The following is a 65332-nucleotide window of genomic DNA, read 5'->3' on the forward strand; positions in this document are numbered from 1 at the left end:
TTGTCCTTGACAGCTATCTGGTTGAGACCCCGATAGTCAATGCAAGGGTGGAGAGACCCATCTTTTTTGGTGACAAAGAAGAACCCAGCCCCCAGGGGTGAGGTAGATGGTCTGATGGTGCAGTTCGCCAAAGCCTCTATAATGTAGGTCTGCATGCTGTCTCGTTTAGGTTTTGAGGGGCTGTAAAGACGGCTGGATGGCAACGGAGCTCCCGGTAGCAGGTCGATGCCACAGTCGAAAGGGCGATGAGGAAGCGTGGCAGCTCAGTCCCTGCTGAACACCTGTTGAAGGTTGTGATAAACAGGGGCTACCTGGGAGAGATCAGGAGGCTCAGTTGGCGTCAAGCCGGAGTCCTTAGACACGGTAGGTGCCGAGTTGAGGCATGTGAGGTGACACTCCGGACTCCAGGTCTCGACTCTGCTGGCTCGCCAGTCCAAAAGCGGGTTGTGTAATTTGAGCCAAGAATGTCCAAGCACCACTGGATTCTGCGGGGATGGGAACACAGATAGTGAGAGGGTCTCTATGTGGTTACCTGAGACCTGGAGCTGGAGTGGCAGGGTCCTGTGAGTGATGGTGGACAGTACTCTTCCATCCAGCAAGGTAACTGACACCGGCTCGGGAAGACATTCAGTCGAAATTCCCCATTAACAGACCAGTTGGGGATCCACCAGCGACTGTTCGCACCCCAAGTCCACAAGGGCAGTAGTCTGGTGGCGTCGACTGTTCCAAGTCACAGCACACGTGATGAGAAACCGGGAGGTTTTATTTCCTGTGACTACAGTCCTGTCCCAAGGCCGAGAACTGATTCTGGGAGTCGATCCCCAGACAAAATTCGCGCACTGGGAGAAATACTTATTGACCTGTTGAAAGCAGGAACGGAACGTGAGTCGGTTCTGTGCATCTCTGCGGTAGAACCTCCTCAACCTGCCTGTGGCTCGGTTGGGGAAGCAGGTCCTGCAGAGGCGACATCTGCCATAACGGTGCATTCATTGACACCTGAGGTCTCGGTGAGACCTGCTGTGGTTGCTTCTGTCGGCGCTAGTACTCTAGCACCCACAGAACCTGCAACCAGACCTAGCCAACCTAGCTCATCGATCAGACTTCCACGAAGAGTTCTCTGCAGTATCATCCGATGTGGTCCTACGCATAAACCTCACATTCCGGTGACCCTGGAGGGGGCGCTGGACTGCGAGGGTCTCCTGGACACGGATTCAGATTATACCATCATGTCCAGCTCTCTCTGGGAGCAGGTCCGCATGGCTGCAGCTGCACAGGGTCGCATCTTAGGACTCATGCCCTGCGTTAGGCAGATCCATCCGTTCTCTGCAGACTGAGTATCCTTGTCGAATGTGGTGTCCATCAACTTCACAGTGGGAGACATGTCCGTGAGCCATCCAGTGTTTGTGACTAACTCGAAGCATTTCCTTTCGTATTGGGAGGAGACCTGCTTCAACGCCTTGGAGCCGGCATTTCACTTAAGGAGTGGACACTCCAAACTCAGGTGACTCAACCAATGCCCTTGGCGTCCCTAGGGACTTGCATGTTCAGGTGGTGACAAAATCAACAGAACCGTCAACCTGGTCGATCAATCCAGTACCAGTAAGGTCAGTGACATCCAGAGAGAGATCAATCCAGTACCAGTAAGGTCAGTGACATCCAGAGAGTCTGGGTAGTCTCTGCAACACCACTCCACACGGAGGTGGTGAAAACACCTACCCTAGTGGAAGTTGGCGGTTGCAGTGACACACCACCTGAGACTCTGCACCCTGTGGTGGGGACATCACCTGCCAAAGGGAGGACTGAGGGTGGTGCTGATACTCTGGCTGAAGCCCAGAACCTTGCGGTAGGGACTCCCCATGCCGAAGGACAGGCTGATGACGTCGCTGACGTTACTGCGCTACAGCAGGCGCTGGTGACCTTTAGCCCAGAGGTTGGTGACCCACCTACCGAAGGCGAGGGGGTCCGGTGCCCTGTACCACCACTGGTTGACCCCGATCTCTCTGACTGCACCTGCACATCGAACGAGGGCCCTCCGGAGCCTCCACCTGCGCCGAACCCTCGCAAGGCCACGCCAGTCTACAACCTACAACGTCCCTGATTTCCATTTTCAGGTCTGATAAAATATGTTTTGTTAGTCGCATGTTTCGGGCTGCTATCAACCACAGTTGATATCCATCCTCAGCCACCTCTAACGCGCCTGTATGAACCTGGGCCCTCTTCGGGTATCGCACTCCAAGACCGCCCAGGTCTACTAATGACTAACTATCCTCTATTTACACAAAAGATCTTAATCAAATTCGACCCCGCTATGGCGTGTACTGATAAGATGAAGAATGCCTTTGGCAACCTCTCGGAAACAGGGAAACACTGGACTCGTACTGTGACACAGCATGCAGTAGCTGATGTCAGTCACATTCTTAAGCAGGCACATAAGTACACAGTTTCAAACAGTGAACTTTCCGGTACCAGCAGTAGACCAAAGCGTTTCCTGGACGGTCTTTTCTCAGCTGCTAATACAATTGGCAATCTTTTAAACTTCGGATTCTCTTCAGTCAACTCAGTTGAGATTAATACAGTTTGTCGACACGTTGATGAGCTTAGCAGAGAATATCCGGATCTGCGTAAGCAGGTACTGCAGCAGTGGCGCGCCTTGAGACAGCGGGGCAAGTCTGAAAAACAAACTATGGTGGTACTCAACACTCATAGCGACATTTTGCGTAAAACAACTTCAGCTGTGAATGAGTTGCGTTCCTTTGTAGATGTTGATTATGCTCATACTCAGATGCTGACCGCTTGCCTGGCCGACTATGGTCGGGACGTGAGCGCCTCGATCGACCTTCTCCTCTTGGGGAGGATCCCTCCGTACCTCGTGTCCCAGGACATGGTCCGGTCTGGGATTGCTCGGGTGACCTCGAAGGTCCCAATTACTTTTCAGGTTCACCTGGCTTTCTCATTGGGCAGTGCTATCCCGTTAGGTGTCGATTCAGAGGCTGGAGAGCTAGCCTTCATCATCAACTTACCTGTTGTGTCTCCAAATGACATTTATAGATTAAGAGATGTGGTGAATGTAGGTAAATGGGTTGACGACACTCATGTCAAGTTACATACGCCTCCGGTCGTCACGTACCATGAGGACACGCCGCACGTCAGGTTAGTCCTGGACTTGCGTGTGTGTTCTCTCACATGTGGCCTACACTTCTTGTGTCCAGGCACACCTTTTCTGCATGGCGGAGCCGGTGGTGTGTGTGGCACTGATGAGTTGTCATGTGATTCTAAATGTCCTATGACTGTGAAACCACGTTTACATGTTGTGAGTGGTACAGCTGCAGTGTTCATTTTGACAGGAAATTTTAATTTTATTTTAGTCTTAGTCTTTTAGCTAAAAATTAATTTTAGTCTTAGTCCGATTTTAGTCATTAGATTTATTTTAGTTTTAGTCCCATTTTAGTCGATGAAAATAACAAGTAATTTTAGTCGATAAAAATAAGCAATTTTAGTCAACAAAATGCATATATTTTTTCTAATGAAGTAATTTCCTACTTTTGTATAGAGCACGGAAACACTAGTGTAATTTAATACGCAGGGTCCAAACTGTTAACCACCACTGATCAGATATAGCACACACAGCTAAGAACATAGAATATTTGAATAACAAAACATTTCACATGTTTAACACGTGTTTACTAAAAAACAAAAAGCACACTGGAAATTACAAAGGTGCTCTTTTTAGCAATTGCAAAACAAGAATTTACAAGAACAGCAAATTTAATCATGTTAACCCTGAGTCTGTAGATATTCACTTGTTACAACACTGGCTCAACCAAACAGTGTGAATATTTATTTGCTGCGATTCATTTTGAGAAAAGCACTTTGTGCTAGTGTGACCTTTGCTCGGTTGTGTTTCCCTCTAGTGAGGTCACCTGTGATACTGAACACTCTGCAAAAGATTGAGAAGCTGGCATTGCCAATATATCTGATTCTAATGGTTTCAGGCTGGGATAAAATGTGTCACATTTTCCAAGCCAAAACTCCATTCCCGTTTCACAAGTGATGGACTGTGAGAGCTCTTCTGACTGGCTTATCTGCTGTCTAACACTACACTTGGAAGACTTTGGTTTAGGCTTTGTTCCGAATTTGGAGATAAACCTAAAGACTGGTTGTCTGGAGGAGGAGGAGGCAGATGATGAAGAGGAGGTGGCGGCGGGTGGTGCCGGTTCAGGTCCATTCAGTTCCTCTAGATCAGAGTGGTTCTCCTGTGTCTGAGAGCACCGAACAACATACCCTTCTGCCTGCTTGAGCAGCTCCTGAATGTTATCATCAGCCACATTGAGGAGGGTCTGACACACAGTAGGATTGAGAAAGCAAGCAGCTGCTACAAGTGGGGAACACTTGTCATCTGAGGGATCAAGTACCCAGGCAAAACGCCGGTTCACATTCCTTTCCATTTTGTGTGCTAGAGCAGCAACATCTCTACTTGTGTTTTGTTCCACATCTGTCAGATGGCTGAGTAAATCAAAGATAGCAGGGAGTATTAATGATATAGACATTGTGTCACTCTGAAGGGTTTGTGTGTGCTCAGCAAAAGGCTGCAAAAGTTCATGCAATGGCTTCAGCTTCTGCCACTCACTTGAGAGCAAGCAGTCCCATCCCATCTCGTTTGCTACTTCACAAACAGATTCTTTAACTTTGAGGAGACGTGCAACCATTTCATAAGTACTTGACCAGCGTGTGGGGCAGTCATTCACAACAGTTAGGCCGCACTCATCCAAAATCTTCTGTGTTGCAACTGATGACTTGCGAAAAAGTTTCATGATTGATCGGACTTTGTTCAAGACTCTGTTGATGCTTTCCTCCTTGTTTATCATGTGGACAACAAGCTGCAGCGTATGGACGACACATGGCATCCTGTCCATGCCTAGGTCTTCACACTGCAGGTTTTCTGTCTCCTTGGAATCACTTTCACTTAGGATGGATGCATCTGGATCATCTGAGCTGGAATCTTCATCTTCTGGAGCACTATGTTTGAATGCTGCCACCATATTGCTACCATTGTCTGTAATTACGGTGAGAACTTTCTCATTTGGGATCCTCTATTCTTGCATGCACTTTTCCACACAAGCCTTAATGGACTGGGCAGTGTGTGGATGGTCAAGTTGTTCAAGAGCTAAGTGTTCTGGTTTTTGTTGTTCAACACAGAAAAAGCAGCAACTTATGCCAAGGAATGATGCTGTCAGTCCCTTTTTATGTTTATGTTTATGTATTTAGCAGACGCTTTTGTCCAAAGCGACTTACAAGTGATAATCGGCATTTTGCCCTTGAGGCTAACTACAATAGTAACAACAACAAATTGACATCAGTCATGGAGAGGAGGGAACAAGGAGTGGACAGTAGAGAGGGGGGACGGGTGCAGACAAGGTGCTAGTTAAGAAGATGCTCTCTGAAGAGCAGGGTCTTCAGGAGTTTCTTGAAAATAGAAAAGGAAGCCGCAGTTCTGGTAGTGTTAGGAAGGTCATTCCACATTTGTGGAACGATGCATGAGAAGAGTCTGGATTGTCCTGAGCGTGGTGTAGGCACTGCTAGCCGACAATCCTGTGATGACCGGAGCGGCCGGGCCGAGACTTAAGCCTTTGCAAGAGGATTCAGGTAGATGGGAGCCGTACCGTCTCGGACTTTGTATGCTACTGTTTGCAATTTGAATTTGATGCGTGCTGCTAGCGGTAGCCAGTGGAGCTCAATGAACAGAGGGGTGACGTGTGCTCTTTTAGGCTGATTGAAGACCAGACGCGCCGCTGCGTTCTGGACAATTTGAAGAGGTCTCACAGTACAGCCTGGAAGACCAGTTAGAAGAGCATTGCAGTAGTCGAGGCGGGAGATGACAGTAGATTGCACCAGGAGCTGGGTGGCATGTTGTGTTAGGTATGGTCTGATCTTACGTATGTTGTACAGCGCAAAGCGGCATGAACGGGCAACAGAGGCAACATGATCTTTAAAGGCCAGGTGTTCATCAATCACAACACCCAGATTTTTTAGTCCACAGATCAGTCCCAATACATACTTTTCTGGCACTAGACAGTCTTTTCTTAAATGTAGCGTTTTTGTTTTCGTAGTGTTTTTCAATTAGATGACTTATCTTGGTTTTCTTTGGCACAGTAAACTTCTTATCCAAACTTTCCATCATCAGAATAAAATCCCCATCTTCTACTGTTGTGACCGGCAATCCTGTACATCCAATCCATGTAGCGATAGCCTCTTCTTTAATTTGTTGTTCTTTAGCATCACTCCTGTACTTTGTAGTACTTGTAAATGCATCCTCAATGTTCTGGTTGGACATTTTTGCCTTTTTGGTAGCTGGTTGGCCACCATCAGCAATGGTTTTCTGCAACTGCAAAAAAATAAAAATACACAATTAAAACATTGACTTTCTAACAATGATTTACCTGTTGCTTTTTGAGATTTCATACATTTTATGAACATACATATGTATATGTATAAAAATATTTTTTTCTTCTTTTTTGCACAGATATGAACACTAGATGGCGCCCCTGCACTGTTCACTTCGCCAGGCTGAGTAAGGGAGAGCTAACAGTAGTAGTCATCACAGCAGTGTTTATCCCAACTGATGCTAATGTAAACACGGCTCTCTCTCTCTCTCTCCTGCAGACCACCTCTAACAAACAGCAGCGGGTCTACCCTGAGGGCGTTCATATAGGCTATACTAGCAGAGGATTTTAACAAAGCCAACCTAAAGACAGAACTGTATTTTCATGACCATAGGGCGCAACATTTTATGGGCGTCTTTTTGGTCTTTAACACATACAAAAGGTGCACCGGGTTATAAAACGTACCGGTAAAACATCTGTGCGGTACTTCCGAATTTTTATCCCAGCATGACAGAGTTGATACAGTTTTATTTGCCTGTATATTAACACTCTTATTACCTGCATGTGTGTTCTCTCACACATGGCCTACACTTCTTGTGTCCAGGCACACCTTTTCTGCGTGGCGGAGCCCGAGGTGTGTGTGGCATTGATGAGTTGTCAAGTGATTCTAAATGTCCTATGACTGTGACTCCACATTCCCATGTTGTTCAAACTATTGCGGTTGTAGTTGGTGACCATTGGTTAGTTAATACCCCTGCTCGTGAAGCAGATGTTTTCTATGAGGGTCACGGTGTGTCCACACGTGTTGTGCTTCCGTCCCAAACCCAATGGGTAACAGTTCCACGTAGTGCTACGGTCCATGTAGGTGAGGTCTCTCTACATTACTTGGATCCTGGTGAGCATAGGTCTGTTGTGGAGTTTTCTCCTTTCTATGATAACATCTCCTTTGCTCTTTCTCCAGCGACAGTGGATCGTGTTACATTCGCGCATACCTGCCCCTTTATACTATTCGGGGTCTGTCTTCGCTCACGTCCCGCACGGTCACGGCACGCCACGCCCCTTGTCTTTGTAACGTGAGGAAGTATGGGTTTTCTGTGCCAAAGGTCGTATTTGCCCGGCTGGGTCAAAGCTGGGTCACGCAGCAACTTTCACCCACAGATTAAGACCTGAGCCACCAGTAAGTCTGAAGAATTCCACAACAATCGAACACCTGCAGCTCCAGAAGAAGGACTTCAACCCACACTCTAGTCATAATAAAACAGAGTCTTAAACTTACTTCATTATTAAAGTTAAATAATCATTTTATCACTTTGCTCATTATAAATGTATTTTAATCAAATGAATGATTATTATGCTTTGGTTAATCATAATGAACTATAATGAATCAGTACTTAATTAAATAATGTTTTTGAAGGTGTTTAGTGATGACCTTCACACCCGCTCACACAGGTCTGGATTCACAGTAACTCCAAACACATTTGCTCTGATGCACAAGTTTGCTTTGGGAAGAGAAGTGGTTTTTGGTAAGTTGGTCAGAACGAGATTAAGAACGAAAGAGAGCGGATGTGCGGAACAAACGCCAATGGGGAAAGGAGCCCTGCCAGCTCTTTTCTTCTCTCCCCCCCCCCCCCCCCCCCCCCACGCTATTTCTGTCAAGCCAGACAGAATAGCTGAAATGCAACCAGCTAACGCAGACTCGTCCAGAGTCTTTGATTTCTGAGTTAATTTAAACTTGAGAAAGAGCATCTGCCAAACGCTTCATCAACGTGTACCGAGGTCAACTCTGGACTGGACCATCAGCACACCTTCGTCTTCTCTGCCAGCCAAGGTGTGACTTGGATAAACATCCTCCGAGGTCCGGATCTGAAAGAGGGTCCTGAGTACGGTGAGGCAGAACACAATAGATAGCGTTCTGATGCAGTTTTCCTAATAAAAACTAAAGTTTAATTCAAAACATCAGTTTTCACTCAGATTCACCTTTTCTCTCCTTGAAGCAATCTCAGACACCTGCGTGCACGCATTCACAATTATATCATCCTCAAATCTTAGCACATCCAACACAAGGTCTATTTGTGCAAGCTTAAAATATCAACTGTTAAAGATTGTCCAACAAGGTTGCCAATGTTGATTATTTTTCCTATGATTGTCATTTTAAATCGTTAGTTTAAATTGAAGAATTAAAACTCTTAAATTTCAAACTTGTCTTTTTATTTAACTGAAACACAGTCAACCGGATATGATCGTCAATTTATCGATGAAAACAATCTTTGAGTCTTCTTATCTCTATAACATTTGGTTATTAATTTGTAAAAATTAATATTCCAGATTATTATGTAGGATGGTTCATATTTCATAAAAGAGCCATAAACCATAACGCTACATCTTCTACTACGTTCACGTCTCACAACAACACAATAGGCGCACCGCACCATAAAGCGCCTAGTGTTACATTCGATGGTCCAACCATGGTTCGAGTGGGTGTGGTGAACTGGTGAACTGAGTGCTGCGTGAGTTGTCGGCAGATCCCGGTCTCAAGTTTCGACCAGTGTCTTACCCCTGGTCCTCCGCTGATTCTGTCATGATATTCATTATATGCCCAAACCTCGGCCTGCTCTGGGGTTTGTTCTTTGTCCTGTTCCGTTATTTCTCCGCACAGTTGACCCTTTTGGGGAACTCGATCGGTGATGTCAAAGGACGCCTAACTCGAGCCGTAGCACCGGTTCATGGAGCACTGGCTGCCCAGGTGCCTCCGCCTGAGCCGGCCGGTCCTCCTCCTCCTCCTCCTCCATCTGCCAGGACGTAGAAGGTGGAGTGATTTCGGTTGCTAGACTCATCGGTTCCATAGTTCTCTATCTCGAGTTACACAAGTTTGTCTATGTTTGTGTGTGTGCATGGTTGTCTTTCCTGTTTATGCATAATGTGCAGACTTGGGGTGAGTTGAGATGAGCATGCTGTGGGTTCCTGAAGCCAGGTAATCAGTCAGGTAACAGTAGATGGGTTTAGGCCACATAGTACTGTTATCCAAATTCTTTTTATTTATTATTTTTTCACTAATCTTAATTCCTTATGGGAACATTCACATGAGGGTGATTACTAACCACTGATTTACATTTTTAGCTCCTAGACAATCATACGTCTATCTTTTTATAGAACTTTTTTACAGTGATTGAGTTGAAATTTTTATGATGAGCTTGGTTAATTACCATCAGGGGCTACAGCCATTTTAGCCCTTCAGTTTGATTATACTTTTGTGTAGTGCAGTGAGTTCTCTTATACGCAGTATAGGGTTCTATTGATTTTATGCTTTTTCGCACCACTCTTTTTGCATCACACGTAGAGAGGGTTGCACCCATTTCTTCGCTTATTGCTAATTCATATAAAACCTACACATAGTACTTGCAGGTACTCACAGTGTTAGGTTTCTTTTTGTTTGTTGATTTGCATGAGGCGCCATTTTGTTGTGTCTACAGTGAAGTGCCCTGTGCTGTGCTCTCTCTTCCCTGCTGAGTTCGTGATGATCCTGCTTCCTGAGGGTGGACCCGTGACTCGTTATCGGAATCTACTCCTCCTGGTTGGTGCTCCGGCTTGTTGGACCTGGACATCTGTTGGTTCCGGCATGGCTGCTGGGATACTTCGCTCGCTGGGACGACCTGCCTGCTGCTCTTCCCTTTGCTGGATTACGATAAGTGCTCTTACAAAGATCAATATGCTGTTTGGAAGTATTCCAGACCCGTGGAGATATAAAGTTGTTGCTGCTTCAATTATTGCTTCCATGGGAATATCTGATAATTTACTGACTTGTGTGCTTCCCGAGGAGTATGCGAGGCTGTTCTTCGGTGTGGGGTTCCTACCTCACCACTGTTGGCTTCTTCCTGTGGGATTGCACCCTGCTCTGTTGTCAGGGTCCTTCATAACTCTGGTTTGTTCAATGACCAGGTGGTCTCTGGACGGACCACCGTGCCCTTGAAAAGGGGGGTATGTAACGTGATGAAGGAGCCATTTCTCAGGGTTATTATCCTCTAACCACTGTTCCCTTTTGACACAGTGCCAGAGCGCATGAAACCACCTCAAGGTCATGCATTCGCTTCTAAACTGTTTACGTTCCAGACTCCTTTCTTTTCTTTTATTAAAAGCCAAATAACTCTATCTTCAATAAAGCTAATCAAAACAACTGTTAGTCAATAATACCATGTGACCGATCTGTGAAATCACAATATCATGATTAATATGTTTTAATAAGTAAATGACTTATTCTAATCACTAGACACGCTGATACACTAAGGTAAATAATCACATGACACATGGCTGTTGCTGATCCAATCAGAATCTTCCCCGTCTGAAGCGTGGCGAGTCTTTGTGGTGTTTATTTAATCTGTCAGCTTTGATTTGTCCAGAATCAAAAACATCAAGATTAATAAAACAGCTCCAACGCCATTTCAAGTTCAGTATTCAACAAGATCTCAAGATCCCCTGAAGTTCACCGCATGCTAAGTGGAGAATGGAAAGGCCATCCATACTCTTTTTTTTTAAAGCTAAGAACTACCAAGCTGGGAAACCTGCCATTGTTATCAACCAACAACAGGTGCCTTCAGAATAAAAGCTGAACTCGCTGACCCAAGGAGGGTCCCCTTTTTGATGCTGTGAAACACATGTCGCTTTTTACCTGGAGACAATCCAAAGACTGGTTTGTCATACTGTTGAAGCTGTTTCATCGGCTCCAGTAACAGAGGAAGGTCGTGGACCTGGCATCCGGATCTGTACGGAGGTCTCAATGAAGGGTAAGTGGATGCGACATAAATGGCATCTCATGTGTTTATGACCACGGTTCAAACTTGATCAGTTAGGAGCAAAACATCATATCCCACTCAGACTCTCTTCTCCGGACACGGACGTTCTGAACTGATATCACACACACACACTCCACCTCACACTTCATTCCAACAAACATCCATCATTAGAGAGTTAGTCTTGTTAAATTGTTTAAAAATAATTTTAGTAATACATTTTCTTAAACGTTTGAAAGTCTCTCTCTCTCCTCTTGTCTCTCAGTTCATGCAAAGTGTTTATTTAATTTCCCTGTAATAAAAAGAACCAATCTTCTGATTTAATTAACCCAGGGTCCATAAGATGGGATCCATACTAGATATGGATCTTTAATGTCTTATGGTCTTTAATTAAATTGTATTCTATTCCATTACACCATCAGGACTCCCGGTCCTACTGGTGGGCTCGACCTTTTAGCAACGCCGGGCATGTCTGAACAAAATGTCCAGGTAGTCCACAGTACAGACAGAGGCCTTTACTGATGCGCTGTCGCCGTTCCTCCGGGGTAAGGTGGGCTCTTCCCAACTGCGTCGGCTCCTCCGACGTCTGCGAGGGAGGAGGTCTAGGGGTAGAATGGCGATGTGTAGAAGGCGGCGAAAACTCCACCGCTGACGTCCTCTGAAGCTCCCGATATCTTTTGTTGATGGAAATGGAGAGAGAGATTAATCCATCCAGGGTGGGTGGCTCGGGGCACAGAGCCAGCTGATTTTTAACTCTATCACTCAGGGCTTCAATAAAAGCTGCTTTTAATGCGTTGTCATTCCATGACGTCATGGTCGCCAAAGTCCTGAACTCCAATGACAAATCTGCCACCGTTCTCCTTCCCTGGGATGGGTGCAAGAGCTTCTTCTGGATGTCGGTGGTGGTTTTGGAACTGCGGAAAGTCAGTTTAAAATCCTCCAGAAAGTCAGTATAAAGGCCAGACAAAAATTCTGCGTTCCAGCTCTGTTTCTGCCCACCTAAGAGTCTTTCCCCTCAAAAGTCCAACGACAAAGGAGATCTTCGAAGAGTCCGTAATAAAAGTATTTGGAGAGTGCTCGAACGCTAGGCGGCACTGAAGTAAAAATCCAAAACAGTCCTCAAACTCACCTGAGAACGTAGGACATGGCAGGGGTGGAGCCGGACGGAAGTGGGTGACTTCCGTAGGACCGTGTTTCCGGTCCAGGCAGGCTCACTATTCCCGGGACTCGTTGCATTGGTTCCAGGCTTGAAGCGGAAGTAGCGGCTGGAGCTGGAGCTGAAGTTGGAGCTGGAGTTGGAAATCGCTCTTGAAGCTGTTGGACCATAGCCTCCAAATGCTGGTAGCACTGGTTGGTGATGGTAAGCTGCTCCATGAGCACGGGAAAAGTCTGCTCCTGCTGGGACATCCTGTTAGCCAGATCGGCGAGTGCTGATTCCACTGGGTTAAGGTTATGGCCGGGTGATTCTGTCATGACTCGAGGAAGATGTTTAACCCAAGACATGCAGAATCAACACAACTTCTCTGGGTAAGTTAAAGAAAAGTTATTTTATTTTAAAACCAGGAACAAAAGGTGCACTGGGAAGTTCAGTGAAGGGAGCAATGACCCTCCTTTGCTCCATTTCTGGCATTGTCCTGAGAAAACCGTAAGTCCGATTGAAATGAGACGCACGCTGGCTGGCAGCTAACGGATATGCCTTCGTTTTGAGCTATAAATCATGAATGTACTCCAAACACTGTGGTCGTATGGTTCATTTGTTTGAGAATATTTTAATTTAAAAAAATGTCTCACCACTCAAAACTGAAAATTCCGCACTTTAACTTTTGACCTTCACATTTTCTGGAAACAACTCTTTCCAACACCCAGACCGTTTGGAGTACTGAAACAAATGGAGTACAGCTGCAGGCCTCCTACAGCTGGGGGAAAGACGGGAAAAACAGTGCTGCTCTCTGATTGGTTGAGAGTGTTCAACCATTTTCTGTCCAAGCAGGATGAGCACTCACACATATGACATCAAATTGACTAGCTTGGTCTCAGGAATCTTGTATTCAATTTTAAATTCGTTATCTGTTACCATGGTAAAAGGGTGCATAAGTATATACCCAAACAAGTCTGAAATAAATGTGAAAAGCCTAATATTGAGCCAATAACATACTGCCTTTTCTTATCTTTCTGAGCTCTATACACTTAAATTTAGCAGCTGACATTTTAACACTAGTCAGAAGGCAGGAACTGCCCCCTCCTTCTTTGCTGCTCTCTCATTGGCTGAGAGTTTTCAATCGTCTTCTGCCTAAAAGGAAATGTGCACCCACACATATGATACATCAGTTCAACCTGCTGGATCCCAGGAGTCTTGTATTAACTTGATATTGTGTTCTGCGTTACCATGGCAACGTGCTCAGCAATAACATTTAACAACATTTTAGACACAACTGTATCAATATACTTTAATATAGAAATGTTATGCAACATTTTAAAGAGTCATGTGACATTGTGCATTGCTTTATTAAAGCAGACTCCTGTCATCTGTTACCATGGCAACACAAGGAACTATAAATCACTTTAACCAAGTCTCATAGGAATGAATATTAAAAGCTGAATATTGTGCCAATAACAGACTCCTTTTTTATCTTTTTGAACTGTTTGTACTTAAAACTAGAAATAAGTTAAATTTGATTGACCGTCAGAAGGTGGGAAAGTGCCCCGCTCCCTCCCAGCTCTCTGATTGGTTGAGAAAGGTCAATCATCTTCTGGCTAAATGGACTTACACACCCACACATGTGAGGCATCAAATCGATTGGCTTGACCTAAGGAATCCATCCATCCACATATAAATCCATACATGCTTCTACCCATCCATCCATCCATCCATCCATCCATCCATCTATCCAATAAACCATCTAACATCCATCCAACAGTCCATTTATCATTTCATTCATCCAACCGTTCATCAATTCCATACTAAGTCTGAACATATGTCAATCTATCAGTTTCAGATATCAGTAAATGTTTCTAAATTCACACTTCAGCCAATTGTAAAAATGTACCTATTAAACTATTCTCATTCAAATGCCATCCTTCCATCCATCCATCTTCTGAACCCGCTTAGTCCACGTAGGGTCGCGGGGGGGGGCTGGTGCCTATCTCCAGCGGTCAACGGGCAATTAGGCGGGGTACACCCTGGATAGAGAGCCAGTCCATCGCAGTCATTCAAATGCCAGCTGTTTAAAATTTTCAACTTTTGAGTTTTAAATCAATGTTCAAAGATTTAAGTTTTCTGCTGTATAGCATTTTTTTGACCATTCTCCACCAATATTCTGAGCTTTATTACACTGGTTGGTGATTTCTGCTTCTAAATCTTTAAAGGGCAGGTCAGGCGTGCCTCAGAGTCCTTCTCCACCCACGTATCAATTTTAAAAACTGCAACATTAGTAGGCGTTGCCTGGCGGACCGAGAGGGCAGAGCTGCGGCAGTGACGAAGATGGATGGGTAACGAGACGAAGCTAGCTCCCTTAATTCTGAGCAGTCATTAGAAGTGGAGGACTCATGGAGCTGGAAGCTAGGAGGGAGATCTGGCCGTCTGGTTGGGGTCTGGGGTGGTGGGTTGCTGTTCTTAGCGTTGGGCGGGGGAGCCTGCTCATCAGCACCCCAGCAGAAAGGATCAAACTCTGACCCAAGATGGCGCCGAGGATGGTCGCCCTGGTGCTGACGTGCGTCGTGTTTTTTTTTTGTCTGTTAATTGTGTGTCAGCGTGCTCTTACACCCGTGAAGAGCTTCTAAACGTCAGATCATCAACACCGACGGACCTACTTCCAGTTTTTTTAGTGAGTGTGGCGGATTTGGTCCACTTTTTTATTAAGAAAGTGAGACGCCGTAGAAGAGGTAAACGTGCGGGAGTGCTCGTGCGTCTACGAAGACGCGGCTCACGTACGCCCTTACGTGGGATCTTCCTCTCAAATGTCCGCTCACTTAGTAACAAGACGGATGAACTGGCGTTGCTGATGAGACGGAACAGAGACTTTTCTTCCTCTTCTGTCTTGTGCTTCAAGGAGACATGGCTCAACAAGCAGATCCCGGACTGCGCGCTCCATTTGGAGGGATTCCAGCTCATCCGCGCCGACAGACAGCGGGTCTTATCTGGAGGAAAGACAAAAGGTGGAGGTGTCTGCTTCTACATCAACAATGCCTGGTGTTCGGATGTGACTGTGATTTCCCAGCACTGTTCTCCTGCCCTGGAATTCCTCTTCATAAACTGTAAGCCGTTCTACTCCCCACGTGAGTTCGCTTCATTCATTCTGGCTGCTGTTTACATCCCGCCGAGCGCAGACGTGCACGAGGCACAACGTGCGCTCGTGGAGCAGATCCTAAGTGTGGAACAGACCTTGCCGGACTCTCTAGTTATTATCCTCGGGGACTTTAACAAGGCAAATCTGAGCCAGGAATTGCCTAAGTACAAACAATTTGTTAAATGCCCGACAAGAGAGCAGTACACGCTGGACCACTGCTACACCACAGTTAGTGGAGCTTATCGGGCCGTGCAGCGAGCTGCTCTCGGATTCTCAGACCACGCCATGATCCACCTCATCCCCTCATATAGGCAGAGGCTGAAGCTCTCCAAGCCTGCAGTGAGGACTACTAAAAAGTGGACCTGCAAGGCTGTGGAGGAGCTTCGCGTGTGTCTGGACACAACAGACTGGAACATGTTTGGATCTGCCACAGACAACTTGGATGAATATACAGACACTGTGACGTCATACATAAAATTCTGTGAGGACAGCATCATTCCAACAAAAACCAGGGTCACTTTTAACAACGATAAGCCCTGGTTCACACCCAAACTGAGAGAGCTGAGGAGGGAGAAAGAAGCAGCCCACAGAGCCAAGGACAGAGAAAGCTACAAGGGCGCTAAGTACAGGTTCTCAAAAGAGTTGAAGAAGGCGAGATCTCTGTACAACAAGTGACTAAAGGAGCAGTTCTCTGACAATGACACCGCCTCTGTCTGGAGAGGGCTCAGGCAAATCACCAACTACAAGCCCAGAGCCCAACATGCTGCTGACGACCTACAACTGGCTGAACAACTCAACTCCTTTTATGCAAGGTTTGAAGTGCAACACCCATCCCCCACACCCCCTACTGCACAGGTTTCTTCAGCCACTCTGGTGTCACATGCCTCCCCCACCACCTTCACCACTGTGAATAGTACAGTCCCCACTGACCACCCCTCCCCCTCCATTGCCATCTCAGTGAAAGAAAAGGATGTGCTTAGGGTTTTCCGTAAGCAAAACCCTCGGAAATCCCCGGGCCCGGACGGTGTCTCCCCCGCAACCCTGAGACACTGCGCAGAGGTACTGTCTCCAATCTTCACGGACATCTTTACCATCTCCTTGGAGACCTGCCATGTTCCAGCCTGCTTTAAGCTGTCCACCATTGTTCTTGTGCCTAAGAAACCCCATGTCACTGAACTGAATGATTATTGGCCTGTGGCGCTGACGTCTGTAGTCACGAAGTCTTTTGAGCGCCTGGTCCTCCCTCATCTCAAGTCCTTCACCTCCCCCCTCCTGGACCCTCTGCAGTCCGCATACAGAGCTAATAGGTCTGTAGACGACGCCATCAACCTGGCCCTCCACTTCATCCTGCAGCACCTGGACTCCCCGGGAACCTACGCTAGAATCCTGTTTGTGGACTTCAGCTCTGCATTCAACACCATCCTCCCTGCTCTGCTCCAGGACAAGCTCTCCATGCTCAACGTACCCAATTCAACCTGCAGGTGGATCACTGACTTCCTGACGGACCGAAGGCAGTGCGTGCCGCTGGGGAAGAATGTTTCCACCATTCAGACAATTAGCACAGGATCCCCACAGGGCTGTGTACTTTCTCCTCTGCTCTTCTCCCTGTACACAAACTGCTGCACCTCGAGCCATGACTCCGTTAAACTGATCAAGTTTGCGGACGACACCACCCTCATCGGGCTCATCTCTGATGGTGATGAGTCCGCCTACAGGAGGGAGGTGGAACGGCTGGTGTACTGGTGCAGCAGCAACAACCTGGAGGTCAATGCTCAGAAGACAGTGGAGATGATTGTGGACTTCAGGAAAGTCACTGCCCCATCTCTCCCCCTCGTCCTGACGGACACCCCCGTCACCACTGTGGACTCCTTCCGCTTCCTCGGAACCACCATCACACAGGACCTTAGGTGGGAGCATCCATCAGCTCCCTGCTCAAAAAGGCCCAGCAGAGGATGTACTTTCTGCGGCAGTTGAAAAAGGCCAAGCTGCCGGCCCAGATGATGGTGCAGTTTTACACGGCCATCATTGAGTCCATCCTCACCTCCTCCATCGCTGTGTGGTACGCTGGAGCCACAGTGAGGGACAAAAATAGACTGCAGTGCATTGTGCGCTCCGCTGAGAAGGTGATTGGCTGCAGCCTTCCATCTCTCCAGGACCTGTACGTCTCCAGAACTCAGGGGCGTGCAGGCCGGATAGCAGCTGACCCTTCTCACCCAGGACACAGACTTTTCGAGCCGCTTCCCACAGGCAGGAGGTTACGGTCCATCCAGACCAGAACCTCCCACCAGAAGAACAGCTTCTTTCCATCTGCCGTTAGACTTGTGAAAAGCTTATAAATACGCAACCATGTTCGTCTGCTGTACTTGACATAACGCCACGTTATCGGCCATATTACCATTACCTGCCTTTTTTATAGCTGAATGTTTTATGCTAGTTTTATTATATTTTATTCTACTTATTCTATTTTTGAAATTTATTATTCATGTTATATAGCACATTAGTACCGAAACAAGTTCCTAGTTTGTGAACTGCTTGTTCACTGAAAATGGCAATAAACCTTTTCTGATTCTGATTCTGATTCTGATAACCAGTAAAGGTTGTACCCCATGTGCAGCAGTACCGGGACCAGAGTGAATAGGGTGTGTATGAGGAACATGAGTGGGTGTCCGGCGTGCATTTTTGTAAGTCTTTGGTTGTATGTGCATGTGTGAGCATGAGGGAGGGAGTGTGTGACTGTGCTTGTGTATGACTGTATATGTCAGGTGGGGCCTTTGACTCCTCCCCTCTCCTGGGACTTCTTTTGATGATATAGATCTTCGTCTCCCCTCCCCCTGCCACACCTGGTGTGGAGTGTGGTGCCTTGGTCTGCCTGAGTGTTCGTGGCTCCCGGGTCAGGGGGTTTAAGATTTTTGGCATCTGCCTGATCAATCCCAGTGGCTGCCTGGTGGGGTCTGGGTCCCTGGGCTCTGCTGGGTCCCCGGTGGGGGTGGTCGCCCCTGGGTTCCGGGTCGCTGGGTCCCGGGCTCGGCCGGCTAGGGGGTGGGAGGCTGCGGGCAGGCCTGTGGGCTTGCCGCTGATATCTCCCGGGACTCTGCCGGCTGCTGGTTGTGGCCCCCTGGGGCGATCCTCTGTGCCTCTCGAGGGGGGCGGGGGCCTTTCTGGTTGCAGTCTCCTTGGGGTTCCTGTGTTCTGGGGCAGCGCCCGGATCTCTGGGACTTGGAGCTCACTCCGTCTCCTACACATCTTTGGGGGGCAGATCTGTGGTCCCTCACACTCTCTATTGGATGCTTTTATAGAGAAACCTTACATAAACAAGCGCGTGTACACACACAGGTGCTCACATGGTGCTCTCAAAAGTATGGGCTTGAGCACGTTCAACACATGTCTTAAGGCTGTCGTTGCCACTAAATGCACTATGATTTATTATCATGTGATTGTTCAGTTAAACAATGTTGATTTTATATTTCATCATCAGGTTGACGCAGTGATAGCTTGCTCCTGATGTATTGTTGTGTGTCCCATTTTTTCTATTCTTTCTCTTTCTGCGGTCGTAGAAGCAGACTCTTGTTCATTATTGTTTATTTTTGTGGACCCCCACCCCCCCCACCCACACACACACACACACACCTTTTGTCTTTTCCTTTCTCTTTCACCTCTGTCTCCGTGTCTGGTCGGAATTACAAAGCATTCAAAAACAATAATAATAAAGTTTTAAGTATCAGGCGTGACATTAAAAGCAGACGCTTTGATGCTCCACCTGAGAGTAAATCTGTAAGGCTTGTCACCAGCATTCAGACATCAATTCTGTTTGCTTCACAGCCAGACAGGACACGGAAAAAAAAAAGAAAAAAAGTGGAGGACGTTTCTCCCCCTCCTTACCCAGACACTTGAGAAGAAATGGACCAAGTCTATTTGGAGGAGACAAGTGGACCTGAGCCTTATTGTTTTGAGCTTGTGAGTTGCCTGAAACTACCGGAACCAACCCAAGAGAACCAGCTCTGAATGGTAAGTAGCTGTTACCCATAGAATTTGATTAGCTGCAGGGTTTGGCTCCATGGCCGTAGAGAGCTAGTATTCAGCATGTTTTAGGGATGTATCTGCTTCAACACACCTGGTTTTAAACAGCAATAAATGGCTGAGCTGCTTAACAGCTAATCTAATCTGTTAAAGCAGGAAAACCACTGAAACGTGCTGGATAGCAGCTCTCCAGGAGCCCTGGGCCTAAGTTACAATCTGCTGCAGAGAAAGTTATGAAAATACCCCATGAGAAAATTATTCTGTAATGTGTTCAGCCCACTAACACTGACCTGATTTCATTATTTATTTACTGATACCAGCTGCTCTCTTGGTCGTAGGTCCCCTGTTGTCTGCAGCTGGTCTCCTCTGGTGGTGTGGTCAGGATCAGGAGCTTCCAGAAGAATGTGCCTTTGAATGACTCTTTCCTCCTCTAAACAGTTATTTGTTATATTAATTAAATAAATCTCAATTTATATATTTCCTGTTTTTGTTCATGTCCATAAATACTTAAACATGCTTGAAATTAAAATGAGCTTTTAACAGTGAGGTGCTAGTTTCATCACAATAGCGCTAGTTAAAAATGCAACAATGTGATAATTCAATTACTGTAATTTATAAATATCCATTAAAATATAAAAACTGGAATCAAAATGAGACATTTGGCAGCACAAAAAAACTTGTCAAACACAATATTTATTTTAATAATTGTAGGCAGACAGGAGACAGAGCTGGTGGAGGTTCTCAGTCATCGAAGGATGGCTGAAGGCTTTCCAGGAACAGGAGATGTGGTGTTGTCTCTTCTCTCTCTATTCTGCCAGATGAGCTGATAGGTTACAGGTGTGTGAGGACATCCTCATGCTGTCATAACCAGATGACATGAGTTATCAGGTGATCAGCCAGGCTAATGATGAGATGCAGAAAGAATCAAATCCAGGACAGTGTACAGTAATGACAATAATAATATGTGGTGTTGCTCACCTTATGTGCTCTTATACAGTATTAACGTGTGCCTGCCTCATGGTGTTGCGTCCATATTTTGCTGAGTGCCCTGCAATAATGCAGGTTATTAGTTAATTTACTTTTAATAGCAAAAACCAAAATATTTAATTTACATGTTGTTTACCAGGTGAATCAGCTCACACGTCACCAAGTGTCACAGGGCCAGAATCAGTAGTCTCCTTCATGATGTCATGATGTAATCTAGCTCCAAGCTTGCAGCAGCAACACACGTGTAGCAATAAGCTATGAAATGAAAACATAGTTAATGTTTAAACTCAAAGGCTGTAATAAAGATTACATGACGATTAACAACAACTCACCTTTACTACACAGTCTGACAGCAGATTACTTGGGTTCATTTAGCCTGAAAAAAAAAAATATAACATCACAGCGTTGTGGGAGGTAGCTTCCAGAGATGAGAAACATGTGGAAAGCAGAGCAAGGACGGAGCTACAGGTTTTTCTGTTAGATCAGGAGGCCCTGAGGTAAAATTGGATGTTGGTGTGAGTCTGGGAAGATACTTCTCTTCATTGATGACCTGCCAGGCTGGGACGTACGAAAAAACCAGAAAACAAGAGTACAGTATTATTATTTAGAATGTTTTTACCTTTATCAGTTCATAGTGTCACGATCTGCCCCTGCCCAACCTGACTGTGTTCCTCTCCTGCCGTGATTGCCCTTATTGTTCTCACCTGTCCCTCGTTTACCTGCCCATGTTTCCCTAATTAGCCCTCTGTATTTAAACCACCTGTTTTGCCCCTGTCCTTTGTCAGTTCATTGTTGTTGTTGTTTGTCGGTGTCCTGTTCATCCCATCCTGCCATTAAACCATTTTTACTTTTACCGAAGCCTGCATTTTTCCTCCTGCTCAGCTCAACCACACATGGTCCATCATCTCCACCTCCTACACCGTGACAGAATGAACTGACCAAACCGGGACCTGTGGTGAGCACTTCTAAATCTCCCTGGAGGAATTATTTTTTCTTTTTTGTCCTTTAGCAGAAGGAGATTCTGGCCCAGGGTGTTGACGCATCCTACCTGTTCTCCGGGGTGGTCAAGCCTCTGGGTGGGTTTCGACGCATCCAGTTCATTTCCTGCGGTGGTCGAGCCCTTCTCCTCACCTGCCCCCGTCCCGTTTGTGTCATGGAAGCCGCGGATCCTGGAGCTCTGAAGGAGTTACACCCCCTACGCACGCAATCATTCTCCGGGGTGGTAGGGTTGGTCTCCCCGCTCTTCTCCTGCTTCCCTGCACCCAAGCCTCTGCCTGAGACCCAGCTAATCGTGCCGTGTACCTGCTCTGATCGGTTGTCGAGCACCTGCCGCCGAGCTGGGTTCCCTCGCATCGCTCCTGCCGTTCGTCCACTTCCTGGTCCACGCTATGGGGCTTATGCCTGCAGGTCTTGTGCTGCTGCAGCCTCTGCTGGGTCCCACGCCTGCTCCTGCAGTTCTCTGCCTGGGTCCCACGCCTACTGCTGCAGCCCCTGCCGGGTCCCATGCCTGCTCCTGCAGTTCTCTGCCTGGGTCTCACGCCTGCTCCTGCAGTTCTCTACCTGGGTTCCACACCTGTTCCAGTCCAGTCCATGTTTCAGTCCAGTCCATGTTTCAGTCCAGTCCATGTTTCAGTCATGTCCAGTCCATGTTTCAGTCATGTCAAGTCCATGTTTCAGTCATGTCAAGTCCCTGTTTCAGTCATGTCAAGTCCCTGTTCCGGTCCCTGGTCAAGTCAAGTCCCTGTTCCGGTCCCTGGTCAAGTCAAGTCCCTGTTCCGGTCCCTGGTCAAGTCCAGTCCCTGTTCCGGTCCCTGGTCAAGTCCAGTCCCTGTTCCGGTCCCTGGTCAAGTCCAGTCCCTGTTCCGGTCCCTGGTCAAGTCCAGTCCCTGTTCCGGTCCCTGGTCAAGTCCAGTCCCTGTTCCGGTCCCTGGTCAAGTCTTCAAGTCCCCGTCTCCTGTTGTATAGCCTTGTGGGCGTCTGGTATCCCCCCTTAAAGGGGGGGTACTGTCACGATCTGCCCCTGCCCAACCTGACTGTGTTCCTCTCCTGCCGTGATTGCCCTTATTGTTCTCACCTGTCCCTCGTTTACCTGCCCATGTTTCCCTAATTAGCCCTCTGTATTTAAACCACCTGTTTTGCCCCTGTCCTTTGTCAGTTCATTGTTGTTGTTGTTTGTCGGTGTCCTGTTCATCCCATCCTGCCATTAAACCATTTTTACTTTTACCGAAGCCTGCATTTTTCCTCCTGCTCAGCTCAACCACACATGGTCCATCATCTCCACCTCCTACACCGTGACACATAGAGCTTGTCCTGTCATTCAGATGGAAGCTGCTCAGAAGCTCTCCACCACACCTGGGTCTCTTCAGGAGTGTAGAAGCTGCTCTGGGTGGAATTCCCATCATGGTCCCAGTGTCAGACACACAGCTGCTGGGAAGTTATGTGAAATATAAAGAAACGGCAACATTTATAGTTGTTTTTAAGAGCAGCAACACACGTGTAGCAATAAGCTAAAATAATGACATGATGTCAAAACTGGAAGGTAAAGAAAGACAGATGGTTAAATAATTCACCTGCAAGGCTCTAGCCTGGACTGGTGCAGGCTGGAGGACTACATCCGTCTTGGGCAGATTTAGCTTAAAAAATATAACATCACCTTGTTGTGAGAGTTTAGTAACTTAGATCGTGTACAAAACAAACCGTCTAATATATGTGCTTTATAACATGGCTGGTGAGTGATCTGACAGCTCTCAGAGCTAACTCAGTGTCCAGAATCAGACATGTTCTAATGAGAACCGGACTCAGCACCAGTTCAGAACCGGGTCAGCTTTTTAGCAGAAGGAGGAGCTGCTCATCAGTGTCCCTCCTGCTCTGCATCAGCGCTGATATTACTAACTGGTACAAAAACTCAACCCGAACCAGTCTGTGACATTATAACACACACAACACTCGCTTCGAGCCTGCGGTAGTGTGGACTGATTGTCTAAATTACGTGAACCACGTCCACGTCTTACTTTGTAATTATAAATATAGCTGCAAAATTACAGTTAGAGAATGATCTTTAGAAGCTGTTAAAAGTAATTATTTAGCTTACTCACCTCAGATTGGGCCCAAAATCTCCGTTTTGGGGAAGCGGCAGTCGGCGGGATCCGGCTAATTACTGGAACGGCATGTGAAATGCTCTTCAAACCAGCATAATCGGTTCAAGCTCCACCAAGTTGGTGAAGGAGTCTGATGTAAAAAATACTAAACTACAAAATCTAATAGCCAAGCTACTCGAACTAAATAATTTTAATACTAGAAGTTTTGCTGGGACTCTGACACAATGCTAATGCTAACTACAACACAACTCACGTATGAGCCCTGACTGCTACAAGGCTGGTTGAGACCGAGGTGCTTTTATAACCTACAGCCCTGCTACGTAGTACTTTTCTGAAATACATAGCATTGTTCTCATTAGCCATTGGCTAAAACCGACTCAAAATAAACGTGTTCTATACTTTTGAGCTGAAGATGGGGCTAGACTGACGTTTGTAGACAGATTTCAAGAAAACGCATCAAAATGCAAAAATAACTACACATGTCTACAACACTATTAGACACTCATTTATACTAGTTATCGGCTAAAATAAATTGATTTTGATGTGACTTGCTCTTTAAAGGGGCATTATGGAAGTTTGACAGCCAAAACATGTATAGAAATAATAAATTTCTTCTTCATACATTCTCCTGCAATATGCTGGTCCTGTAGAAAGAGCCCTGGCATTTTTACTGTGATTGCCTGTTTTTTCTGTAAAATCACAGCAAAAGAGAGATGCTCGGGTCGAGCAGGCTGCTTCATGCGCGTTCACGCTCAGGCATAGCCCGTAGCATTTGCTATCCGTAGCTTTAGCAGCAAAGAGAGAGGCATTGCCACTTTGTCGCTGTTCCTCACGCCTAGTGACAAAGCTAGCTACATTTCTGAGGACCCTTAGCTACTTTCTGTAGAACTGTCTTCTAGATATTTCCTGCAAATAAGCAACAAAATAGCCATTTTCACTCCGTTTCAGCTGTCATCAAGGATTTAAAAGTTACAGATACAAAAGATGCCACTGGTGCTTTAGCTCACCTAGTAAGACGTCGGACTCCCGTGTAGAAGACATGAGTTTGATTCTGGATGTAAACATAACTTATTAAGAGTTTCTTTTACATTAATGGTATATTTATTTTACAGTAAGATGCCCAAATTTTTATTTGAGACTCGCCGAACGGCATTGAATTCACAGATGTCACGTGAGGAAATATGGGTTTTCTGTCACAAAGGTGGTGTTGGACTCAGCTGGGTCAAAGCTGGGTCGCTGAGAACTTTCACCCACAGATTAAGACCTGAACGCCAGCGAGTCTGGGAGGAAACCATAACATCTGCCACCTGCAGCGTCCAGAAGACGTGTTTCCATGAGTTGTACCCAGAACAAGTCAAAACATAAAGTTTAAACTTCCTTTTCTTGTTTTGAATGTTAAAAGTTTAATCATCAATTTGCTCATTATGAATGTGTTTTAATCAAATGAATGATTCTTATGCTTTGGGTAATTATAAGAGATTTAATGAATCCATTCTTAAATAATGTTTGAGGATGTTTGTTGGCGACCTTCACACACACTCAAGCACACACCCACACACAGATTCTCTCAGTAAACTCCAAAACACATTTGCTGACGCACACGTTTGCTTTGAGAAGAGAAAGGCTTTTGGTAAGTTTCAGTCTTGATTTCAGTTCGTGCTTGACAACGAAAGAGAGAGGACCTGAATAAACGCTAAAAGGGGGGAGCCGGTTGGCTCGTTTCTCCCCCCCCTCTCACGCTGTTCCTGTTAGCCAGACAGGACAGCTGAATCGCAACTTCTAACGCAGACTCATACAGAGTTTTTGATTTCTGAGTGAATTAACTTAAGAAAGCGCATCGACAAAACGCTTTACCATCAACGTGTACCGAGGGCAACTCTGGACCGGTTCGCGGCGCATCTTTGTCTTCTTTGCAAGCCAAGGTGCCCTGGATGAAACATCATCCTAAGGTGACGTCCCGGGTCCAACAGGGGGTCCGATTTTCGGTGAGGCAAAACACGACAGATAGCGTTTTGATGCATCTTTTCCAACTAAACCTAAGTTTATTCAAACCATCACTTTTCACTCAGACAACTGTTTCTTCCTGAAGCAAAATCAGATGCACACACGCATTCATCTCACCTCATGTTCAATTCTCACGACACTTTGCACACACACGCATCCATAACCACATCCTATTACTCTCAACCTTCATTCACCAACAGAAGGTCTATTTGAGAAGAACAGCATATCAACTGTTAAAGATTGTCCCACAAAGTTGCCAATGTTGATTGTTATTTCCTGTTTGTCAATTTCAAAATCATTAGTTTAATTTGAAGAATTAAAACTTTTAATTGTCAAACTGGTTTCCTCATTGAACTGAAACACAGACACACAGATATTATCGTCAGTTTATCGATGAAAACAACCTTTGAGTCTTCTTAACAATATAACATTTGGTTATTGATTTATTAAAAATTAATATTCCGAATTAATACATAGCATGGTTCCTCTTTCATAAAAGAGCATAAAACCACAACGCTACAAATATGGCTGAGCAAACCAATTTCTCCTAGAATATGGCGAGCGTATCCAGACTTCTATATCTGCGATATATCTGATTTGAAACATCTAAGAGCTAATTTTAACACATTACGCCTTTTCTCTGTGTTTCACTTTGATGTCTTATTTTGAAAAAAAAAAAAAAACGGAAATTATTCCGCTGAAGTCACTCTTCCAGGAGACGTCCTGGTGGAAACTTGACGGTGGAAGATCTCCGATCTCAAATTGTCCGCAAATTACAGACAGTACATTGATTTATCCCATCTTCGCCTTCGGAGCGAACGTGTAAGTTGTGCTTTTGGCTAAATTCTGCCCATTTTGACGCGACGCCGCGCCTCTAATCTCTTCAGGTCGGAAAGCTACATTTCCGCTCTGAAACTTGCTGGGTGAGCTACCGTGAGCAGCTTATCCTCAATCCTAAAATTAAGACTAAATTCTCCGAATTCTCGGACACCCTTCGTCTCAGTGTGTTGACACTGTGGGCGAGCTATTGTGGAAGATATTTCCATTACATAGGCGACTGTTCGAAGCCGAACCTTACCGGAATACTTGTTAGCACCTACCGTAGCTTAACTTGCTAGGTAAACGCTGTAAGTCGGGTTATTACCGTAGAGCGTTACTGCATCCAGATTGCGTACGCTTCAAAGTCCGTTTTAGCCGCGGAGCGAGATGCCTGCTGGTTAATCGGGCAAATTTAAGTCTGGTCGCTACAGACGAAAAGCTAGACCTAGCCGGAGAGCTAAGCTAGCGAGCCACAGTTGGACAAAAAGGGAACGCGTCCCATTAAATTGTCAAACCATTTCTGACACAGTCCGTCTGTGTCCTCCCGAAACCCCCATTGGCGGTGGTTCTTGTAAATCACTACGGTGTGTAGAATCTACATTTTGCTACGTTTGTCCATCTGATACCAACACGGCAGCGTAGGTTTTATTATTTTTTATTTTTATTTTGGACTGGTGACCGCTTTCACAGCCTCCGTTGCTCGGATCCATGCCTTTTTCTTCCATCTTGTGAAGTTGTGTACATTCATTTCTCTATCAACAGCTCCTTGTTTTACCCTGTGTCATAAAGTTAAGTTACGCTACGGACAGTCCTTGATTGTGAGATGAATTAAGGAATTTGCCCGGAGTTTTACGTCGACTCAGAAGGTAAAAACGCGAGTTGCTCTGAACTTAATGAGGGATGGACGAGACACGACAAAATCTTTCTTGCACTGTTACACCTGATGTAAGGTTCTCTGACGTTCTTCTTCCAGCACATGCCAAGACGCAGGAGACTGTTTACCGGCCGGGCCACGCTGGTCCCGCCGCCCGCCCGAACGGGCCCGCATTAGTCGGGTGCCGCCGGTCGGGCGCGGTGGGGACTAGTGGGAGCAGTTCAGTGCCAGCTGCTCTGGGTCGGAGGTGGTTCTGGTTTGCACTTCATGACGTGAATTCAAGCAACATGCTGTTTACAGTCATAACGCTTTTTCTTTACCTTTATTTCTTCCAGGGGGTCATAGACCCACCATCGATATCAAGGTTTGAAATAAACAACACTTTCTCTGCTACTTTTAAGCTGAATAAATCTCTTGAGCCTATGGTTAACCTCTCTGACAAACAGGTTGTGCTTAACCCTTTGGTTCCTGATGCTTTTTCTCTGTCATCCATGTTAGTGGCTGACCATCTCTCCAGCATGGGTGTGAAATCTTCAGGCTGTGATCCACCGCTTCAGTCAGGGGTCTGCTTTACTCATCAGTCCGCCTCATGCACAAACCGGCTTGTTTATCGGGGCGTGATGGAAACGTCAGCCGCCGTGAAACACTTGTGGTCTCCGGACGGAGCCACCTTACCATTTGCAGGGTTTGTGCCCGGACATCTTGACCTTTATGTGTATGACCTTGTCATTTCTCAGTTTGTGACCTCTGCTAATACGGTGGCCAATTCTTTTCTCCTTTTACAGGGGTGTGACTTTGTTTCTGGCCTCTGTGCTCTCTTTCCTGTGATTTCTCTTTCAGGTGACCACGACGGTGCAGGAAAACCTACGGTTTCCAGTAGTCAAGTGGTCAGTGGCGATATTGAGGGAGCTCCGGTGGTTGCTGCGGGCATCTCTCTCACGGGCCCGGGGGCGCCACCCGGCCCGGGAGCAGTAGGTGCGTGCAGTGATGCCCTGCTCGGGGCCCCGCCTGACAAAAGGGGGGTGCCGAGTGGCACTGAGTTTTCCGTTGCGGACTTCAACCGGTTCGGGGGAACGCCTCCTCCGAGCGGGCGGGTCATTGCAGGAATCGACATTGACCTTCCACCAATTCAGCTGACAACTTTGACCTCCGACCCGGAGTTAGGTGCTGCACCTTCTACGGGGCGGAGTTCTAGTCAGTCTGTAACTACTCTGGTTAAACCGGGTTTTTCTGATTCTGTGTGGGAACCTCCATCATTCTTGGGAATAAAGTATTCTTGGCTTCAGTTTTCAGGGCAGAACATGTTCCTTTCGATAGTGTCATGTCTGTATCTGATTCTAAACATGGCTAGGTTTGCTTTGACACCCGTGACACAACCATCCTTGGATCACTCCTTTTCAGAACCTCAAAGTCCAACACCTCCAGGTCTTTGGACATCTGAACACCTACTCTTTCAGCACGATTCAGGTGACAATGTGCATCTTCTTGGTGATAGGGCTTTTAAGAGCTTAAGAACTGTTCTTTGTTATGCTTCTCCTGTCTCACAGACACGGCATAAGTTTGAGAAACAAAAGGGGGGTGGGGAGCCTCCTCCTGCTTTGCGAGCATCATTTTCGCATTTCCAGTTTGCTACTATTTCTGATCACAACAAAGTCGCCTCCGTAAAGCTGCAACCCAACTTTGAGCAGGTAAAATCAGGTTCTGATCTAACAATTATACCATCAGCTTCACTCGAGTTCCGGACGGGACCCTCAGGTAAATTCAAACAAGTTTCCCTGTGGGTTCGTAACACAAGATACAAACCGCTGGGTGACCAAATCGCTTATGAGATTGCTCCCACAGATACGTCCAAACTCGTGTCTCTGTGGGTCCGCAATACCAGATTCAAAATGCTTACTGAACAACTCTATTCTGACCGGATTCTTTTCCACTAACTGGTGGACCGTTACAAATTCTCTCGTTTGTGGGATGAATTTTTAACAAATGTGATATCCTTTGAATTTTTTTTTCAGGTTGCCTGCCTCCAGCCAGGACACCTGTTACTCACATTTTTAGGGATTACTAACCTGCTGATTTACATTTTTAGAATTGATTTACATCTCTATCTTTTTATTAGTGCTTTGTGTAGCATGATTATATTTGATTACAAATTTAATTTAATTTTGTTACTATTTCCCTTAAAGGGCCACAAGCCAATTTGCCCTTCATTTTCATGATTATTTCTTTTATATATATGCCTTTACTTAGTGCAGCCTGCTGAGTTTCACATATCAGTTAGGATTTACTTTCTTTTATTTGTGTTTTCTCAGCATCACGTTTTTTCATGACATGTAGAACAGGGTGCAGAATATTTCTTCTTTAGATAATTCACAAAAGGCATCCACATTTTCCCAGAGGCACCCATAGATAGGTTTTGATTGATTTCTTTGATTTGCATCAAATGCTATCTATCGTGTGGGCTGTCTCACTTTGTCTCCTTCTCCGAGCTCGTATGGACTACATCCCATCAGAGGGGTCGTCTTCACCATCCTTCAACTGGTTTCCTGTCGCATGGGGCTTCGGTCATGGTTCGAGATGGGTCGAGGTCTGCGCTGGACTTCACTTGGATTACGCCTGAGGAATACATCACCTGCCCAGCTCCGTGTGACACACGAGCTGCTTATCCTTTGAATACCTTTGCATTATTGCTGATGAAATTAACTACTATTGGCATAGCTCTGCTTTCAAGATTTCCTAAGTGGATTACTTTACGATGATTGCAACAGTTTTGGCCTTAATCATCTGATCAGGATATACTCCCTTCTACACGAGACCTGTGGAGACGCTTCATCATTCCTGCCTTCATCTGGGATGTCTACCTTCACGAGTACATCACGTTATTGAGGTTGTGACGTCAAGTGGCCTCTGCTTGACCACCATGTCGTCACAAAAGGGGGGATTGTAACGTGAGGAAATATGGGTTTTCTGTCACAAAGGTGGTGTTGGACTCAGCTGGGTCAAAGCTGGGTCGCTGAGAACTTTCACCCACAGATTAAGACCTGAACGCCAGCGAGTCTGGGAGGAAACCATAACATCTGCCACCTGCAGCGTCCAGAAGACGTGTTTCCATGAGTTGTACCCAGAACAAGTCAAAACATAAAGTTTAAACTTCCTTTTCTTGTTTTGAATATTAAAAGTTTAATCATCAATTTGCTCATTATAAATGTGTTTTAATCAAATGAATGATTCTTATGCTTTGGGTAATTATAAGAGATTTAATGAATCCATTCTTAAATAATGTTTGAGGATGTTTGTTGGCGACCTTCACACACACTCAAAAACACACCCACACACAGATTCTCACAGTAAACTCCAAAACACATTTGCTGACGCACACGTTTGCTTTGAGAAGAGAAAGGCTTTTGGTAAGTTTCAGTCTTGATTTCAGTTCGTGCTTGACAACGAAAGAGAGAGGACCTGAATAAACGCTAAAATGGGGGAGCCGGTTGGCTCGTTTCTCCCCCCCCCCCCCCCCTCTCACGCTGTTCCTGTTAGCCAGACAGAATAGCTGAATCGCAACTTCTAACGCAGACTCATACAGAGTTTTTGATTTCTGAGTGAATTAACTTAAGAAAGCGCATCGACAAAACGCTTTACCATCAACGTGTACCGAGGGCAACTCTGGACCGGTTCGCGGCGCATCTTTGTCTTCTTTGCCAGCCAAGGTGCCCTGGATGAAACATCATCCTAAGGTGACATCCCGGGTCCAACAGGGGGTCCGATTTTCAGTGAGGCAGAACACGACAGATAGCGTTTCGATGCATCTTTTCCAACTAAACCTAAGTTTATTCAAACCATCACTTTTCACTCAGACACCTGTTTCTTCCTGAAGCAAAATCAGATGCACACACGCATTCATCTCACCTCATGTTCAATTCTCACGACACTTTGCACACACACACATCCATAACCACATCCTATTACTCTCAATCTTCATTCACCAACAGAAGGTCTATTTGAGCAAGAACAGCATATCAACTGTTAAAGATTGTCCCACAAGTTGCCAATGTTGATTGTTATTTCCTGTTTGTCAATTTCAAAATCATTAGTTTAATTTGAAGAATTAAAACTTTTAATTGTCAAACTGGTTTCCTCATTGAACTGAAACACAGACACACAGGTATTATCGTCAGTTTATCGATGAAAACAACCTTTGAGTCTTCTTAACGATATAAAATTTGGTTATTGATTTATTAAAAATTAATATTCCGAATTAATACGTAGCATGGTTTTTCTTTCATAAAAGAGCATAAAACCACAACGCTACAAATATGGCTGAGCAAACCAATTTCTCCTACACAGATAAAAAAATGTGGGTTCAACTTTCATTTTGGAACAATTTTTCAAGCAAGGGAATGGAATGATCTGAGCATAAAGGAGGACTGACCCCATCTTAGACCTTTGCCAGCTGTGATGAAGAGAAAGGTACAGAACCACATTATTTAATTAATTAGCTGTGTGTTCTCCTGTCCTCTGTCCTCCGGGCCACACACACACACACACACACACACACACACACACACACACACACACAGGACTGTCTAAGCTGTAATTTTCCTCAAGGAGTGTGTACGTACAGCATGCGCGCCTCGTGCACGAGCCTACTATTGAAGCTGCTGTTACGCTTTTGGCCTGAGGGGGCAATGGCGAGCATAAAAATTCAAAACTCTGTAAAGTCCCTTTAAAGGCACGGTCCGTAAAATGACACCGGCAGGGTGAGGAGGAGGAGATTTTTAAATTCGAACGGCTGTTGCTCACTCCCCCGCCCTTCCTGAAAGAGCCGAAAGCCACACCTCCTAATGTGCACGCGCAGAAAAAGCAGAGTCAACACCAGAATTGCTTCTTCATAATAGAGCTGAGCTAGTGTTAGCAATGGAGTTATCTGAGGGAAGAAAGTTGTATTTAACCAGCACGTTAAACACTTACTATTTACAAAAGGCATTTTATAAAGAATATCTATAAATATATACATATTTTAAAATACCAGTAACAGTTGACAATCTATATTGTAAATAAAATGAATCCTATCAAATTGTTAGCATTTTATTACGAGTTATTAACTTATTTTTAATTGCTTTGCCATTCAAGATGAGATGAATATATCAAAGTATATAATTTATGTGGAAATCATGAATAAACACTGCATTCTGTGTAGTCCTCCTATAATCATGCACTCTAAGAAATAAAACTGATAATTACTTAAATATTTTGGTGCAACACTTTTACACTCAAAAATAATAAGTAAATACAAAAACAATCACATCTCTTAAATACACTTTATTAATAGATTAAATCCAACTAAAATGGAATAAGTTGTTATGAACAATTAAAGATGTTACAGTAACATTCAAATTTGAGTAAATACAATTGAAAATGTATGTTAAAACAACAGTAACCAAAAGTTCAAACTACATAAAATATTAATTAGGAAATGCTGAAATGCTTGGCACATATAACCTACACCATTACAGTTACTTGTTTTTAAATAATGGTTCAATTTACTTAATATTTTAAAGTTAACTTAAGCAAAAACGTTAATTAGAATTAAGTGTTATATATATATATATATATATATATACACACACACACACACATACATACACACACACACAGGAAAAAAGAACCACGTCAGTTCAACATTGTTCACAATGATTTATTTTAACCTGCTTTTTTGTGAATCACACATTTAGCAGATTCCTTCTCCGAACACAGTGACCTGAAATCTGTTGTACATTCAGTGGATAAAACCTGGATAAAATTTCAGTCACAACAGTCTTATATAATAAAATTGTATCCAAATTGGCATGCTTGATAAAACTGTAAAACTGGCATATTGATGCTAACAACAAGAAAAATGTACCTGCCATACAAAGAATAAAAGTGGCTCAAGTGAATGCAGTGCTTTACCTTTTCAGAAAAGGTCAAATGACAAAAATAAAATTAAGTTCCCAAAAAAGTATAAACCCTGAAAAAAAAAAAAAAAAAAAAATGTGCACTGTGAGTTTTTGAACATCTTATTTTGATTCCAAAAAATTGGGAAGATTGTAACTAGAGTGACCAAAACACATCCATAATTTAAATAAAAAGGTTTCAAAAAAGACTGCGCTAAAAAAACAAACTAAAAAAAAAAACATACAGAAGATACTCTCCCATTTACACCTTAATGTGAATCTGGAAAGTTAATATAAAACACAGTTTATGGTACTAACATTATTTAGGAACAGGAATGTCAACACTATGTAATGCCACAACTGAACATTTTGATGAGCATTACATGTCACTTAACAAGTCTAACACTTTAAGAACAGCCCTGTGAAATTTTGTCTACAATGAACAGAGGTCATTTTTCAGTCTTTGAACCTTGACAGAAAGGTTTCCTGTATCCAGCTCCATGAACACTTTTTGAAATGCTTCAAATGTGCATTTGAGATTCTTGGGATATTTCAGATCCAGAGCATAGCACAGTCCCAAAAGATAGCAACAGGCTTTGCTCAGATTCCCAAGTTTGCCCAGAACAGTAACGCCTTCAATAACAATACCCACATCAGTAGGTTCGCCTGACCTGTCTTGATTCTGCAGCAGGTAAATCTTCATCACCTCCTCAGCCAAAGCCTCTTCAACAAAGACAGCATCAGCACTGTCCTTTAAAAAGAGAAACAACTGTTTTAAGCTCACATATCTCCAAACATTGAAACAAAAAGTTTCATTTGTATGACATCACTGGTACTCATAATATGTGGGCACTGTGCTCCAAAATCTTTGAGCAAATGCTATTCTTTTGTATGCTTTGAGCTAGGGCTGGGCGATATGGCAAAAATAGAATATCACGATTTTTCCAATATTTTATCACGATTTCAATTTTATCACGATTTTTTGTCCATGAATAGCATAACTTCAATCGCGTATTAAAGAAGAGAAACATTAAATAAATAAACATTTATTCATATTAGAGATAATCAACACAGTGCTAACACACTTATATTTTAAACTCACACCAGAGATGATAAAAGCCCTGAGAGAAACAATTACAAAAATCTGTTTTTCTCATTTTTCAAGTAACTTAACATAAATTAAAATCATAAACATATTTAAAGTGCAAACATGTCAATTGCAAACGTATTGTGCAAACATTAACTTGTTCAAAATACTATGTAGCTCCCAGTTGCTCATGTAGTGGATAGTTAAGCTCAAATACGGCTCTGATGTGCGGCTGGACCAGAGATCGCTTGTAGTGATGGGAATTCCTAGCCTGGCAAGCCAGACTAAATAAATGTATTATTTAGTCTGGCCATGCTCCATTGACGGCTCTCGGTTGTGGGGCGGGTTCTACCGTTGTCTTTCAAATGATCTCCGCATTCCACTGGACAATGAATGTGACACACTCTTGTTTCACTCTGTTGCATCATCCCACCCACCAGGCATATAGAGTGCCCTGATTGGCCCACAAAGCGGATAAAGCTCTGTGATTTGTTCACTAAGCAGATAGAGCACTATGATTGGCCCACCATTATGGACCAATCACAGCTCTTTATGTGTTTGAAACCCCTATAGAGGGCTGTGATTGGCTAGCCAGAGTCCTGGTAGGAGCTGCTGAGGTTCCAATGGAGCGTGCCTAGACCATTCTTTGCAAAGCAAGAATTTGGTCTAGTTCACTAGGCTAGGGAATTCCGGCTCTTTAGAGAGCCGGCTCTTTCGACTCCCAAGTGACTCCTCAGATTTTCTGTTGCGTAGAGTACATTTATAACCAAAATAATACTAAACTATATGTAAAATAATTTACTAATGTAAAAAAAGCAATATATAAAATATTTATCATTTCTATGGATTTAATAACTGAACACTTTAAGAAATCTCCACTTTCCGACTGCTGGCGCTCATTTTCTCACCGTCTTCGTCGCACTCTCCTCTCTCTCGCTCGCCTTTTTCCTCCTCCTCATTCCCTCTCGTCTCCCTCCTCCCACATGTGCTCTGCTGTGTGTCTGAGTCTGATCCTCCCTCTTCCCCGCCCCTACTGCTCTGTGTGTGGACAGTCTGGACACACAGTTACACATGCTGACCAATCGCCTGTAGCTTTCTCCAAGGCAGGGGGGAGGGGCGGGGACGGCTCCCAATGACGAGCCGGCTCCCGTCGTTCACTTCAAAGAGCCGGCTCTTAGAGCCGGTTCGTTCGAGACCGACACATTACTAATCGCCTGTGGTAGCAAAAAACTGCGCATTCTGAATATTTTCTGCAACTCTCACTTTGCATTCAGCGTACATGCGTGGAATGGCGGTGTTTGAAAAATACTTGCGGCTGGAAAGCTCGTAGCGCGGATCCAATGTTTTTATCATGTTCTTAAATCCCACTCCTACTGTTCGCACGGGACACAAATCTTTAACCAAGTGGTATGTCACTGCATCTGTCACGCTGTTCCATCGTCTGCTGTCTCTGTCATAGGGAGTGAGTTTTGTGTGTGCTTCTGTTAGCGTTTGCTGCCTGGAAGAAGCACTAGCCGCTGCCGCTGCAGCCGCAGGCTTTTTAGCTTTAGCTGCCAGCTGGCTCTCATTGTATTGTTTGGGATGCCTTCTTTTCAAGTGATTAAACAAGTTTGTGGTGTTGCCATCACTTGCCTTGACGCTCTCCTTGCAAATGACGTTTCGCTGCTCTTTGTCATCTGGTGAAAAACCAAACCAGTTCCATATAATGGAAAAGCCTCTTCGGAACGAAAACCTCGTTGTCGCTCTCAGCCGCGGCCGAAGCCATGTTTGTTCACACGCAGGTGTAAACAAGCGGGGCACTAATATATTACTATGACTCACTCTGATAGGTTAAGGGTCAAACAAAGGCGTGTCATTCGCCGGAGGTAAGTTCCCTTTTCATTCAGAGGCAGAAATTCAACAGCAGAGCTGTGAATCGTGATAAAAAGGTCTCTCAAAAATGACAGACCGTCAGATGTGTAGATCGTAAAACGGTCTAAAATCGTCATATCGCCCAGCCCTACTTTGAAGTGTTTTTTTTTCTTTAGAACATTAACTTAAAACTTTTCTATGATCTCACAAGCTAAAACTACTAATATTCCTAAAACAGATTTATTGCACCAACCTCAAAGGTTTTGATTAAGGCACTTGGATCCTCTCCCAGATGGTCAATGAGACATCTGATGATGACTTCTCGTTTTTTCTCGATGGAATTTCCACTCTGTAAAACAGGAAGTCTCAACTGAGGCAAAATTTGCACATTTAAAACATGACTTACCATTTCTAGCTTAAACATAACTATTTTTTTCTGTTGTTGACCTCTTTTCACACCCACCATCAAGGTAAGAACACCTGTGGAGCTAAAATATTGAACAGAAACCTAAGAAAAGCCGTTTTTAGTGGAGGGCCTCTTCAATGCTGTGTTGGAACGTTTTTGTGGTTAGAAAATGCAATCTTCCTTACCTGAAGCAGAAGGTTTAACTGTGCCCTGTGGCGTTGTCCAGCAGCACCTTTCTTGGCTTGAAACAAGGACAGGAGTTTGGATGAATACAAGTCCAACGATGACATGAACTTTGGTTCAAGGTTCAGGGTCGTGATCCTATGAAACTCTGCACTGACCTGGATGGGAGAGGACAAAAAACAAAGGACAAAAAAATCTGAAGGCCAAAATCCTGATTCAATCCAAAAAAAAAATCTTTAAGTGGAACTACCATTTTTTGCAACTTGGACCTTATTTTCTAACATGCAAAAGATTAATTTACTCATCCAGACATAAATCCATATAAGTGGAGTTGTTCAGTATGCAGACTAAAGCCTTAACATAAAGTATTATCTTCCACTAAGCTTCTAAATTTTATGTTATGAATTGCTTGCACTGTTTCCCTGTGAGATAGTATAATCTTGGAGGGAAGAGGCGGAGCCAGGTTGCCCTCTGGACCATCGTCTGCCAGGTAGCGATGCGAGAGGAACACACCGCTGAAGTGGCGCACATATTCATAATTGCGTCAGCGGCTTTACAGAGAAAGCCTTTCAGCTCCTCTGGCAGCTCTGCTTTCTCCACCTTCCTGGAGATGACAAACGCTAGCAAGGCAGTGTTGTTAGTCCCTGCAGCTGACTGAACAGTGCATTGATGTGCGCGATCAGAGAACCTTGCTATCAGCTGGTCAAGTTTGGCGGGATGGGCCGGTCGCTGTCCAACAACCTTGGTCATTTTGGTGCCGAAAACTGAAGCGAGGCTCTCACCGTAACTTATACTAGACCACAGGGGCGGATTTAGGACTGAAGAAGATCCGGGGCTTAACACACACACACACGTGCGCGCGCACACACACGAGCGCACACACACACGTGACACACACTAGTCAACATCATATATATTTGTCTTGTACCACATAATGTTTAATCTGAAGCTACATATTAAGCATATTCAGGGAAGAGTATTGTTCCTGTTAGTGTTTAGTGTGAGAAGATAGTAAATATTCCCTTTCTTTCTCCAACAACTTAACCTGATAGTAAGCTAACTTTAGGCAAACCAACAGCACATCAAATATTTTCTAATAAGACCCACAAACCTGAGTCAACACCAGTTTCATCAAAGCTGGGGTTCTGTCGCGGTGCTTTTGGTCTAAAAAACGTCCTTATGTCCATCTTCACTCATGCGTTTCAGGCAGAGAGTGTAGAAGAGACCGGCTGCTGGAGGGTTTCTTCTTCAGTGGTGGAGGCTCAGGCAGGCTGTATACAAACTACTGCCAGCTGCTCCCTCTCTGTTGGACTTTGGTACTGCATGTTACTTCCGCGATTTAGATCCGGGGCTTTCCATGAAACATCCGGGGCTTCAGCCCAAGTAGCCGGGCCTAACGCCGCCCCTGCTAGACCAGGGTGAAGCCCACACAGCAGGTGGGCGTGGATTAAATTACTTAAGTGCTGCGCACAAAAGGGGAATACCCACTTAAAGGGCTGCGCCTATACTCATAGAATCTGGGGTTACAATACGTAACCAACGTTTAAAAATATTACAATACTCTTCACTCTTCAGTAAAATCTAGTCTGTCGTTATGTGCTCCAGAGTTAGATAAGTGAGACAAAGGCACTTTGCAATCAGCCCAGTCATTTTTCAGTCAGGTTACATTAGCTTAGCCTAAAACAAGTTAAGTGAACGGAAATTACTAACATTTATTGTTCCCTAGGCTTGGGAATGGTTTCAATTAGAACCATTCTGGTTTTGATTCAGATTCCTCATTTTGATTTAAATTCCTAGCGATTCTACAGTCTGACAAATTAAAGCAACCTGGCTGCTGCAAGACCATCAAAATCACTAGGATGTTAGCAACATGTTTTTCCTCACTTATCTTATGATGGGGGATGTAACAGACCAAATTTTATTTACAAGTGGATATCTCTTTAAATGTTCACTTACTTGGGAGACGTCAAACAACGCCGGCCATCTGTCCTTGATGTTGCTGACACTCAGCTGTTGGCTGATAATATCATGTCTTCTATGTGCAAAGGTTTTGCACATTAAATCCTTGATGGCTGTGCTGTTTTTCTTCTTACACTCATCAATCAGTTGTTGTCGCTCCAGCTCTTGCTGTTCTTTACCATCCTGTCCTGGATAGTGTGGCAGAAACAGCACTTCTCCTTTCCGCGCCTTCTTTATGTTCTTCGCTGGAGCCTTGTCATCATGGTGCTTGTTCTTCAGTGAGTTGCAAGTAACCTCTGGAACTCCAAGACTTCGTAACTTTGACCTGTAATTTCCCATCTTGTATTTAAGACTATACATCCATCCCATCCAGCCATTACGACTGCCTGGCTCTGTCAGACATGGGTGCTTTTTGACCAGAGCCTCTGCCACTTCTCCAATCTGAAGGCCAGTAGGGTAGGCTGTGTAGCTGTACATATAATCAGCTAATTTTTCCATTATATCTGACTTGACTGAAGTATTGTTCAGCACAGTGCCATTTTGAACAAAGACTTCATTGGCATTTTTCAGTACAGTCTCTGTTGCCACAGAGAAAAGTGGAATGACAATTTCATCTGGCCATTGAGTCTTCAGAGGACTTTGAAGAGGGGAGAGTATGACAGTGTTGTCTGAAGACAGAGATGATCCATCTGTTTGGTCCTTTGTGGTTTTATAGGATGAAGAGCTTGAACTTTCATTCAGTGAACTTACATCTGAGGGATTTTCACACTGAGGAATCAATGTAAGCACTACTGATGGAATGACCACAGCTTTGACTGTACCCCTATCTTTGATTTGGTTGGGAGAATGAAGTGTAAAGAAATCTCCAAATGAGTCATCATAATAGTGCAATGTGAAATCCTCAACTAGCCCAAATGTCTCTCTCACTGTCTCATGCAACTCCTCAACAGTCCTGGGTATTCCTGAAGAGAGCACAAGCTTCTCACTCTGTTGTCCAAAAATTACTTTCAAGGCAAAGGAGTCCATCTGCAGAATAAAAACCACAAGAAAAAAGAAAAAAAAAGAGGGTATCTGAGTCTTTCCCCTTACACTAACAAACAATGTGACGTTTTATTGACACCATTTGTTTGCCTTCAACACAATATGGTGTTAAGGGGTAAGTGTCACCAAGTACTCTGGAATGTATTAAGGTCAAAGTTTACACTGCCATCTCATCACCTGTGACCTAAAAAATTGTGAGAAAATATGTCTCACAGTATGAAGATGTCAGAATGGTGTATAACCATATTTACAGTTTTTGTATGATTAACTGATTGAATAACCAATACTCACTACCAATTCAGGTGGAGGATACAACTTACAAATAAAGGTTGGTTTATGCTTGACGCGTCCGCGAGGTCCGCACGGCTCCGCGCGGAAAAGTTGCGTCATTTTAACAACCACGCCCCTCCACCGCGTCTCCGCACGGCCCAAGATTTCCGCAACGCGCACCTCGGAAAATTTCTAACCACGCGGACGGTCGGACGTGGAAAAACATGGCGGACCGGCACGGCAGAGGTTCGTAAATACAGACATTTGTATGATTCAGCTCTCAGAGATCACCGTGATCAACATGTTGTTAATAATTCTTGGAGAGAAATAGCTCGCACTGTCGGAAAAGAAGAGAACGCTGTTAAAAATGCTGAAATACCATGTTGTAAACAGTGATTTCTACTTCTACTATGGTGTAGTGTTGGATGCATGCTGTAGAGCTCCATGCTGCCCCCTACAGTTTGGGAGAATATTGGCTCACCGCAGAGACGAGCCGCACAAACCATAAACGCTGCGAGTTGTGAAGCGCGTTCCAGCCGCGAGCCGCATCACCGCGCGGAAAGTGAATGCGTCAAGCATAAACCAAGCTTAAGTCAACATGGAACAAAGTACAATACTCAATCACATTGAAATAATCCGAATCACATCACCACGCTGTATAAATAAAAACATAGTATGGTGACACTAGATGACAGACCATGAACTCATCAATATATTTACCGAACAAAAAAATTCTGAAAATTTAGATTTGGTATTTGTATGATTAAAATAACCCAACACAAAACCAGTATAAATATTTAGGTGGTATCAACATCCACTACTCAGCTTGTATAAAACAATATCATACCATTCCAAATTTTAACACATCAAGTCCTCTGAGTAAAATTACCTGCTTTACTTTGTAGTTGATGCAGATTTTTTTCTCCTGGTAGTGAAGATGTGGCTGAAAATATACAAATCAAAACTTTATCATTACAAAACATGTCACTGAGAATCTGCCATTACATCAGTCTCTTATAAGAAATTTTAGCTTGGATTGAAATAAACATGTATTGGTGTAAATAGGGAGTAACTATACTGGAAATTATGGTACTTTTGGCTTGACCCAAAGGACCAAAGATTTTTTTTTTTTCGTTAGTTTCTGGGATCTGAAAGGAAGTTGGGCCCCGAGTCTAAGTTTACCTAAGGCCTCATAGTACTTAGGACCGGCCCTGGATGAGGTAATCTGCTGACCCACGGTCCTCTCAGCGTTCTCTCAAAAACTGGCACGGTTCGGGACAAAGCTGAAAACAGCGTCTTATATGCTCTGAAAAACCCCACTAAGCAGCATGGTTGCTGCTATGAACTGTTCCGCGGGGTCTTCTTAGTTACCAAAGCCATTGATGATGTCTGTTCATCTTCTCCTGAACAACCTGAGTCAGGCCGCGTGACTACCGCAGCTCCCGCACCGCGACTCAACAGGGCCATTTTCTAGAAATGTCTGAGCACACCTGCTTTCACGTGGTTCCTAAAATGCCCCCGATTAAACGGTCAGGTCGCGGGTACCGGGACGTTCCGGTAAAATTACCCGGAACGCAGATAGCGACTCAGAACGTAAAAGGATAAAAGGGCGCGGTTTCCAGCCGCCTTGACTGGAAGACGGGTTAAAAACTTAAATTAAGGTGCACAAACACGCTGCAAAAAGTGAGCCACCATGACAGACGCTTTCTTCAGAACATGTTATAAAAGAACGGTGTGGATAAAGACAGCTAGTGTAAGAATTGGTCACTTACCTGAAAACGTTAACAAGCCTGCAGTGGATGTGTGTCTGTCTCGTTCAATGTGCAGAAAATCTCCCATGAGGCCATGCTCATCGCGCGCGGTACATGTCAAAGGTCATTAGTCTTACTCAAAGTTTTATGTTAGTATTGGGGGACAAAATTATATTGATTTTGAACCATTAATAATTAAAGTTCAAGACAATGATACGTATGAATACGTGTCTCAGTTATTTTTAGTACTTTATATGAGATATATTGAGTAGATTTAAATAATGCACCCTGTGATTCAAATACAGAATTATTTCTTTTAAATAAACTTGAACAAAAAAGCTCAGTTCAACTGAAAAACTGGTGTTGAAAATTTAAACATTCTTTTCAGTATTTTCAACTCAAGATAACACTTTTGTGATTTTCAAAGATTTAATCAAGGTCATCTAACTTAGAATTATAATGAAATTTACTAAGCCCCTGAATAATTTTTTAGGGTGTGGTTGTTTTCATAGGGTTTCTGGTTATTGTTGGTTTAGCCCAAATTTTGACTAGGTGTAAACCTGATCTGTGTCCAAATTGATTAATATGCAAGAGTACTTTTTATATAGTATAATTTTTTTATTCTAATACAAATTAGAGTTCAGTGACTGAGGAATCCTCTGAGGAAGAGTTTGAACCTCCTATTGCATCCTCAAGACGTGGAGCAAAAAGGAGATGCCCACAATCATCTCAAAGCCGTGGTGCATCCAGAGGCCGTGGTGTGTCTAGAGGCCGTGGTGCATCCAGAGGCCGAAGAAGAGCGAGACACTCAGCTGTGGACCTTGGAGATGAAGATCTCTCTCGAGTTCGGAATCTTCGTTCCGAGCGAATAGACTTTGAACGTGTAAGCATAACAAAATTACACTAAATGATCCTAAAAACGGTTGCTGTAGCATCTCTTTCCACTTTTGTAGCAACACATACAGAACCTGAACCCTCAGCAGGCTATTGACATCCTTACCATGGTGCTGGACAGAGACCCTGGTGTTCACTTTGATTTACTTGCCCTCTCTGGTCCACCTGCCACAACACCTCCAACGTCCAATCAACCTTCATGGTGTGTATGCTCCCACTGCAGAGATATGCCAACTGATTTGGAAAAGAAATGCTGCCAACAGCCTCCCCAGACATGTATTTCAACTGTACCACACATGGAGGAGTTTATTCTGCAAAATGGTGTTCTTCGCCTGGCCAGAACGTTTTGGAATGAGTTTCGAGCGGTTTATGATGACCCGGACCCTGGTGAGGACAACAGACAGTTCCGCCATGCAGCTTACAGACAATTTGTAGCATGGCAGCATGGAAAACTTGGTGGAGGGCGCAGAGTAGTAATCCCAAGCTGCGGTCTGGAGGATAAGGGAAAAATTCCCTGACCCCAATAGTAACTACACTGGTTTTATTACAAGACGATTGTAAATAAATGTATATATTTGATATTTTACATAAGTTTGTTTTTTTTATATATTTTTGTTTGATGCTCTAATAAAGTGTTCTAAAGCACAACTCTCTGTTGCATTTGTAAAAATACCATAAATGTTAAAACTCCTGCACAACAACAAAAACTTATGTCTACCTCCAACATTTTACATACATTTTTAAATTATTAGTCCTTATTTCCCCAAAATATATCTTTATTTTCAAACAAAAAAAAAACACAGGAAACAAAAATAAAGAAGGTTTTGGGTTTTCTCTTGCCTCCCCCAACACCTATGTCTGTGGCAAAGTTTTACCTGTAAATAAAAAATAAACTCAATTAGCAATGGACTATTGTGTGGAAGATGTAAGGCACATAATGTTTTATTTTACCATCACCGCGAGTCCGTAGGGGTTGTAGAAGTTCCTCTGTTGATGGTGCAGGGACTCCGGACAGCAAACCGTAACGCCTTGGATCCTCAGGCCTTAGCTTGTAGCGTCGAGGAAGACCTTTCTTGCTTGTCAAACGTTGGTTGACGATCACGGTTTGGATCTCTGGGATGTAGGAGTAGTCTATTGGCACCTTCTCAGAATACAGCCTCTAGCATCTTGATTTTTTGTTGAATATTTTATGGTATCTGAAATGACACATGCCATAACTTGTAGTAGAGCCCTGCACTGAAGCCCTAGGCCCTCGGGTTGGCCAGACGGCACGAGGGCCTAGGGCTTCAGGCCAATGACTGTGTAATTACCGCAGACACGGGCCGGGCTCCTTTATTTTTAATCAAATTCATTAAAAAAAAATTGAAACACCTAAGTCAGGGGTTGGCAACCTGTTCCCATCAAAGAGCCATTATTACCTGTTTCCCACAGTAAAGAAAACACTGGGAGCCACAGCAGCCGCAGCGTTGTGGGCGGGGCCTACCCTCGGACAGCAGAGAGCTGCTCACAACAGGTGACAGCAGCCGGTACCGGTCGCTCGTGTACGTCAAAGTTATCTTTCATAAGAAGATAATCGATAAAATGATTTATATAAAGTGGATCCAGAAGTTGTAGCCCGTCTCTGCCTACAATATTTAGATATTTTTCACCCTGTTGGTGGTTTTACTGAGCAGGTGCCACTTTTGTCATACGTTTCTTTTTAAAACATGTTTAGACTGTTCAGAATACAAATCCAGGCTCTGTCACGTTTGATTGTTGTAATTAAACTTTGTAGGTGGGGAAGGTCAGAAAAGGATCCGATCATTTTGTTTTTCCCTCATTTACAGCGACGGAGACAACGGCGCAGTGCACCTGGCTCTGGTGGTAATCAAGTTTAATTTGATCTCTTTGCAACAATTTTCACAAGAAAACAGAACAGTTAAAAGCAGGGCTTGTGTTGTGTTGACCGGACAGTTCCTGTATTTGACCGTTTATTTTGACGGAGAAAGAATAGAAAGAATTACCCCGACGCATGCAGACGAACTGACATTTTATTCTACGCACATCGCAGATGTAGCTAAATCACTCAAGAAAAGATTCCCATCTGAACATCTGAGCTGGACACTGCTCAGCGCAACTCACTGTCAGCATGTACTACATAAGGTCCACAGCGAGCTGAAGATGTGGAGAGGGGCTTGGAGCGCGTCGCAGAACCAGAGCGCATGCGGGAAGATTCCTCCCACTGAATTCATTCAGAGGAATCTTCCCGCTGATCTGAATCTGATGCAGCTCTTTGTGCTTGTAAAATAATGAATGGATATTTAAATAAAATGCTTTATATTTTACTGAATTAATTTTATATCTGTAAGTCAATTCTATGTAAAGATTGTCTGCGTAAACCTGAACAGGCCCAACCCGGTCTTACTGTGAGACCGTCACGCTTGTGTGAAATCATATCGGCGCTTCCTGAGCTGAAGAGGATGTGAGATTCTGGGATTCTCCTCAGACGGCTCCTGGATGTGTCGCCACATTGGAGACAGGAACAAGCGCTATTCAGCCAAAGTTTCATCATCAGGGAACATTTTCTAAGTGACAAGTCTCTCTGAGAGACCGGGTTTGGAAAACACTCGCTTCGGTGGGAGGAAGCTTCCCGCATGCGGTGACGCTCTGGTTCTGCAACGCGCTCCAAGCCCCTCTCCACATCTTCAGCTCGCTGTGGACCTTATGTAGTACGTGCTGACAGTGAGCTGCGCTGAGCAGTGTCCAGCTCAGATGTTCAGATGGGAATCTTTTCTTGAGTGATTTAGCTACATCTGCGATGTGCGTAGAATAAAATGTCAGTTCGTCTGCATGCGTCGGGGTAATTCTTTCTATTCTTTCTCCATCAAAATAAACGGTCAAATACGGGAACTATCCGGTAAACACAAGCCCTGCTTTTAACTGTTCTGTTTTCTTGTGAAAATTGTTGGAAAGAGATAAAATTTAACTTGATTAACACCAGAGCCAGTGCGCCATTATCTCCGTGACGGTAAACGAGGGAAAAACAAATTGATCGGATCCTGCACATCTTTTAACACATTGGTCAGGATTGACGCACTTTGTTTTCATTTAGTTGGTTAAAAAAAACGTCGGGCTCGGGTCGGGCCAGAGAATCCTGAAAACCTTTTCGGACCGGGTCGGGCTGGGGCTCCACCCCCTCGGGCCGGGCCGGACATGGGCTCAGATTTTAGGCCCGTGCAGGGCTCTAACTTGTAGTATACAACAAATTAGCTGAAAAAGTGTTTTAAATTAAAAGTAATTTAGGTAAGCCCCACCTGGAGGCACTATTATTGAAAATGTGGTGTTTCTGTTATTCTACGGTTGGCCACTTGACAGCATGTTGTTAAACCAATATGTAGCAGTTAGGAGCGTTGTGGTTGTTCATCTGAGGAAGTTGTTAATAAAAAATGACTAAAACTGGACCAGTGAATTATGAATTCATGAGTGTATGTTTTATTAAAAATATAAATAAATAAATACATACTGTGTCGATCCATCTGCTCTCCTCTTCACTTCTCGATGTGAGTGGTGATTGTAGTCCAGTGCAGCAAGCAGTATCCGTGCCTCGTAAACAGGTGGGATGTAACTGAATCTTTTGCTTGCATACATTAGGAGATGGTTGTGAAACGCCTCCAAATTTGCTGTAGATCTAAAACAAGAATTTAACATTTAGAACAATTATATTATTATTTATAGCTATAATTAAATACAGTACCTGAATTTCAAATATTTTGGGACTTCTTTCAGCCAGCGTTCACTGAGAATGATGTCACTGAGGGCTTTGTGTGGAGTGGAGCCTTTCTGAATCCAGTCTTTCTCTCTGTCACAAAAGGATCATGCTGACAAGCATCCAGAGACCACTCATGTTCTCCAGTCACATGATGGAGTAGACCAATCCACATGTCCTAAAAGACATATGTGGCGATTAGTTACATTCACTTCTTTTAGATGAAAACACAAATAATGTACTTACAAAAAACTCATAAGTGTTCGCCGACTTGCAGCAAAACCAAAAATGGTTACAGATATCTTTGTTCCACTGTAATAAAACAAGTCTCCCCAGCCTTCACAGATTTCTGCAAGAGCTGATTATCATTCCTTTCATTTTAATATGGAGTTTTCTCGCAGGTAAGACCACAAACTCAGACAGTAATCTGTACACGTGGCTAGGGTTGCCAACTCCCTGAAAAATAAATAAGGGACACCTCGCGGGCAGGGCCGGCCGCTCCAGGCCACCCTTCCCAGCGTGGTGATTTTTTTTGCTCTTTTTTTGTGTGTGTGAAAGGATATTTTTTACTATTTGACTTGAAGTTGGTTTAAGAAGATGCATATTCTTTGTGATATGAAAACATGGGAAACAAATGATCATTTAGCCATTTATTTATGGCGTGAAATTACAAAATTATTATAACAACGGTAGTTTTCTTAAACAGAAAACTGTTATGCTCAACTTTTTGTGCAAAATGACAAAAAATAAATAAATAAAGCAGGTCTCTTAAACGGTAGCCTGTTATGTTTTACTTTTTAGAATATAAATAGCTCTCTTTAAAACAACTCTGTTCTGCTTAACTTAAAATTGTATAAATTAATAGAAAACAACAGAAAGAGCAACGCTGTAACTGCACATTGAGTGCAATTAGAAAAGTGCAAACAGAAAGTCTGTGGAGAAGCTGTAAACATATTTGTGCCTCAAAGGCCTTGACTGTAGCCTACGGTTGAAGTAAAAAAAAAAAGTCCAAACTCATTAACTCAAAAGCTCAATGCTACATTATGTGAAAACAGACTATTTTTTCCATTTGTATTTCTTTTGAGATCTTGCTGCATTTAGGAGTTGTCTTTCAGTACTGCAGAGTAAAACTCTGAGCAAGACATGTCACAATTTAGAGTGACAATGAGCTCACATCTAATTATTTCAGTAGAACATTTGTTCCGCACATCAGTCCACTTATTCTTCATGAGAGAGAAAATCCTCTCTGCAAACCCAGTGGAAGATGGGATGCTGAGTACAAAGGATACAACAGGCTGGATGTTGGAGAGGTCAGCTGCCTGAAGAATTTCTATACACTTCTCTGCTGTTCCCTTGGACTGCCACTTTTCCTTCTCCTGAGGTCCTTTGGTGAGGTGCTCCAGAAGGCTGGTTGCAGTGACACACTCGTCATAAAGCTCATCCATAGAGATGTTTAACCTGCCAATGGAGATAAGAAGTAAACCTGGGTTATAAGCACCACATAGAACACTTACAGTGGTAAATAAATGGAAAACATTTATTGTATATTTATTGCATTGTATAGCGTTTATACAATACAATAGTTCACTTTATTTATCATGTATTTATCCATCCTTTTAGTTTAAAATTATCCAAACAACATATAAACCAAGACAAGGCTACATCGAAACTAAACACCCAAGTTGAAAAAAAAAATAGAAAAACTAATGACAAAACAAGACAACAAAAATAATAAAAATAATAGTAAACAAGCCCCAACACAGTGGTTTTTTTCTTCTTCATATAAATACCTTCACTTTAACCAGAGGGTTTAAAAAAGCAATGTTTACTTACCATATCTGCTTCTGCCGTGGCCTTGTGGACGACAAACGGATCGAGGGTTCCCCGTGCTTTCACGTCCTTTATGTTTTTCATGTGGCTACTACTAGAAGCATGTTGCTTGAGGTCAGTCAGTCCACCATGCCCTATGGAAAAACTGCGCCGGTACACGGTGCAGTGCGCTTTATAGGTGTTATCGCGCAGTTTTTCCAGCCAGGAATTTTCCTTTTCCCATTCCTCCCTGTATTTTTGAAGCCTTTTTTTCTTCTTTCTCGGAGGGGTACTGTCGTCCGAGACTTGTACAGCAGTGTCGGCGTTTGTTTCCCTGTTGGCCATGCTGTTTGCTGTCGACTGTTTTCTTCCGGTATCTTCTCCCCAAGCGACCGTTCCTCGACCAATGAAATAAGCGGTAATCTGTATCGTCATATTCGTGTGTAAGCATGCGGTCAGCTCATTGGTCACAGAGCAGGCGAAGGGCTGGCTTTCAAACAAAGCGTTAATTCTGGTAATAGACTACAGACTAATTTTGATCCATACTATATTACGGGACAAAGTGCGTCCCTTTTGAGTTTAATACGGGACGTGCACTTTTGTTTCTAAATACGGGACGATTCCGTTTTTCAAGGGACGGTTGGCAACCCTACACGTGGCCCACCCAGGTTAGCACAATATGTCTTTCAGTGCTAAAGGAAACGTAAGGTTTTGGATACGTTCCTCATCAATCACACCTAATTCTAACTGCTGAATCATCTCCTCAGACTTCTACAAGTGCTACATGAGCTGCTGATTACTCATTTTAATCAAACACGCAGCTCAGGAAAGTGTAAACATCTAATTCAGCGTTCTAGATGCTAACTGAACCCCGCTAACGGGGAAGTTATAAACAAGAGCTTAAAACAATATACTGATGTGGCCTATAGTTAAACCCAACACTGATCATTAGCTCCCATATAAAAAAAAAACTAAAATCCCTTTTCGTTACTCAAACTTCTTCCAAATATAGCATAAATAGTTCGACTAGCATCGATTCATGTCGACTTAGCATTCAAGCTAATGCTACATTAGCCAATAGGACACCAAGCATACAAAGCTTGTTTGCTCTATTACTTCTTTCAGTGAAAGAAAGATTATAAGTAAATTTATCCGAAAAACACTAAATAACTTACCTGTCTAAAAGATACTTTGCCAACTCTTCATCCGTTTTCAGGCCGTGTAGATCACGAAAATCTCTCCATCGTGTGTAAAACCATCTCCGATGTAAATTCTACTCAACTGTCTTAAACATCTTACAGCCACTTTTGAAGAAGGGCTTTTAAACTTTTTAAATGTTTTTTGAGATGTGGAAGGCAGTCGAGGAATCGGTAATTTGGAGTTTTGTTGCTCCATGTCTCTGCAGTAAGCCGAGTGAGGCGCGTGACACTGTTGTGCACGCTGAGACCTGCTCGTGCTCGATGATTGACAGCTGCCCCCTGGTGGTAACGCAGCGCTATTGGTCAACGCGTTAGGCTTGCAGAAATATTGGCTGAGCTCTACAGGGCAGGGGAGGGACTTAGGAGAAAATTGAAATATTAAAGATTATTTACTTTTTTTAATAAAATTGGGTCAGATGGTCAAAATAAAACATTTTTAAAGTTATTCTACATTTAAATGTTACAGACTGTGCCTTTAAATACATTCAGCTCATTTTGACAGTTTAGCTTAGTTTCAGCTTCACTTCAGCTATTCAGCAGCTTCAGCAATCGGTTTCCAAATTTAGCATATGCTGCTAATTTCACAGTTCAGCTAAACGTAAATATAAAACTGTTAAACTTGTCCTACTGAAATAACATGTGTTTAGGCATTTTAGCTGTCCAGATTTTTATACAATGTTCACAGATTTCAGTTTTCTGCTGTTTAGGATTATTTTTCTCTATTATTCACTTACTTTTTATGCTTTACTTGGTTGGTGCTTGTTGCTTCTACATCTTTCAATTAGGGGTGGCCGTTATCGGCGTTAACGCGCTGCGGCAAAGCCAGACTCTTACCGCGCGATTAAAAAAATGACGCCGTTAATCTATTCTCAAAGTTGGGTTGGGATCTGGGTCGTCTATACTAAGCTTGATGACTTTCACATTGCACGGATGTATACTCGGCGCGGATCATCGACATATAAGTGTGGATGTATACGCACGAAAGAGAACATCTTTAATGCCGGAGGAATCTTCAAACGTGACGCGCCAACATGGATGCACCTATGAAGCCGTTGGGTTTGCTCCAGGGAAAATTTATTTTTAAGAAGCTTCCCAATGGAAACCTTGACAAGACTAAAGTTGTTTGCACCTTGTGCAATGCGGAATTTGTTTACTGTAGAAGTTCTTCCAGTCTCAAGTACCACCTAAACGCTAAGCATCCCTTAGCTAATTTGGAAGATGCTGGATCACGTGTTGCGCGGGGGAAGAGTTTTCGTCAAACTACTATGTTTGAGTGCAACCGAGGCAAGCCCATCAGTGCAGCTCTATCAAGTAAGCTCACTAATCTCCTTGCTCAGTGGATTGCCACGAGCTGCCGGCCCATCAGCCTGGTCGAAGATGATGGGCTCGAGCTTGTTCTCCAGGTGGCCACGGGTGACTCATCCTACAAACTACCTGCGAGGTGAACAATCGTGAGGAAAATACATGACCAGCATGCAACAGAGAAAGCCGCGAAAGATGAGAAGTTGGTGGAGGCAACTTGTGCAGCACTGACTGGGGACCACTGGACCTCTGTCAGTAATGATAACTACCTCGGTGTTACTGCACACCTCATCGATGCCAGCTGGGAACTTCACTCCTTTGCTTTAGGTAGGCTGTGTCCTTTTAAATTTCATAATTAACCGAGATGTTAACACGCGAGAGGAGTGCTGTTGTGTTGAATATATGCATTTGTGTGATTCATATCATTAATACGTAAATAATCACACCAGTGCTGATATTTAGCACAACAGCACTCCCTCTCATGTGATATTGTTTTTATACGACAGTTCTAAGAGCAAATTTTCTTATTTAACAATAATAAGGGACATAAGATTATAATTTGTTAGTTTATTCAATCATTTATTTAGCTCCGCCAACACAAATGGTTCCAACTAGAAAGCTGTTGCCAGGCAACACAAAAATAACACAACATAACATTAGAACGCCTGATATTGTCTGTAAAATGTCCCAGTGGAATGTCTCTTGTCCAATCAAATTACTTGGTTAGAACTAACTGTTGTATAATTTAATTTGATTAGCCTACTTATTAATTAGCACAACATCATGAATTACCACCACATTATGTTTGCTTCTTAATGATTGCTAGTTGTTTACTGCTTGTGAACTTATTCTGATCTTTGTTTGACCGTTAGGTGCGATGAAAACAGAGGAGCGCGCCAATTTGCAGACGCATGTGCCAGGCAGTTTCTTGACGTTGCTAATCAGTGGGGAATAGCTGACAAAACCAGCACTATTGGAACAGACAGCGCTCGTAATATGGTGGCAGCAGGGAGGATACTGCCATTCCAGCATTTGCCCTGCGTTGCACATGTTATTCAGAGAGCTATAGTAGTGTCACTTCGGGAAAGTGGTTTTGATGGCTTTCTGGTCAAGTGCCGTAAAGTGGTCGGACATTTCAAACACAGTCCAGCAAACTCAGACGAGCTGAATGCCCAGCAAGCCTCCCTTGGACAAGAACAGGAACAACTTGTGCAAGATGTTCCAACACGGTGGAATTCCACCCTTGAGATGGTCAAACGCGTGAGGCGAAACAGAGACGCTCTGCACACAACGCTGTCTCAGCAGAAGCACAATCTTGCCCTCCCAACAAATGCTGAATATGAGAAGCTGGCAAAGCTGGAGAAAATGCTGGAGCCATGCAGGTATGGTCTACAAAGATAACATGTTCATGAATTGGCATACAAGTTCTTTGAAATGTCACTTTTGTATCTAAGAACCACCTGCCTTTAAATGTAATGTGATTAAGAATTTAAAAAATGTGTAATCGGAGTCAAATGAATTGATCATTAATTATTTATTACGCTCTCTCTCTCTCTCTCTCTCTCTCTCTCTCTCTCTCTCTCTCTCTCTCTCTCTCTGTGTGTGTGTGTGTGTGTGTGTGTGTGTGTGTAGGTACATCACTGAGCTGCTTGGTGGGGAAAACTACATATCCTGCTCTGTGGTTCTTCCTGCCCTGTGCCACCTCCAGCACGCAATGAAGATCTCAGATGATGATCCTGCCTATAGTGTGCGATTCAAGGCTGCCTTCACCAAGGACCTCAACCAGCGATGGGAGAACATAAACCTGGAATGGCTTAAGGTGTATCAGACACAGAAGATAAATGCATTATTTGACCATTATGATCTAAAGGGGTTCAAATGAAGGTATGTGAACTTCTTTGGTTTTTTGAAGATGTTTCACTTCTCATCTGAAGAGCTTTGTCAATTTTGGCTGGAGTAAGGGAGGGTGAAGCCCATAAACCATAGCTTTATGTTGTTGCTTGTGTTCTGTTGTTGTTGTTTAACAAGCAGAAGCTACCAATGCATATATGCAGTCTCTGTAAAGACTGGGCACAGCTGCAGTTTCTTTCAGTGGATGGAGACACGCCTTGTGGGGGTCTTGAATAGCCTAATAACATCCTCTTCCAGGATGGTTAGGGGCGTGTTGGAGGAGGGGAGAAATGCCTTTTGTGAGGAGACTTCTGGGGCCATGGAGGTGTAGGTGACCTTGTTGAAATGGAGATGTAGCTGATGGGTTATGTCCTGGTTGGCTGTTGGGCCATCATAGCGGCAGCCAAACTCTCTTTCTACAGTCACTGATTAGAACTTGTTTAGCCTGTTGACTATAGGTCCTAGGTTGAGTGGGTTATTTGGCTTGGCAGTGATTTGCCTAAGCGCCCTTTCCACACAAAAGTCGAGTCGTTAGCCGAGAATGTTCTTTCAGCCTCTCAGAGTACCTTGATTTAGCATTTTTCACCTCCCTGCTGAACCTGTATTTCACCTCTTTTGTAGCTCTCTGTGTCTTTGTTTTAAATGCAATCTCCTTCTCCATCTTGAGCTGACTGAGTTTGGCCATGGTTTGTCGTTATTGAAATACAGTCTGATGAGTGTTGGAACAATGCTGGAATCACAATATTTTTGCTCCACGCACAAAATTTTATCCACAAGTGCACACTGGGCTGCGTGCACGTCTGCGCTCGGCAGGATGTAGACGTGGCCAGAATAAATGAGGAGAAATCACGGGGAGAGTACAAAGGGTTACAGTTGAAGAGTAGGCATTCTGAATCAGGAGAACAGTGCTGGGAGATTACGGTCACATCAGAACACCAAACCAACTGTTGTTAGTATAACAGACACCTACACCTTTTGGTTTTGCCAGACAGATCACTCTTGCGGTCTGCGCAGTGGAAATGAAAGCCATCTAGTAGGTTGGTCAAATGAATAGATGAAGGAGTCATGAACAAATATGGAGGTTAGATTTGGAAAGTGAAATTTTCATCAATAATAATTATTATAGTTTATTTTTTTAAAGGTGGCGACTGCCTTAGATCCACGATTTAAGGACCTCAAGTGCTTGCCCAGAGCAGAGAGGGAGCCGGTGTGGGTAAAGCTACGTGAGTTGGTGAAGGGACAAGAACCTACTCTGAAGCCACTCAGGGAGGAGAACCCTGAGCCACCCAAGAAGAAAAGAGCCCTTCTACTAATGGGATCAGATTCAGATGAGGAGACACCAGTAGACAACACTGTGGAGAGGTACAAGGTAGAGCCCAGTGCCAATTTAGATCAGTGTCCACTGAAGTGGTGGTTGGAACACACTGCTGTGTATGGTAAGATGGCCCACATTGCCCGTAAATATTTGGGGACTCCTGCCACAACTGTCCCATGTGAGAGACTTTTTTCTTTAGCAGGCCATATTGTGCAGAAGAGAAGATCTAGTTTGTCACCAGACAATGTGAACAAGCTGGTCTGCTTGAGTGACTGGTGGAAGAAGGAGAAATAGAGCTTAGACTGATTGACCAAATGCTACTGACTGTAAATAGTTAATCATGATCTATTCTGTAGACCTACAGTGCAGATTGTTGAACTGAATAAACAGCTATTAAACACAAATACTTATTGATCATTATTTATTTTCATAATCAGTTATTGTAGTAAAACTGCTTTATCAGTCTGTGATGCATTATTGAAACAAGAAATATGCCTCCATTCTCAAAGACTTGTTTTTATTCATTATCTAGGTAGCACACACATATGCCTTTGGCAGAATTTGAATGAGCCATTTTAATCTAGATTAATTCCAAGATTACAGTGAGATTAATCTAGATTTAAAAAATTAATCTATGCCCACCACTACTTTCACTACTTTTGCTTAGTTTCAGCTTCAGTTCAGCTGTTTTATTTATTTATTTATTTATTTATTTAACCGTGTCCCATCTGGCTGTGGAGCAAACAGAACTGATGTCTGAATGCTGGTAACAAGCCTTACAGATTTACTCTCGGGTGGAGCATCAAAGCGTCTGCTTTTAATGTCACGCCTGATACTTAACACTTTATTGTTATTGTTTTTGAATACTTTCTAATTCCGACCAGACACGGAGACAGAGGTGAAAGGAAAAGACAAAAGGTGGGAAGAGAGGGGGAAGGGGTGGGTGGGGGGTGGGGGGGGTTCCACAAAAATAAACAATAATGAACAAGAGTCTGCTTCTAGACCTGCAGAAAGAGAAAGAGCAGAAAAAAATGGGACACAACAACAATACATCAGGAGCAAGCTATCACTGCGCCAGCCTGATGATGGATTATAAAATCAACATTGTTTAACTGAACAATCACACGGTAATAAATCATAGTGCATTTAGTGGCAACGACAGCCTTAAGACATGTGTTGAACGTGCTCAAGCCCATACTTTTGAGAGCACCATGTGAGCACCTGTGTGTGTACACGCGCTTGTTTATGTAAGGTTTCTCTATAAAAGCATCCAATAGAGAGTGTGAGGGACCACAGATCTGCCCCCCAAAGATGTGTAGGAGACGGAGTGAGCTCCAAGTCCCAGAGATCCAGGCGCTACCCCAGAACACAGGAACCCCAAGGAGACTGCAACCAGAAAGGCCCCCGCCCCCCTCGAGAGGCACAGAGGATCGCCCCAGGGGGCCACAACCAGCAGCTGGCAGAGTCCCGGGAGATATCAGCGGCAAGCCCACAGGCCCGCCCGCAGCCTCCCACCCCCTAGCCGGCCGAGCCCGGGACCCAGCGACCCGGAACCCAGGGGCGACCACCCCCACCAGGGACCCAGCAGAGCCCAGGGACCCAGACCCCACCAGGCAGCCACTGGGATTGATCAGGCAGATGCCAAAAATCTTAAACCCCCAGACCCGGGAGCCACGAACACTCAGGCAGACCAAGGCACCACACTCCACACCAGGTGTGGCAGGGGGAGGGGAGACGAAGATCTATATCATCAAAAGAAGTCCCAGGAGAGGGGAGGAGTCAAAGGCCCCACCTGACATATACAGTCATACACTCCCTCCCTCATGCTCACACATGCACATACATCAGTTCAGCTATTAAGCTGATTCAGCTAACAGTTTAAGCTATCCAGCATTCAAACAGCATTTCTGCAATAAATGCAATTAATCTAGTTTATTTATCTTTAGTCTTTGTTCTACTGTGTTTAAAGTCAGGTTATTTTAGTAGCTTTGGTTTAGGATTTAGATATGGTTTTCTCTCCTGCTTATTTCTGCTTCTTCCCTCAGTTCATTTGTTTCACTTGTGGCCAATTCCCCACACACCTGCTCCTCGTCTCCTATCACCCAGCCCTGTGTATATAACCCTGTCTGTGTCTCTCAGTGTTTGTCGGTCTATTACCTTTGTCAGTGTTGTTTTGGCTGTCTCGAGTATTCTCCTGTTCTTGCACATGAGTGAGCTTCTGTTTTGTCTCTTTGTCAGCGTTTTTGCCTTTGGATTTTTGCCCAGCCTCCTTTAATCAAATAACTTTATTTTCTTAAACCTCTTCTGCCTTGAGTCGTTCTGTTGTTCTGCCCCTTGGGTCCTAACCTCCTCCTGTGCCACACGTGAGCTTTTTCTCAGAATCTCATGTGGCGAGCGGGGCCACTTATCAATTTAGAAATACAACGCCACCTGATTATCAGGAACCAAAACCACTGAACCTAAGGCACATTAGTTCATTTTTATAAATCAAGCTTGAGATGGAGTTCCATTCCACATAAACAGGGATTTTATTAAAAGAACAATAAAATGAGTTTAAAATAATCTACTACAGGGGTGTCAAATGTACGGCCCGCGGGCCAGATCCGGCCCGCAAGCGGGTTAAATCCGGCCCGCGAGATGGTTGTGAAAATTTTATTTTCATACTTTACAATGTAGAGTGAAAATAAACTTATCTTTGTGAGCAAGTTTTCTCTGTAATGAGTATAAATAAGACAAAGCTGCGCTCAAGGCTCACACAAGAACTTGAATCACATCCTGAAGTTGGCCGCCACTCAGGATGTGACTTCTGATATTGATGTGCTGGTGAAAGCTAAAAGATGTAAAGTAAAATGAGTCAATTATACTTTAAGTGCTGCATGAAACTGATCTAGCCATGTGATCTGTAAGCTCTTTGAATCACTAAGGAATGTATTTTTTATTTATTGATTTTATTTATTTATTTATTTTTATTTTTTTCAAATTTTCAAGTACACTTCAGGTGTTGTACTTGTACTATTTTGGATACACTGTCCTCAGGCTCCAGCCTTGTTTTGTATTGATTGTATTAAAACAAAGAAAAAAATCTGAAGTTGTTTTTAATTTACCGGTCCGGCCCACTTGGGACTAGATTTCCCTCAATGTGGCCCCTGAGCTAAAACGAGTTTGACACCCCTGATCTACTAGAAACACCATGCACCTTCAGATAAAAACTAATTAAAACCAAATCAACTTAGGCTGAGGCTGACTAATGGGACTGCCTAAGAGAGCCTAGAACTAAATACCAACCACAAGTAATTCCCCCCCAATCACACGTGCATGCATTCGGGGGGTGAAGTGACTCTGGAGCACACGCACACCATCAGAGGGAACCACCACCAGGGCTCGACCACCACTGTCAGCTCACAGCCTAAATGAAAAGAAAACAGAAAGCACGGTGAAAATCCAATCCACACACACACACATACACACACACACACACTAAAACACAGCCACGACTGAGTAGGCAGGCCGTCAGGAAATGAGCGAGCATGCAGCTCGCCTGCACACGAGTCTATTAGCCTGTGCCTCAGCCATCCTTATGAGGTCCCGGGCCAACGACAACTGCCGGTAGGGCCCGCAGCCCCTCGTTAGAATACCCAACCCCACAGCGGGTGTACGCCCTCCGCTGGTATTCAGTATAGAGGAGCGAGTGACAAAAGCCGCTCCTGATGGTCTCCGCTGATCCCGTCAACCAGACCCGGCGCCAGAGGACTTCACCTGGAGGGGCAGTGGGTTTTTCGGGGGGGGGGGGGGGGGGGGGCAGTAAACCGTGTTTTTATCAACCCCTTTTCATGTTTATAATCTGTCTGGTGGACGTTACATACATATACTTCCAGGTCAAATCGGCCATTTGCGTCACCAACTTGTTCTACATAAATAACTGAAAAGCTAAGATTCTTCATTGTTTAATTCCGATTATGTATGCCAATTAAAGATGCAATCAAAACTTAAGACAAAGTAACCAATTTTACTGAACCTCTTAGAAAAATACTTGCAACTCACCGTTCTTAGCTGCGCCTGCGCACCACAGAGTCACCATCTCAAAACAATCCTTACGTCCAGTTAATGCTCTCCAATAAAGTACTTAGTCCACAAGTCTTCTTCCAAATCCTGCCCTGCAGCTTGATACCTTAGTAAATTCTTCTTTTTGCACGTATTCCTCATAATGTTTACATCACGAATACTAGTTAGCATCAGGTTAGCATGCTACTTCTTGGCTGCGTGCTTCTTCTTCTTCTTGGTAAACACTGATTTGGTGTGTTACTGCTACCAGCTGGTAAGAAGTGTAAACTAGGTCTTCTAAACAAGATTTAGAAAATCTAGTGTTTTCTTTCTAAAAAGAGAACATACAACCCTGTATTTAAGATGGTTCAAAAACAGTTTAAAGTTAAAGCCCCATCAGTTGTCACACACTGGTGTGTGTGTGCGAAATTTATTCTCCGCATTTGACCCATGGGAGCGGTGAGCTGCAGACAAGCCGCGCTCGGGAACTATTTGGTGGTTTACCCCCCAATCCAACCCCTAGTGCTGAGTGTGAAGCAGGGAGGCATTGGGTCCCATTTTTTCAAAATCTATGATGTGACCGGACCAGGAGTCGAACCCCTGATCCCCCAATATAAGGACGAAACAATCTACCACTAGGATACTGAGAAAAACTACTTTTTCAATAGGCGTTTTAAATCAATTTGAATCAAAAAGACAGCAGACACCACTGAGACTGGGCTGGAGGCACGGAGAGAGGAGGAACAGAAGCGCTTGTAGCTGCAACTTCTGGCTGCACTTAACTTTTTGATGATGCATCATCCCTGCTTGTGCTAGCATTGTTTTTCTGTTTGCTAATCCAAGCTCTGATATCCATTTTAGCAAGCTACTGTACCAAAGCGTCTTCTTCTACTGCAGCTAAAACTGTCGATTAGTAACCTAGAGCGCCCTCTGTTGATCGTCTTGAGCCAATACATTTTCATGAGGTGTTGTAATCTGTCCTGGGCGGGCCAGAGCTATGGCGTTTAAAGCGTGCCACAACCCGTGCACGCGCATTGGGTCCACAGCGCGCGTGTGAACGGGACTCGCGCGCGTGTGAACGGGACTCGCGAGCGAAAATATACATGGCGAGAGGTCATTTGTGCACTGAGAGGGAGCAAACTGTGTCTGTGAGCGCACAAGGATGTGCACGAGTGACAAACCTGCGTGCGCGCGTTGTCAACGAGCACACGGCAGAGGAAAACGTGCGCGCGCGGCAGCCTCTGTGCGCGCTCGGCAGCCTCTCTGCGCGCTCGGTTTCTGACTCCTGCTCGCTCGGCTGTAAGGGCTTTTGGCACTCTGGAGGCGTGGCCTGTGGCAGATCTTGTCTGTCCTCTGATTGGTTAGTTCACCCCGCACTTTACCCTCTATCTATATAAAAAAGTCTGATGTTCAGTAGTTGCTGGCATAGCTCAGCTGGGAGAGCGGGTGACTCTCGCCCCGGAGGATTCAGGTTCGAGTCCGGGCAAGGAAAATGTAGTAGATGTCATGTTAATTTTTCTTAATTTCAGGTATTTTACAGTTGTGACCGTTCAAATGTCATTAAACGTCCGAATGTTTGCTGGGCAGTGTTTTAAAAAGTGCACATAAGCTAGATGGTTTTAACCATATAAAATTACATTTTTTGTGATACTGGAAAAATACATACTGAAATAAAACTACTGATTGAAAACTTTATGACTGTGGTTGTACAATATATGACTCACTAATACACTGCAAACTCCCTTAGAGTGGGGCTTCCAGAGAGAGAGAGAGAGAGAGAGAGAGAGAGAGAGAGAGAGAGAGAGAGAGAGAGAGAGAGAGAGAGAGAGAGAGAGAGAGAGAGAGAGGTTCTTGCCTCATTAATGAATTGTTTATTTTTTTTCAGTATTTAATTGACAAATTATCCTTTCAAATAATTAATTGATGAGTTACATAATTGTCCATTTAGAATTGTTGAATGGACTGAGTCAAGTTTGGTGCACTTTATATATTTCAAAACATGTTTTTTTTTATTTTAATGATGCATATAAATAATTTAAATGTTAATTTAATGAAATATTTCTATTTTTTCATTACCTCACCCTTGTTTTGACAAAAACGGGACCTTGCTGGATAATATCATGGAGAAACTATTTGTTCACAGTACATGACTCAGTGAGGATCTGTGTAAAGGAGGAGATACTCAGAAATCTGTCTGCAGATTGTTACAACCCAGACTGGAAGTGGTGGGCTGTAATAAGAAAGGAGACCAAACAGAGGAGTGGGGGTTCAACAACTGATTTATTTAACAAAAGTAAGGATTTACTAAAGCAAGTTAGTGAACAGAAAATGGCCATCTCAAGGTTTTACTCGGATGTCCCTCAGCAGGGTGCAGCACTGTTGAAGGTCATCTGAATGAAAGCTTGATATGCAGTTTCTTTATGAAATGGACAATTATGTAACTCATCAATTAATTATTTGAAAGGATAATTTGTCAATTAAATACTGAAAAAAATAAACAATTCATTAATGAGGCAAGAACTTTTCTCTCTCTCTCTCTCTCTCTGGAAGCCCCACTCTAAGGGAGTTTGCAGTGTATTAGTGAGTCATATATTGTACAACCACAGTCATAAAGTTTTCAATCAGTAGTTTTATTTCAGTATGTATTTTTCCAGTATCACAAAAAATGTAATTTTATATGGTTAAAACCATCTAGCTTATGTGCACTTTTTAAAACACTGCCCAGCAAACATTCGGACGTTTAATGACAGTTGGACGGTCACAACTGTAAAATACCTGAAATTAAGATAAATTAACATGACATCTTCTACATTTTCCTTGCCTGGACTCGAACCTGGATCCTCTGGGCCAAGAGTCACCCGCTCTCCCAGCTGAGCTATGCCAGCAACTACTGAACATCAGACTTTTTTATATAGATAGAGGGTAAAGTGCGGGGTGAACTAACCAATCAGAGGACAGACAAGATCTGCCACAGGCCACGCCTCCAGAGTGCCAAAAGCCCTTACAGCCGAGCGAGCAGGAGTCAGAAACCGAGCGCGCAGAGAGGCTGCCGAGCGCGCACAGAGGCTGCCGCGCGCGCACGTTTTCCTCTGCCGTGTGCTCGTTGACAACGCGCGCACGCAGGTTTGTCACTTGTGCACATCCTTGTGCGCTCACAGACACAGTTTGCTCCCTCTCTGTGCACAAATGACCTCTCGCCATGTATATTTTCGCTCGCGAGTCCCGTTCACATGCGCGCGAGTCCCGTTCACACGCGCGCTGTGGACCCAATGCGCGTGCACAGGTTGTGACACGGGTATGACGCGATACAGATCGGCAAATGGGCGGGCCGGGCCCGCCCAGGCCCGGCCTTGACGCCAGGCCAGTCCGAGCAGCGGGGTGGAGAGGCCTTGGAGCCGGATAATGGTCCAGGACACGGGTCAACAACCGGTAAACAGAGATCCCATGAAACCGTGCAGAAAAGCAGCAGAACAGCAGAACAACAGTCTCCTGTGGAGACACACCCCTTCCTGGATCACTTCTTTGAAGCACATAGGATAAAAGAAGCCTTCCGTTACTCTGGGAGGACCACATACAACAATTCAGTCCGACACGCCGGAGTCCCGTACACAATGGCGCTTCACACAGGAAGCGGAAGTTGAGCCAAAGTAAAAGATCGCTGTTGCGCCACCTCAGGCCCTATTTATATTAGCGCCTTCCCTCAGTGATAGGTCATCCAATTACTTGGTGGTCAGATTTCTGACTTTAATTATCCAGCGAAAAAAGTCCGAATTTTTCTTTCCTTTTCAGTGGCCCTAATCCTCTTCTGTAGAATCAACATCATTTAGGAGTTAGACTTTAACTTTTAATTGTTTTTAGAATATGTGAATGTTTTTGTTGTGATCTATTTAATTTAGGTAACAATATAAAAAATCTTTTTCTTTTTGTTTGCTTATTGAAGCAAGAGGCAGGACACTCCTCCAAGAGACACAGTTGATAAACTTGTTTCTAAAAATGTTTTTTCATTTGATAGCAGAAGAATTAAGTGCTGTAATAGGAGGGTTTTTAACACTTTAGCAGCAAATGTTTGAGTGTGAAAAGTCTACAAGAACAAAACAGAACTGGCTCTATTTTGGATTTCCAAATAAATATTTAAGTCTTCATGAATCACCAATAATCAAAGAATCCACTGAATGTGAATGGCACGGCCACAATGTTGCGATAATTTGAACAATATTATTAAAACTGTTTACTTTTCCTTCCCCATGACCCGACTCAGGGATGGGCAGTTCAGGAAGGGAGTGAGAGTGTTTTAAAATAGGAAAAAAGCTTGTCTCAGTTTTTCCTCGTGTGAATTTAGTCAAAAACAGGAACAAACTAGACTGAAGAACCATATTTCAGTCTTCCTATATACATGTGTGCTTTCAGTGACAATACAGACATTTTATTTCTCTGTATATTTAATGTTCTATACCAGTGGATCCTAAACTTGTTTCCACAACGACCCTTTTGGCTGTGTTGGAGAAGCCCAGGACCCCTATCCCCAACTCCTATGTGATTATTAATAAATTTGATACCGACATAGAGTTATAACTCTAATAGAGTTTTGTAGCACCCTAAAAGCTGCCTTAAGAAAATGTATTTATAAATGTATTTGTAGACTGAACAATTCTAAAAATGTGATTGTTTTAAATCTATGACTGTCAGGGCAGTATGTTGTCCCCGGTCAAAGACGTGGTAACACTGGTATAACAGTCTTTTTCTTGTTTAGATTAGGGAGTTACTATAATTTATACTCATTTTCACACTATTGTTATTATTCTCTCTTGTTTCTGTTTTCATGATTAATTGTCATTTTGTGCTCATTTCATTTGATCTTATCTGTACAATATTTATTTTTCTACTTCTGTGAATTGGACTAGAGTCCAGAATAAAGAGTATTTGACTTGGTATGCTATTGGGTGTGTTGTTGGGATTTTATAAAAACAATTTTACAAATATAATCTTTGTAATCACAAAATCTCAGCACAAACAAATTTGTGGGGACCCCCTCAGGGATGTGCAGACCCCAGATTCAGAATCACTGTTCTATAATGTACCCACATACTCTTTTACCAAAGAAACAAAAATCCTAAATGAAACTACCCCCCCCCCCCCCCCCCCCACACACACACACACACACACACACACCCCCCGAGAAAATAAAAACAAAGACATTCCGGTATCAGAACTGCTCTGGCTCTCCCTGCTGGCATAGACTTAAACTACAATTTCTCCGGTTTCTCCTTGGACTCGGGTGAAGGACAGCAGGAAGTGTGTGTGCGTGTGTGTGTGTGTGTGTGTGTGTGTGTGTGTTCCTCTTAGGAACTTCGAATCAACTCAGTTCAGTTCAATTCTCAACAGACATATTAGGAACATTTAAATATAAAATTAAAGTATTTCAGAATACTTCATTAAAAACCTCAGATCAGTGCCAAGAACTAAATACATTTTTTCATTTAACATTTATTTAACCAGGAATGATCTCACTGAGATTAAAAAGCTCTTTTACATGGGAGTCCTGGCCAAGAGCAAAACAGTAACAAAAGAAAAAAATTAGATTACATACACATCATGAAAAACAATTACAATGTAAAGAGATTGGCTGGAATGCTCTCACTCTGGACTTTAAAGCGTAGTGAAATGACTAAGTTCAAGTCTTTTTGAAGCTTGTTCCAAGAAGGAGCTGAGCAAATGAAAGCTCTTTTCCCAGATTTGTATGCACAAACGGGACCTCCAGCATTAAGTGATCATTTGAGCGCAGACAGCAAGATCCAGAACTCGTCCATGTGATCAAATTACAATTATAGGAGGGCAGTAAACCAAACATAGCCTTGTTAATAAAAATATAACATGTGACAGCCTCCTGGAGGGCGAGGAGTGCCACCCTGCACGAGTGTACAGTTCACAGTGATGGGTCAAAGCCCTGCTGTTTGTAATAAACCTTAGGGCAGCATGAATTACAGAATCAATCTTGTGAAGACACTGGGCAGAGGCATTCATGTACAACAGGTCTCCATAGTCCAAAATAGATCAAATGTTGCATTTACAAGGTGCTGTTTTACTTCAAAGAAGAAACAAAATTTATTTCTAAAGAAAAAATCCAATTTAAGTTTGAGTTTGTTCATAAGATTATTTATATGTGGGGCTTAAAAGTCAAGGAATCATCAAGTAAAATACCAAAGTACTTGTAAGTGTGTACTGTCTCTATGATGTTACCCTTAAGAGGAGATACTAAGGGAACAGTTTGAGAAGCCTTAGCGTTTGAAAACAACATTAGTTTTTTTTTTCAGCATTTAGAACCAGCTTTAGCTGCAGAAGTGTATGCTGGACCACATATAGAGGTACATTTCCAGAATGTGCATTCTGTATGGTGTATTTAAACAAGACTGCAACTTCAATAAAAAAGACAGCTTTTTGAAGTCATCTCATCCTCCACGGGTGGCCTCATCCTTCCAAGCTTGGGTCCTCTACCAGAGGCCTGGGAGCTTGAGAGTTCTGCACAGTAGCTGCTGCTAGAACAGAACTAGATGTGTGTATCAGGCCAGAAAAGGGCTGTGTGTGTGTGTGTGTGTGTGTGTGTGTGTGTGTGTGTGTGTGTGTGTGTGTGTGTGTGTGTGTGTGTGTGTGTGTGTGTGTGTGTGTGTGTGTGTGTGTGTGTGTGTGTGTGTGGTACATCTTGCTAATACCAGCCTGGACTCCCTTTTGCCTTCAGAACTGCCTTAATCCTCCGTGGCATATATTCAACAAGGTACTGGAAACATTCCTTAGAGACTTTGGCCCATATTGACATGATAGCATCACACAGTTGCTGCAGATTTGTTGGCTGCACAACCACGTGAATCTCCCGTTCCACCACATCCCAAAGGTGCTCTATTGGATTAAGATCTGGTGACTGTGGATGTCATTTGAGAACAGTTAACTCATTGTCACGATCAATAAACCAGTCTGAGATGATTCCAGCTTTATGACATGGTGCATTGTCCTGCTGGAAGTAGCCATCAGAAGATGAGTACACTGTGGCCATAAACGGATGAACATGGTCAGCAACATCACTCAAGGAGGTTGTGGCGTTGCAATGATGATCAATTAGTTCTAAGGGGCCCAAAGTGTGCCAAGAAAATGTCCCCCACACCATTACACCACCACCACCAGCCTGAGCCGCTGATACACGGCAGGATGGATGCATGCTTTCATGTTGTTGACTCCAAAGTCTGACCCGACCATCCGACTGTCGCAGCAGAAATCGAGACTCATCAGACCAGGCAACATTTTTCCAATCTTCTATTGTCAAATGTTAGTAAGTCTGTGTGAATTGTAGCCTCAGTTTCCTGTTCTTAGCTGACAGGAGCGGCACCCGGTGTGGTCTTCTGCTACTGAAGCCCACCTGCC

The 65332-nt window shown here is 43.8% G+C and overlaps 3 protein-coding genes and 2 long non-coding RNA genes across 6 annotated transcripts; 2 read left to right on the forward strand and 3 right to left on the reverse strand.

The window, feature by feature from the left end:
• Positions 1-20202: 20202 nt before the first annotated feature.
• Positions 20203-20884, reverse strand: LOC129155643 (uncharacterized). Its single transcript, XR_008560136.2, has 4 exons — positions 20787-20884; positions 20591-20709; positions 20446-20515; positions 20203-20325 (listed from the first exon to the last, which is right to left on the reverse strand). It is a non-coding gene; the product is annotated as an uncharacterized lncRNA (long non-coding RNA).
• Positions 20885-36273: 15389 nt separating this feature from the next.
• On the reverse strand, positions 36274-41833 carry LOC139061569 (uncharacterized). Of its 2 annotated transcripts, XM_070551550.1 has the most exons (5): positions 41749-41833; positions 40866-40919; positions 38663-39691; positions 36709-36864; positions 36274-36466 (listed from the first exon to the last, which is right to left on the reverse strand). In XM_070551550.1, exons 3-5 carry the CDS (start codon positions 39689-39691, stop codon positions 36347-36349), a joined length of 1305 nt encoding a protein of 434 aa, XP_070407651.1. In that variant the 5' UTR covers positions 40866-40919; positions 41749-41833; the 3' UTR covers positions 36274-36346. The 2 variants fall into 2 exon arrangements, with proteins under 2 accessions (XP_070407651.1, XP_070407652.1); XM_070551551.1 differs by lacking the exon at positions 41749-41833 and having other exon boundaries at positions 40866-40978.
• Positions 41834-42533: 700 nt separating this feature from the next.
• LOC139070009 (P2X purinoceptor 7-like) lies at positions 42534-43358 on the forward strand. Its single transcript, XM_070551557.1, has 2 exons — positions 42534-42610; positions 42681-43358. The coding sequence occupies exon 2, from the start codon at positions 42729-42731 to the stop codon at positions 43137-43139; it is 411 nt and encodes a 136-aa protein (XP_070407658.1). The 5' UTR covers positions 42534-42610; positions 42681-42728; the 3' UTR covers positions 43140-43358.
• A 227-nt stretch (positions 43359-43585) lies between these two features.
• LOC139070011 (uncharacterized) lies at positions 43586-46545 on the reverse strand. The gene is made up of 3 exons (XR_011520677.1): positions 46355-46545; positions 46124-46288; positions 43586-43817 (listed from the first exon to the last, which is right to left on the reverse strand). It is a non-coding gene; the product is annotated as an uncharacterized lncRNA (long non-coding RNA).
• A 3860-nt stretch (positions 46546-50405) lies between these two features.
• LOC129155644 (E3 SUMO-protein ligase ZBED1) lies at positions 50406-53835 on the forward strand. The gene is made up of 4 exons (XM_070551905.1): positions 50406-50815; positions 51549-52058; positions 52309-52560; positions 53708-53835. The coding sequence occupies exons 1-3, from the start codon at positions 50406-50408 to the stop codon at positions 52556-52558; spliced, it is 1170 nt and encodes a 389-aa protein (XP_070408006.1). The 3' UTR covers positions 52559-52560; positions 53708-53835.
• Positions 53836-65332: the final 11497 nt, after the last annotated feature.

The sequence above is a fragment of the Nothobranchius furzeri genome, chromosome 5 (assembly GCF_043380555.1).
Source record: "Nothobranchius furzeri strain GRZ-AD chromosome 5, NfurGRZ-RIMD1, whole genome shotgun sequence".
Classification (NCBI taxonomy): Eukaryota; Metazoa; Chordata; class Actinopteri; order Cyprinodontiformes; family Nothobranchiidae; genus Nothobranchius; species Nothobranchius furzeri.

What these genes read in the sequence shown, in the direction of transcription:
- LOC139061569 (XM_070551550.1), bottom strand. Translation starts at nt 39,691, where the DNA reads ATGGACTCCTTTGCCTTGAAAGTAATTTTTGGACAACAGAGTGAGAAG. An exon ending in CGTTGTTTGACGTCTCCCAA is followed by an intron (nt 36,865 to 38,662) that starts GTAAGTGAACAT and finishes TCTCCCATCCAG; the next exon opens with GTCAGTGCAGAGTTTCATAG. An exon ending in AGTTAAACCTTCTGCTTCAG is followed by an intron (nt 36,467 to 36,708) that starts GTAAGGAAGATT and finishes CCTGTTTTACAG; the next exon opens with AGTGGAAATTCCATCGAGAA.
- LOC139070009 (XM_070551557.1), top strand. Translation starts at nt 42,729, where the DNA reads ATGGTGCTGGACAGAGACCCTGGTGTTCACTTTGATTTACTTGCCCTC.
- LOC129155644 (XM_070551905.1), top strand. Translation starts at nt 50,406, where the DNA reads ATGGATGCACCTATGAAGCCGTTGGGTTTGCTCCAGGGAAAATTTATT. An exon ending in TCCTACAAACTACCTGCGAG is followed by an intron (nt 50,816 to 51,548) that starts GTGAACAATCGT and finishes TTTGACCGTTAG; the next exon opens with GTGCGATGAAAACAGAGGAG. An exon ending in AAAATGCTGGAGCCATGCAG is followed by an intron (nt 52,059 to 52,308) that starts GTATGGTCTACA and finishes GTGTGTGTGTAG; the next exon opens with GTACATCACTGAGCTGCTTG.